Below are 72,089 nucleotides of genomic sequence, written 5' to 3' on the forward strand. Positions count from 1 at the left end.
TACCTAACGCAGCAGTCGACGCGCGATTGCCGGTTTGTTTCACTCAATTCATAAGGCACCCCACCTTTCAAGTTTCTTAATCTTCCCAATTTGCTTCAAGGGGATTAAAATAGTTTTGTCACTAACACCGAAGCCTGAAGCTAGCTCGGACGTGGTTTGCGATGGACCCGCTTCCAATTCTTCATTTTCAACTAGGGTCCCCGGCCGTCCACGGGGCTTGTTCTGCATATCGAAATTTTCCAAAACGAAAAAGTTGGAAACAAAAACGCACGCAATGTATTTTCTTTTGTGTCACGACCACCATACACGTCATAAATTTTTCGAGCCGTTTCCGCACCACTAGTGCCACGGTGGAACTCGTTCTCAACAAAGGCGATATTTCAAGTTTTCCATTTTTTAAACTGACTGCCGCAAACAGAAAAATCAGAAGAAAAAAAACAAATGAATGGCGGTTAACGAAACACAAGTAAATAGCTATATAAATTTGAATTTGGAATTGCTAACCAAAGAGGAAAAATTTGTGATTTAAAGTGACCAGCACAACAAAACGCCAATTTCGTATGTAGGTAAGGACCTAATATTAACAGATCCCTGTCCGATGAATCACATATTATGAAAAAATAACTCTTGTAATATTTTATGAACAGGAACCGGTTAAAATTTCTTTTTTTCATGAAAAACTGATCATTTCATTCATCACTCAACAGCAGAGGAGCCACTAGATAGAAAAATAACCAAACTTACTAAATTAACCATCCAAAAATTATATCATATATTTTCCCCAAATTCCAGTTTCAGTCATGTTACTGAGGTAAAAGTGTTTTGCCAGCTAATACACATTACATGCGTTAAAACTATTGTTATTTTCGCTAGAACATTCTGCTTATAAACCCATGAGTATATCATAACTAAAGTAAAATATACTCAGTCTCATGCTAGTCGAGTTAAGAAGAAAGAACATAGTATGGGAATGGTGTTTTCACAATTTCAGTGGTATTATGTGATACGTAGGTGGACATGTGGTCTCAGCACAATTAATTTGAATAGGAAAGCAAAACATGTTTTCAATTAGGTATTCGCTTCTAGATCTACATACATGAATTACTTTATTTCTCGCTCAGAAAGAATTGGCTCCTGTTTCAAAAAGTCATAATTTGTGAGTTTCGTCGACTATACCAAAGTCTGTGTCAACTAAGTTACATCCAAATTCGTTCAGTTCAACATTCCGTTACCAGCAACTAGACAATGTCAAAAGAAAAATATTCACACATATTTTCATAGAACAACAAAAAATAATCCGCAGAAGGTTTAAATCGAGCTATTATAATGGCTAAATTTCTCCTTCATACAACGAAAGCATGGTTGAAAATACTTTCGCATATATAATATTTGTATGAATTGTGATGAATGGTTTGGTTTAATCTACCTTGCCGGACAGAACAAAGAAAATGACATCAAATCACCGTTATATTATTTTTATCTTAACTTTCAGTATAGTTTGAACTCCAAGCAGATAAAGTTCGTTTTACTTAGAACAACCTAATTATCTACTTTGATTACACTAATCACGAGACTCAGATACGCAATCCCGATGTTTATAAAAATATTTGTTATCTCCTGTTAGGTTAACTATAGATTGTTTACTATATGAAAGTTCACATAGTAACAATTATATCTTCGCCTATTGGTGACTCTTGACATTATTTTTTTTTCTTTTGTTGTATAATTAAACTAATTGCCTCTACCTCATCACAGCCAAGAATACCACATTCCACATTTAATTCGCGAAGATTGCGCTCAAACCTCAGTTAGTTGTTATTGGAAAAAGACTTAATAGATCTGTCTATTTTGTTAGACTTAAAGGCGTGATATTAGTCTTTGTGTGCCAATGGATAAATTTGACTTCTGCATAGATACTATTTAGTCGCAAAATAGGCATAAGATACAAATCAAAGAGCTCCAAAAGCTTAGTGACAGACTAGGAGCTGATCGTTAAACTTTAACTATTTTATTGACAGCATATTACTTAGATACAATACCAATGCTTTGGTTTAATTACTTTTAAATGTACATTTGTATAACATAAGTCTTTTCAAATATTTATCTGTACAAATATATGCTTGTGTACATAAACTAAAATTTAACCAAAAGCTTGTGTACAAAAATAAATAATGATATAACGACTTTCCTTACATACATACATTTAATCACGTCTTATATCCTATATGGGATAGACAGAGCCAACTGTAATTTTAAACTTTAACTTTAAATCAAATAGACGTTGAACGCTCGCCGTATCGATTTTTCATCTAAAACTGATGATCATATATCTTCGTGGAATAACATTCTAAAAATAAGAGTGTAATATCGATGTATTGAAGAGTGAGTGCCACGTTTTTATAGTTGCCTCATAAATACCGTTATATCTTTATGCACGAACCATTTGATTACCGACATTTTCATGTCTTTAAATAAAATTTGATGTTTTAAGATGAAGGCGATGCTCGTCATCTTCACAAAAATCATACATATCTTATTTCGGAGCTAGATATAGTATCTATATCGTAAAGGTACCCAAATCTAGTTTCGAAATAAGATACCTTAACCCTAGATACTTATATTAAAAATGCGAAAGTTTGTGAGGATGAATGTATGCATGTCTTTACACTTTCACGGAAAATCTTCGGACTAATTTTGTTAGAAATAACTGGAATAACACATAGGGTACTTTTACTCCGATATTTTCACGGGATCAAAAGCCCGGGGGCAGCTATTAGGCCCTGAATTATACGTCTAACAGAACAGAGAACTGCTAACACTGGTTTCCTGTCAGAAAGTCCTTAGGTACGCCGACCACTGGATGAGATATAAGTATGTAAGCCTTCAACATAGAAGAAGACATACATAGAACATAGAACGAAGAAGAAGTACAGCATTCCCAATTTCCCAGCTTTTACATTATTTTATTTTCTTCCTGTTCAAATTCCAAAGTGCTTCATTAATATATATGCTTCGCGGAAAACAACTACTTATTTAGAGGATATTTCAGGGACATGACTACGTTTCATTATGCTTCAGCCGACGTGACTAAATAAATGAGAAGACAACTAAATGTTTCGGAAACATTTCATTATGTCCGTTTCAGTAGAAGCAGAATGCAATTTACTTCAAAAATAAATTTGTTCATTGTGTGCTGGAAACACTTCATTTGGAATATTAAAAATTTCTTAATTGGAAATTATATGTAAGAATGGACACATTGTTCTGTATGGATAGTAGACTTTTACGTTTTACTAACAGGCTACTAGGGGAATTAGCATTTTTAAGTAAGTACTATTGCAAGAAATGCAATTGCATTTATTAGGACGCTTAACGTCGGGCAGAGCTCGTGAACCGCAACGACCGAGGGCGCAACAAGACGAGAAAGATGAACTTATTTAATAAAAAAATTATATACCATCTATTCATTTAATAAAAAGAAGATAAATCTTAAATCAAGTGTTTATTGATGTGGCCCACTAAAAGAGAAGAGCGCTCATTACGTCTTATTCAACACGCAAGAGTTCTCAAAAGCGTGTTATTGCCATCATTGAGTCATAAGCGTCGGGGCGGCAGAGCGCGTGCGCAGGGCGGGCGGCGGCGTGACGTGCCGCTCAGCTGAGCCGCCCGCGAATCGACGCGTCGATTCGATATCCCGCGCCACACCGCCGCGGCCGACTCCGCAGAGAAACGTGTTTATTCCGCAGATAAACGGTTTCGTCATCCACGACATGATGGTGCGACGCAGCGGACGGTACACCGTCAACTGGAGGGGCTTCCGAGAGTTTGCCTTCGGAAATAAACCGCCTGATGATGGTGAGTTTTATAAATACTTACTCGCTGACATAACCTCTACGCTACTATGAAAACTGGAACGGAAGATGTTTCCGCGTATCTAAGAACTCGACGATATTCAGTGATTGATCAAATATGACTGTTTCGTGCTTAGAATTATGACTGATTCCACATTTATTGTAATGATTGGTAAGTGTTATCTTATTTTGTAATTAACAATGTTAGAAAATTAAGTACATATCGCAAAAAAACTTAGAATTGAAATATCGCTAATAAGAAATAATGCTATAAATCAGGTAGAAAGTACGTACTTTAAATGTTACTACTGTATTTGTCCGCGCAGTTAAGTATCTAGGTATACTAACTAGGTACTAATTTAGTTTTGAGTTAACTTGATAGTATCAACGTTAAGATAATCTAATTGTAAAAATGCCACTTAATATCTACGAAACATGTAAAATTATTGCAACAAAATGATAAAAACCATATTATTCTTCTCGTTAAAGTAACAAGGTACAATAACCGTAAACCGAAAATTAATTGATATTCATGACACGCAAACGCGAATATTCTTTCATGTAATTGGGAAATTAAACCTTTGCACGAATAAGTATATCATAAACTCATGTTCAACTTGAATTAGGAATAATAAGGTACATTCTAGAAAGGATTTTCTCAATTAAAACATAATTATCAGCCGACGCCAATGCTACGAAAATATATGTATCTATTTATTGTTTTATGACAACTTTTCTTTCCACATTACCACGTTTACTCTACGTGGTCACATTTTCATTGTTTTGTCCTCTTGTAGGAGAAACTAACCCATGTTGAATTATGGTAACTACACATGAAATAGTCTTAATGTGCAGGTTTCCTCACGATGCTTTCTTACCTACCGTAAAACATCGACTAACAATCAAACTACTAATAGGTATTTCTAATCAAACAAACTCCAAAAAGAGTCATCGGTACATGGCTACCCTAAAAGATAAGATACCGTCTGCGGTAAAATAACTGAGCGTCGGTGGTCGAATCGGTAAGGTGCCCGGTTAAAATTCGTAATGCGCAGAAATGCACAGGTTCAAATCCCTGATCGATCATTAAAAATGAAATTTTCAAAGTTATTAACATTAGTTTAAATTCTAATTGATGCTCTTACGGTGTTGATTCAGGCAACTGGATGAGTAACCAAGTACCTAACCATGAATCTAAAACGGATTACGTTTTCCTGCAAAGGTTGCGGAGGTCAGACGGGAGTCGCTTCGTGTAAAAACCTGAGTTACCCAATCCGGGATCCATAGTCACAGGCATACCCCGGGCTCCTCTCCAGAGAAGTGAGGGTGCCACCGGGACTCAAAACTCAAAATTCAAAATTTTTATTCATTATTATAGGATACTATTATATCGCTTAATAATTGTCAAAACGTATGGTTTAACAACATTGGTTGACGTCTAATAAATTACTTAAAAACTTAGTTTACTGCCGCTTCCAAGGCGTCAGTGCAGAAGAAGCGGTAACAAACTGCACTGCAGCATTTTCTTCAACATAAATCATCCACTAAAGCCGGGAAGACTGCCTGCGGTCAAATACATACGTCACGCTAAAGTCACGATATTTAGTATAAGTACTTAAATGTCCATCGTTCGTTGACGGCACTAATGATATTTGGAATACAAGGGGTTGCCCTTTTTGTGATCGGGGGATATAGGTCGACGTGATATCATGTTTGCACGAACGGTGCGTCACGACATAGCAAACAATTCACAGGATATCGGTTACATTTTCATTAAGTCTATCTAGTATAATATTATAATATATGTATATAATTTGAGACTGACCTGGTCTTGGATGTAAATGTTTAATTTATAGGTACTAGCTTTCGCCCGTAGCTCCGCCCGTATTAATTTTAAAATCCGGGGTTTTCCGTTCCCTTAGACTTTTCCAAGGTCTAAAATATTTTTTTTTATTTTTTACAAAATTATCTCTGTTTAATTATTTCAGTAACTTTAATAAAAAGTTACTTTGCATTTACAATATTTGTTGAGTAATAGAGAATTTATTGGGATTCAAATCTTTTTGACAAAAGTATAGGTACTTTTTCTATGTTAAACCTGCTAACATAATTACATGTCTTACCATTCACAATCGAAAAGTAGTTATAACACATCTTTGTTTGTTAATGGCAAAGAATGCACTAATTATCTATACCTACTTATAATAAATCTGTAGAGAGGTCAATTCTGTACATGGAATATATTTTCAAAATAACTATCAGGGGGTGATTAGTGATCGATACTGATGCCAAAAATGCAATCAGTAAAATTTTTGTCTGTCTGTCTGTCTGTCTGTATGTTCTTTATAGAAACAAAAACTACTTAACGGATTTTAACGAAACTTGGTACAGTTATTCTTCATACTCCTGAGCAGGTTATAGTATACTTTTCATTACGCTACAATAACTAAGAAGAGCAGTGAAAGGAAATGTTGGGAAAACGGGAGAAGTTACTTGATTTTTTAAGCTTCCGTCGCGTGTGCAGCCTTAATGGTTAAAGATACAGCAAAACCATGTATAACGGAAATATTCTACATAAAATTATTAATAAAATATCCCAAGACAAGATTTATGGTTGACTCACAATAACACGTGTAATTCCTAATAGCTTAGCAGTTCGGAGATTTCTGATTATATTTCTTTACTCTGATGTTTATAATACCAATAACACTCACACTCATTCATAATTCTTAAAAATTAATATAAGTACCTATTCAATAAAAAAAGAATCATCGAAATCGGTATAGAAACACCAAACTTATACATGAAATAAAATACCCTAACAAGCCATCGCGCGTAAATACTGAATCATGCTATAAGGATTATTTTTGCGTAACGGTTGCCGCGCTCGACGCGGCTAGCGGAGGCAGGGTATAAAAGGGGCAGGAGGCGAGCGCAAGCTTCATGACCAAGGCAGCCAGGGGGAGACTTCACGCAGTTCTCTCTTCCAGCCTCCCCCTGAGGACGAAGCTCGGGATCTAGCAAACGTACGTCAGATCCCGCCTCACGTTCGCGGCCCCGGCGTGGTACGCATTTTGCTCTGAGACCAACAGGAGAAGACTCAGAGCCCAAGAGAACCAAAGTCTCAGAGCAGTCGTCGGAGCCCCGCGCTACGTGAGGAACTCGACGATGCTCAGGGACTTGAAGTGGGAGAACCTAGATATTCGAGAGGGCGGACGCGTCATCACACAGCCACCTGCGCGGCATCGCGCCGCTCCACTCCGCTCCCTCCGGGCCGTCGGGTGAAACCCTCCCCTCGCTGCCTTGCGGCTGACGTCGTCAACCAGTGACGACGCCGCCGCTGATGGGAACTCCCAGTGTATGAAGACGTGAAGACCCAGGCCGTCACGGCCGCCCCATCGACCTGCCTACAGTCGTAGGCAGCGATGATGCCATTGAAGAGGGCCAAAAGCCCTGACCAATCTACTCCGACTCCACTAAGGGAGTATGGGAAGACCCGACGACGGCAAGACAGTATTGCACAGGCGTTTCAACTTTATTTTCTTTTCTTTTTCTTTTGTAAGTTGTAGGTACATATTTCTGGTTATAATTCTATTAGAATATTTTTTTTAGTTTAAATAAGCACTTAGATTTATCTATACTAATATTATAAAACTGAAGAGTTTGTTTGTTTTTTTTAATGTGCTAATCTCAAGAACTACTGGTTTGATTTGAAAGATTATTTTTGTATTGAATAGACCATTTATCGAGGAAGGCTTTAGGCTATATAACGTCTAGATGCAACTATTAAACTATTAGGAGCGAAGAAATAATGGAAAATGTGAAAAAAATCGTGGAAGGAGCATCCTTGAGGGCTTCAATGATGCCCAAAATAACTATTCCACGCGGACGAAGTCGCAGGCACAGCTAGTATCTAAATAAAATTGAGTTTCATAAAGTTTTTCAAGCGTGTACTTTATAGATTGCGTAAAAATCTTACCCTTGTACGGAAATGTAAGTAAATTAAACAAAGTAAACGAAACACTCACTTAACCGGTTCTTATAAAAAAACCTGCATACGGCTTTTATTCGGTCGAAAGGAGGTGAACGGTTTCGATATTAACACAACATGAATGAAGAATAAGGAAGATGCTAGTTTTGGATTCTCAACGCTAGGAAGAAGTAACTCTTTGGTAAGGTTAATAAAATTATTCTTTTGACAATTTTATTAACCTTACCTTTTGTAGTAAAATTATTTACTTTAATACCTAGATTAAATTAATATTTTTGTTACAGAAAAGGTAGAAAAGAAGCCTGAAGAAGATTTGTCGAATCATGATGTAATTTTTTTGAAAAGTATAGTAGAAAGTCCAGATTTCGGAAGAAAGTACGAGGTAAGTGATCGAAGGTGTAAATACTAACTCTAGTTAAAGCTACAAGTTAGAATAGAAAATCAGGTCTTATGCTTAATTTTATAAAGTTATAAAATTTATATGGCGTCATCAGCGGAGGAGTTACAGGAGATGGTAAACTGTATGCATGAAGCTTTAAAAGAGAAAGGAATGAAAGTGAACGTAAGTAAAACTAAAACACTGGTTTTTGAAATGGAGAAAGAAATGACAGCATGAAATATTTTGATTGGATGAGAAAAAGTTGAGCAAGTGAAAGAGTTTGTATATCTAGGATCAAAGTTTACATCAGATGGCAAGTGTGATAGTGATATTGAAAGGAGAATGAACACGGGGAACATGGTGAATGGAGCTTTGCATGCCTTTATGAGCAGTCAGAAACTATCCAAAAAGGCTCGACTGGCTGTGCATAGGGGCGTGTTGGTCCCGACATTAATGTATGGGAGTGAAAGTTGGGTATGGCAAAAGAAGCACGAAAGCAGAATAAATGCAGTAGAAATGAGAGCGTTAAGGAGTATGTTGGGTGTGAAATTGAGTGACCGGATAAGGAACAGCGTGATAAGGGAATGTTGTGATGTGAAAGAAGATGTAGTTACAGGAATAGAAAAGGATATGTTGAGATGGTTCGGTCATGTGGAGAGGATGAATGAAAACAGGTTGACTAAGCAGATATACATGGAGGGTGTGGAGGGATAGGTCGGAGTGGGAAGACCTAGACGAACGTATCTTGATCAAATTAAGGACGTCCTGGTAAAGGGTCAGGTCAAAAGTACCCGAAACCGCCGCACTTGCATGAAGAGAGTTATGAATGTGGATGAAGCGAAGGAAATATGCAGAGATCGTGGCAAGTGGAAAGAGGTAGTCTCTGCCTACCCCTCCGGGAAAGAGGCGTGATTTTATGTATGTATGTATGTATAAAATTTATGATAGATGCAAGCTTTCGTGATGATTAGCGAAGAAAATAAGGGTACCTTTAGTGATTAGTTGGTGCCGTGCAGATTGTAATAGTCATTGAAAGGAAATATTTATAAACTTGGGCTTCACCCAAACATTAAGCCATCCAGCTAAAAGTAACCTTTGTTTCTTTTTAAGACTCTGTCTACGCCGTTATTATTTGGCATATGATTTTAAACCCCTGTCTTACAAATAACGCAATCAGTTTTGTTAAATTAAGACCCTGTTTAGTCCAAATATCTGAGGTGAGGAAACGACAATACACAGACCCTCAACCCAACCAAACAAAGGCTTGGGGATTGGCAGTTTGCATCTTGCACTGGCTTGCTTCACACACACCTTCACACACACTTGGCAGCGCAGGCATTACAGTGTCGCCAACTTAGCGCTTTCTGTGCTAAATCTAGTACTTTTTATACCAATCGTTCACGGCGAACATAAACCTCAGGAACACTTTTAATTTTTATAAAATTGTGAATACTCAAAAACTACTTAACCAAAGTTGATACCCTACGAACTTAAAAAATCTATTGACAGATCGAACACAAATTTTTAATTTTATCAAAATCAGACCATCGGTATTTTCGCCAAAATTGTAGATAATGTTCTGATATTAAAAATACCGCTTTATTTGGGTCGAATTTTGCGTGTTTTTATTGGCGACAGTTGGCAACACTTTGCCAATAATGTCAATGTCTATATTAAAGTACAACAGAACAGACAACAACGAACGAATGTGAAATCGAGCTTGGGTGTGTACTTTTTTATAAATTTCAAACGAATCAAATAAAATTATTCTTACTTTTGATATTCTTTGTAAACAATAATCTGATATTTTCAAAAATTATTAGTTAATTGTCGCGAAGACTATGATTTTCATTCAAGAAATCTAACTGACTAGTGCCACGCCTATTGAAACACGTATTATTTCGGAGTGTCGATCGTTGTATAGTGATCGTATAATATCTACGTGTTTTGTTCCAGTCCACGGACTGCGAGGAAGATTTAATCGTAAAACCTGTGTCCCTGGGCAACGTCAACATAGTTAAATCCTTGAGCGAGTATCGAGGTAACAACATAAGGACTATCGAGCAAGCAGAACTCGCTATATTATTGTCTAGAGTACATTTCAGGGTAAGCTTACTATGAAACATATTTCCACTCCAATTATATTGTTCGTAGGCGTAAGATAATATACGTAAGCTTATGTTGATTAATATATTTTCAAGAGATTTGGAATAAATTCTTATTAGATTCTTATTATTTATGTCAACCACTGATTCTTATAACATTATATGTGCTTCTGTAAGTAGGTACATTTGTATTCACAAAAGTTTATTAAGTAGTATTATTGTTTTTAGGCACTTATAGATGCTCATGACCAAATAGGTGCTATTTGGCTGGAGCGAGGGTCTGGTATTGATGAGAAGACAGTAAACAAAGATATTAGTAAAGACAGTGCCGAAGGTGGTGATAAGACGCCTGAAGAGAACGGAGATATGCCTGTGGAGACTGTAAAAGTTGTGGGCCTGAGAAAAGTACCTGGACAGCCTTTGGGGTTGACAGTAAGTAAAGTTCTATCAATTTAATATAGAGTAACTTTATCAAATGCAGATCCAAACAGAGTTGCATACCATCAACACATTAACAGCTGACATGTTACAAATCATATGATCAATTTAATTTCTGGAATAAAAGTTAAGTCTTGATAAAAATAAAAACAAGTTTGATTTTCAATAAATACAACTTTTTGTATGTAATTGACTAACAGCAACATTGACTTTAAATCATTAAAACAATATCATTTACTAATCCAATTGTTACTGTTCTAGGTAACAACAGATGAACATGGTCAGCTGATAGTGGCTAGAATATTAGCAGGTAGTGCCGCTGCCAAACAAGCATTATTGTCCGTCGGAGATGTTTTATTGGAAGTGGATGGAGTCCAGATTGATACTGAGGAGCAGCTCAAGGAAGCAGTGGCTAAGCCTAACGACAGGCTAACGCTCAAAGTCGGGCCAAACCTTAAGGAGAAGAACTCTCAACTCACTAACAAACTAAGTGTAAGTATTTTGAGTAATATTATTAAAAAGGCCATTAGTTGTTGTAACTACAACCATACAACAATGAGAAAATATATTATTATGGCTTTTGGCTTATTCTTCACTCCATTTGTTCTTATTATGTGTGGCAATGACAGCTTAAGCCAAGTTTTTTAAACCACGTTATTCAAAAGAGAAAGATATTTCAATTTTACTGAATGATTGATATTGTTTCCAGTGTTACATGAGGACACTTTTTGACTACGACCCCAAGGAGGACACATTGCTGCCCTGCAAAGAAATTGGCTTAGAATTCAAGAGAGGAGATATTTTACAGGTAAATTCAGGTTTATATATTTTGTTTTTTTTATTTTCATATTATCCAGTTAAATCTCTGATTCAGACACAAGATAATTTAATTCTTAAGTTAATTATATTTTGTCCTTAAAAATGGAATTTTCTGATAATATGTTGTCAACTATTTCCGATGCTCGCCATCGTGTCGCAGTAGTATGGGGCTGCATTGTCTGTCAGTCACTATGTATTGCAAGAGTGTTCTAAATATTATTTCTTTTTGTTATTTGCACTTTAAAGGTGTCAGACCGCAAAGATCCTAACTGGTGGCAAGCAAGTCATGTAGAGAATCCAGACGTAGTCGGCCTGATACCCTCGCCCGAGCTGGAGGAGAGACGCAAGGCATATGTACCACCTGAAGCGGACTTCGTGCACAAAATTAGTATATGCGGTGCAAGGGTAAGTGTGTAATTTCAGGCATTCGTCATTTCCAATGTTACTTTTTAATCTAATAGAGTTTGCTAATAGTCTCGTGGAAATAAAAGTAGCAAATGTTACTCCAAGGCCTCACATCTGGAAAAAAACGTATGCAAGTATACCAGTAGATATTAATTAAACTATGGAACCACTATTTGTTCATTAATTTTTAACTTCTTGACGCCTCAGCTAAAAGTTATTGATGTGCGAAATTTCATAAAATAAAATATTCATGCTAAGAATTCACACGATTATCAAATTCCGATCATTATTATTCCATTAAACCTTTTGGCAATGTCCAATGGGAATTATTTTCAGCGTTATTATAATACAAAAGCCATGAGTCACATGATGTTCTAATTAATAACAAAACAATTATGTAGTGTGTCCACCAGTGACTCATACTATCAGTTAGGATAATTGTTCGAGCCAAATAACGACACGGCCCTTGTTCAACCAATTTATGCAATTATAAATCATCCGTATTTTTCTCACTTAAGATTTTTTGGGCCACACATTTGTATTCTCAGAAATAAGGTACCATATGCTTGTGCTAACAATGACCATATGCTTCGATTAAGTTTATAGTTGTTTATTACTTTATCGAAGACCTTATGCAACTTTGCGCGTTGCTTATGAATATATATATTATATATATATAATATATACATTAGTATTCATTGAAATCTATGGACCAATTTGGATCATTTCCTTATATTAGAAGTTCCCATGTAGTTTCTTCGACTTAAACAACAGGTAACACTTGTTGATGAAGCAAAAAATATCCAAAAAAAAAACAATTTCCCACAGATATCGAAAAAGAAAAAGAAATTCGTATACGAGTCTCGCTCAAGCGTCCAACTAGAGGGCGCCGAATTAGCATTGTACGAAGAAGTGGCGCGCACGCCGCCCTTCCTGCGGCGGACGCTGGCCATGGTGGGCACGCGCGGCGTGGGCCGGCGCACGCTGAAGAGCCGCATGATTCAGGAGCACCCCGACAGATTCGGCGCTGTTATACCACGTGAGATACATACATATTGTCACGTTTATATCCCTTGCGGGGTAGACAGAGTCAACAGTCTCGAATAGACTGAAAGGCACATAGATAAGGACGTAGTCGCCTTTTACGACATCCATTTTAGCAGCACGTACGCATTTCATTGACAATATTCAGTTCTAAAAGCAGCTCGTAAATATTCGTTCTTATAGAAACAAAATAAGCTATGGTAGGCACTTGTGGGGTGGGCTAGCTAACGTTGAAATGTCATGGCTTAGGAGCAACCGAACGCAAGTACTCTCTTGCATGACAATACTGGGTAATCTTGCATACAATAGTATTTTTATTTTTCTGTATTTTAGTATGCTATAAAAATATATTCACACTTTTCAGATACATCACGCCCGCCGCGGCCTATGGAAGAAAACGGGCAGTCGTATTGGTTCGTTTCACGGGAGGAAATGGAGCGGGACGCGCATGCCGGGCGATTCCTGGAGTACGGGGAACACAATGGACATCTGTACGGGACACATCTGGACTCTATTAGAGCTATCATCAAGGAAGGTACGTATTATGGGGTCAAATGGGAAATGTTGCAGGTCCAAGAAAATTCAACTGGTATCATTCCTACACCTATGGTGCTTTTACGATCGAGGCGTAGGTTTTTAAATTTATATCCTACTCGTATAGTAAATTCTTGTGTCACAATGTTCGTTCCCGTACTCCTCCGAAACGGCATGAAATTTTGTGAGCATATTGAGTAGGTCTGAGAATCGGCCAACATTTATTTTTCATACCCACAAATTGCAAAACAACGTTTGCCGGGACAGCTAGTAGGATATAAAATTTTAAATTCATCGACAGAGAAGGGGACTATTCTGTCACATTGTTTTAACTTAAATTAAAAACTTGATCTCATCCAGGCAAGATGTGCATCCTGGACTGCGCCCCTCAGTCATTGAAGCTGCTGCACACCAGCAGCGAGTTCCTGCCGTACGTGGTGATGCTGGCGGCGCCCGGCATCGAGCAGCTCAGGAACCTCACGCACGCCTCCAACAGGAACCTCTCGGTGAGTGACGCGACATCTGTTAACTAGATACGGAATCCCCACTATCGCGATCTAAGTGACGTGTTTGCATTGTGTGGGCGTCACGTGACATCATTGAAGATGTAAACTGATACACCTGAATTTTACAGAAAATATATATTTGTTGATTATTTTCTTAGTATAACGTATAGCTGAGCATTTCGATTAGTGTTGTTTATGTTATCTTTTTAGATGCATGGTACTCCATGACATACCAACAACAGTATTAGAAATCTGCACAAATTAATCGCAAATTATATTAAACTTATACAGAGCTAAGCTGTTGTTTGTACTTACGCATTCTTAGTTTTGTGATTTCAAATAGAAATTTGAATTGTTGATGACGAATTAGTGAACAGGTTTGTATAATATGTACATTATTCTTCTTGCAATTTTTATTCAAACAGTGCAAGTTTCATGTTATCATATTTGCCATACTTACTAGTGAATTTATGCTCCATTTTAAAGTTTACAAATTAGCGTCTACTCGTGTTGTTGTACGCATGTAACCGAGGTGAACAAACTCAAATCTTAACGACTTGGCCACTGGATTACCGTTATCACATAGAATCGCAGCCATTGACCCTATTTTTAGGGTTTAACGATAACTTGCGTAACTAAACTTTGAATTTTAAACAAAACATCGATATTATGAATAAACTACCAACAGTTGAGCGCGTAGTAGCGCTAGAGTTTTAACCACATTCAAACCTCGGATCTTTTTAAAGGAAAATAAGATTTTTATTTAAAATTGCTAGAGCATTTATTCACTCCCCGAAAGATCCGAAGTTAAAACCCTGCGCGCTAAACTATTTACTGTGAAATGATTTTGCTAAGTTTCTCGTGGGCCGATTCCCCGATACAAAGCCGCCCATACAAAGCCGTATGGAATAATTGATGTATTAGTTAGTGCTTTCTTTTTTAGTTGAGGGTAGTTGTAGTAGACTTAAAACTGAGGGCCCCGAAGGGCGGACAAAGTGGTAAGAGAGCTGTGGGAGGGCGGACCCCGGGCACCGAACCATCGCGGCGGAGGGTGCGACCGGGAAAACGGAAAGATGAGAGAGATATTAGTGCTTACATCCCTTAGTCTCCGCCTCTTAACTTCTACGCGAAGAGATGTCGAATCCTATTCTACTCAGATGAAAACGTCTCTCTGAAAAAAAAAAAGTCTGATCGAGATTTTATGTATCTCGATCAGATCGTTTTCATTTACATTAATAATTTATAAAGGCATGATTTCAGACTATAAAATCATGATAAAGAATGAATTTATGTTTGGTATTGATAATTGAAGTACATAGTTTATTTTGTAATTTCTTTTGTTTATATTAGCATGTTTGATATTGTATTGATTGTGGCATGTTAGTTCGACCGGCAGAGCTCTATCCGCTACAGTTCCCGGCGCGCGCGCACGCTGGAGTCACTCGCGTCTTTGTACGAGGTAAGTTTTATGCAGCATGTTTAGTTTACTTTAGCATGTACTGAAATATGACGATCCCATTTTGTAAAGCATGAGTGACTTGGAGAGTCGTTATATACTAACAAAACACACATAACATTTCCAATAAGTTTTGCAATATTTTTATGATATAACACTAACTAATTTGTTGTGCACTTGAATCTAATAACATTTTTACAGCACCTTCTAAAAGTTTTAAAGGATTTTTCTAATCAGATTGTGTCGGGCACTAAAAAAAAGCATGATGAGCACATTCACAAATTCGACTATTCATTTAGTACTCATAACCAGTCAAATAACCATAAAAAGTTGTCGATTTCTGAACGATAGGAAATGCTTTTACAAATTTGATTGGTCTATTAGGAGTTGCTCCTTTTTAATACGTTTTCGCTTTTACATAACTAATATGCTGTAAAAATCGTTAAAAGCACTTATTTTCATTAATACCATTGGTTTCAACCACCATTTAGGAAGAAGACATGAAACAAACTCTGGAGGACAGCGCCCGCATACAACGCCAATACGAGAAGTACATAGACTTGGTCATCACAAACAACAATATGGATACGACTTATTCCAAAATCATGGACGCTCTACACTCGCTCTCTACTGACCACCAGTGGGTGCCGGTTAGCTGGATTTACTAGCAGTAGGAATATTATGATTAGGCTTAAAGTGTAGATAGGGCTGTCACTCGAATTGTCTATGGTTTGAAGAAAAGAACAGTAAATGCGTACATATTAATGCCCATGAAACTCGTTATGAATAATTATTTCATAAATAACAAGTACCTACATACATAAGGGCACCTATTTTTCTCTCTTTACCGCTATTATTAATTCTTTAAATTGTATGGCCTATGTGTGCTGTTTTCATTATATCTATATTTAATGAACTACTTAATTTTTGGCATAATATTTAACTCAAAGACTACATACTACATATTTGTTAGTTTAGTTTAAAGTGACAGCCCTGATAAGTGAGAGATAAGTTGCAACGCAATTGGTTAGCTCAAATACTATGAATTCAATTTTTTACAAGATAAACGGTGATTTCATCACAAATAAGTATTAAATATATCGAGTGCCTAAATTACGAGTATATAGTTTGTACATCACAAAGCCTAATAAAACCCCAATTGCTTCAAGATAAAGTAGTTTGTATCACCACATGCGTTTGATAGAAATTAAATAATATCAGAGTAATATTAATTTTTATTCTAAACAAATAGCATAAGATAAGTCAGTCTTCCCGCACTTTACCATCATTTTAGCCGGAATAAATTGCTCCAATTTGCTACTCTGACATAACGCATTTAATATAAGCTTTTAAATGTAGACAAAATCTTTCAAACTTCACCTTTTATATAACTAATAAATAATTAAAATATTCTACTAGCTCATTATTTATATCTGCTATTGATAGCAGAATTTTTCTTCCAGTATGAACGCGAAGAGTGCGGGTTAATGTTGATTAACCGAACATTGTGCCACCTTGTTCCAATAGTTGTAAAGATTTTAGTAAACCTACTTGGCGCCCTTAAATTTGAACAAGAGATACTGTTAAGTATAACATAAAAAAAGATCGCTTTTTTATAGAAAGTGCTTTATTCCGTAAATATCAAATCACAATACTATATAAATCTCTAAATTTTGTATTCAATAAGCCAATGATGTTTTATATTAAGATAGTTGTAGTTACCTATATCACTGTATCTGTCTATCGTGTATAAGTTTTGCTTTTATTTTTATATTAATCAAATTTTAAAGTTGATATAAAAACATCACAAAATCTATCATCACATAATAATTATACATGAGAGATTTATATGCAAATCTTGCTAGTAGGTACATAGTTGTATTATTTTGTGCAGTATGTTCAAGGATTCTTGCTTGTATTAAGTGACAATGATTGTAAACTTAGCTTACTTTAAGAATCTCACATTCCGTCCATTTTATTTTGTTATTTAGCTGTAAATTTTATTGTCATGAATTTATTCAATATACAAGATGTAACATCGATTCCTTATTTTATTTTTGCTATCGCTGTTTGTATTTTTTATGTTGACCATAAACCAATATAATAAAAATATTTAATTCTTCCAATACATATAGTTTCTACTAATAATGTTAGCCAGCTGATAACATGTCATTAAACTTTCACTGGTTTCACTTTCCTGGTGATCTCAGGAGATGCAGTCACGTCCCTTATCAAGTATGATAATGTTCATCTACACGTAACGATAGATAATCAATGATGTTGTTACTAATTTTGTCACTAGCTTTATATCATTTTACGGCTTACGCTGATCAGTCTGTAATAGCTAGCAGGTGAATTCAGAAGACATTAAAAATCTTTGGAAATTAAAATTAAATTGATTTCATACAATATTATAACAACATACAAGGTATTTTTTAGAACATTGATTTCTTCAACCTTTTTTGTTACTAGGCACAAGTTGATCTATTGATTTGTTTGTCGGCTGCTCTTATGATGGCGCGTTGATGTTTTGAATATGTTGGGGTCGATATGATTCAAACCAGGCTCGTTGGAGACCACCACATTGTTAGTTCCAGTATCCACTTTCTCCAGCAGGTGCGGCGCTAGTAAGAGGAACAGTTGCTGAAAATAGTAATGAGTATCAGAGTAAAATGTTCACGTGATAAGTATTTGAGAACTTATAAGTAAACATCATGTAAAGCAAAGTAAGGAGGGGTATATGCCTTGACTTCATCGAGCAGCTAAATAAATATTGGCGAGATTGCTCTACTAAGCACTTTATATTAATTATCACTTTCAATTTCACATTATACGTAATAATAATTCAAGATGAGCGCGGAAAAGCATAAGAAAGATATTTTATATTTATAAGACCTACTGGATATAATAAACGGACGGATCCTAGGGGTGATTCAAACAGGACAAACCCGGAGGATGATGGAATTACATTTATGGCCAACCAACCTCAGCCCAGGGTATAAGTGGCAGGTTAGCGAACGCCGCTTGCCAGCCTGGCAGTCCCAGGTGTACCAGCGCCATCCTGAAGTACATGGTGAAGGAGTCCGCGAGCCATCCCCACGTACCCTCGCGCGTCACCAGCCACACAGACCACGAGCCGCCAGTGTAGATCAAGCAAACCTTTAGAAGGATAAGTAAGCGATTCAGACCGACCGGCCTCGCCCGAATGTTATTTCAAAATGCGGTAAATAAAACTGAAACTTATGACCAGAAATTAAAGTTCATCAATCACCTGAAATGTAAGTGCACCTTACACACGTAAATGTCTCGGGGTCAAGCCGATTCGAGTCGATCGGACTGAAATCTGAATCGTATCTAAGAATATGTAAGATTGCCTAAATTATAATATGGTGCGATAAATTTTCCTTTCCCATCATTTTTGTAGCTTTTGCCCACGAGGATGTCAGATAAATTTCTCACTTTGCGTTTTCTCAAATGCATTTGGCGATTGTGCTTTGTAGTAAGAGGTCCATTTTAAGGTCTAGATTTTCTACAGTATTGTATAGGTATTATTATAATGTGCTTACTTTCCATTTAGATATAGCACTTACTAGACAGGCCAAAATGAAACCTATTCACTTTCCTTCTTCCTTATCTAAAGCTTACCTTTCCAATTGTTCTACAACTATCCAATTCGAAAACTTTACTCTTAGTGTTCAACACTGGACGGGGCCCACTGCCTTGTCTAGTGACAGAAAAATCCAAAAGATCCTTCAAAGCTGGTGATAAATATAATTCATTCAATGGATTTACATGAATTGATCCCACGGGCAAGATTTCATCAGCTATAGAAATAAAATAAAACATGTTGTGACTTATGATTTCTTAGGTAGGTACCTACCTAATTTGAAAGTTGACATTAAGTATCCATTAGGAATTATTGAGAACTAGCTTTGCCCGCGACTACGTACGCGCGTTTTTTCGCACTTCCCCAGGGTTAATTCTTTCTCTGTAAAAGTCGGTTAAGTGGTTTAGGCGTAACAGACAGACAAGAGTTATTTACGCATTTATTAACTAGCTTCTACCCGAAATTTCATCCACGTGATGTAGCGCCATCTATAAAGAGCGACGAATTTAGCACCACGAATGCAGCGGTACCGCAAAACCAACGGGAACTAGTTTTTACCGCGATGAAAGTTACTCTATGTCCTTCTCCAGATTCTTAATTTTATATAGGTACGTAATGTTTCAAGAATATTAATTCAGTACGTGCATAACCCTTAAATAGGTACACTGTCAGCGTCCATGGAAAACAATGTCGTTCAACTTTCGCGCCGGTCACTATAAAGTTTAGCAGAAATTCCCAATTTCCCTCTCATAGAGTGAAGTGGACATCCTAGACTCTCCTCCCTGGATGACCATAAGGACTAATGCCCGGCAGATGATAATAACTAATAAGAATCTTCTTCCATTTGGCGTTAGTCCCTAACATCCACACCACTCTGGTAAGGAGCCCGGAGTGTGGAGAAAGTGCCATTGACCATGAATCCTGGATTGGGTAAGTCAGATTGTTACACCAAGCGACACCCATGTGACTTTTGCAACCTTTCCAGGGGAACCTAACCCGTATCACATGTCTAGTTTCGTGAATGTAAGGTTTATTCAATGTTTTCCCTCATCGTAAGAGTATCAGTTAGTAGGTATTCAAACTAATGGAGTTACATAACTTCGAATAGTAATTGATGTGGTTCCCTGCACCAATAAAAAAAAAGAATAGGACCACTCCATCTCTTTTTCATGGATGTCGTAAAAGGTGACTAAGGGATAGGCTTATAAACTTTGAATTATTCTTTTAGGCCACGGGCTAGCAACCTCTTACTATGTGAATCTCGATTCTATCATTAAGCCTACGAGCTGAACGTGGCCTCTCAGTCTTTTCAAGACGGCTCTGTCTACCCCACAAGGGATATAAACGTTATTATATGTACGTATGTTTGTTTGATATATGGTCGAGGTGGGATTTGAACCTGTGCCTAATCTGTAATACATAAAGCATTTTAACCGGGCACATTACCGATTCAACCACCGATAGTCAATAATGAATGAATGAATATTCAATTTCTACCTACGTACTGTTACTTATGTAGGTACTTAGATTATATAGACTTAGAAGAAAAGGCGGACGGAGTGTGGTTAAAGCTATGATTACGATTAGGTGGCGTTGTTTGTACGCATATGTGTGAGTTAAAGAAAACTTGCAATTTCGTGAGATTTCAGATTTCAGATTTATTTATTGCAAGTCACAAGTTATAAGTTGTTAAATAAATAGTAGGTACAAGTGACGCCCTGCAAGGGCACTGCAAACATGAGGGCAACTAGTTGCCACATTACTTACAAATTAAATTTGATTTACAGATTTTCGCTTTATTTGTAATAAAGAAATCAAAGTGAATTGGTAGGGAATTTATCGTCGAAAAATTCAGAAATATCATAATAACATTTACCTACGAGTAGATTTTTAAGATCTTTCGCAAATATAGGGATTTTTTTAATATTTTTTATATAATTCGGGATATGGTTATATATTTTTATAGCCATATGATGAGGGCTGGAAGAAACAAGTTTCATTTTAGTGATTGGTCTTTCTAGTATGTTGAGGTCTCTATTATTTCTTTTGTTTCTATTTATCCTTCGTATATACAGAGCCTCATGCTTCCTCACAAATTTGCATGCTTCTAGAATATATATAGATGTTAAGGTAAGAATTTTATGTTTTATGAAATATGTTCTGCAGGATGTCATCTGGTCAATATTTACGAGTATTCTAACGATTTTCTTTTGTAGCGTAAATATATCATTAATTGTACAAGAGTTTCCCCATATAACTATGCCATATGACAGTCTGGAGTGGGCATATGCATAATAAGCGGCAAGGCAGGTTTTTAGGTCAGTTACCCGTTTAAGTTGGTGTAATGCATAAGTAAAAGATGAAATCTTATTTTTTAGTTTCTGAATATGTGGTTTCCAAGTCATGTTGGTATCTAATTCGATCCCCAATAAGGTCGCCGTGTCGACTGTTTTTAAATTAGTATTCTTATAATTAAAATCCAACTGCAATGGTCTTTTTTGTGATGGTTTAAATTGTAGTAATTTAGTTTTATTTAAATTAAGTTCTAAGTTATGTGTAGGGTAAAACCAGGAGAGATGGACCAGCGGGTGAGACGGACCATCGTAATTTCTACTAAACTATAAGATTTATTTAAGCTAGCAAAACTAAAGCGTACTTGTCAACCTATTTGCTCCATGTTGAAAGTGAGACTGTTACATTTTTATTGGAAAAAATAATAAAATACGGTTTAGAAGATTTCGGAAGCGTAATATTTTTATTGCATGTGTTTTGAAAACTAAGGTACGTAAGAGATAATGTATTTTTTCAATAGCAATTGATGGTTTTGGGTTAGTGTGGTCTTGAAATAATAAACTAACCTCAAAATAATTTGTTTGTTTATTACGTTAGTAGGTTAAAATAGTGGTAAATCTGTCCTTACGATTTAGGAGAGATGGACCATGGTAAGTAGGGGTAAGATGGACCAATAGTGAATAATATTATTTGCTTATTTTAATTGATATAAAAGTTATGTTTATACAAATTTATAAATTTTAATGAAATATTTTTTTTATAGGTAGGCCATGCCTCTAATATACAAAAGAAAAAGTGGAGTATGTCGAGGGAAACTATAAAGATACTCTGAGTAAAGACGAATGGCTGCAGTGTACTATGTGTGAACGCTGGTCCCATGAAAGCTGCACCTCATATGCTAATATGTGCGAGCGATGCGGTGATACGGTGACAAATTGAAGATTTTTTGTTTATTTAATCGTTTCTCTAAATCGTTAATTTGATTTTGAATTTTTATTAATTGTTTAAGAAGTTTAAAATGATTATTTTTTGTTAAGTCCATCTCTCCTTACTTACTGGTCCAACTCACCCGCAGAGTATGGGAGAGACGGACCGAGGGTACATTTTTTATATTTGTTGATTATTTTTAAAAAGAAGCTACAATTGTGCCATAACGCAGTAAAATAGGTTGACTATTAATAGTAAGATACTATAACACCAAAATGTATGTTAGTTCTTAAGAAATAAAAAAAATATTGATGACAGAAAAAATGTGGTCCATCTCTCCTGACTTTACCCTATCCAACCAATTTATTATACTATCCATAGTAATATTTAATTTATTTTCTAGTTCAACTTCATCAGAACAGGATAGTAAAACCGATACATCGTCCGCAAAGAGTATGCACTCTTCTTTGATTTCGTCTGGGAGGTCATTGATGTATATGAGAAACAGAATACACCCTAAGACACTACCCTGCGGAATAGAGCCGGTGGAAACTGCTCTATTTGACCTTATAATTTCTATTTTACCCGATTCAAAGTTTGTATACCTAAGTTCGACGTGTTGTACACGTTTTTCGAGATATGATTTGAACCAGTTAAGTGCCGTGCCTCTAATTCCTGAATCAAATAATTTGTTAAGCAGAATATCGTGATTTACTCTATCGTAAGCCTTACTCATGTCTAGGAGGAGTCCTAATGAGATTATCTACATATGACGTAATGGCGGCCGGCTGTCACACTATTGGTGAGTGTGGCGTGTATTTAAGCATACAATACTACAGTATATAATTTTAGCGCTTCGTTTTGCCATGTAGTAAAACTTCGTCTGCCTTTGTTTTCTATGTCTATGCTTGGGATACCTAGGTAGAAGTTAAAATATACTAGATATTAAATTGACAATGGACTCGTCGAGTTATTTATACAACCAAAACCAAACTGATACTTTCCTGAATATTTATAATGCCAAGTCAACTGAAAGCCGTCACTTGAAGCATAAAAATTTCGTAAATCATCAGGTAAAACTGCAGAATGTCTCTGTTCCCATGTAGATATAGCCACGCGATCACATGGTGATCTGCGTTCTACATTGACGTTACATATACGAGGATCAGCTTCTAAAATAAATGAATGTTAAGTAAGTAGTGGTTGTTACCATGTAATAAATATATTTATTCTAAGTAAAGACATAATTATGTACAATGTGTTTTTTTTTTTAAGTATCTCGGGTAAGTATGCTTCTCTCCTTCTTTGTCTTCGAACGCATCCAATTTTGACAATTATTGTCAGAACTTTGACATTGACAGTAAACTCGTGGTTCAGGAATTACATTCTTAAACATAACCTCAATTCAATTACTTTGCTGAAGTGAAAAGTTAGTGAAAAGCGAAGTTATTATTATTTTTATTAAAATCATGACAAATTTAAATGCTGGAGTTTGTGCTATAAAAAAAGAATTTGTCATAGAAAGAGAAGACAAAATCGGCAAAGCAGAAGCCGCTTCTTCTAATCATTTAGAAAAACGTAAACTAGATTATATCGATCAAGAAGATAATGAAAGTAAGAAAGCGAGAACAGGAAACATAGAGGTAAGGATAGACAAAAATAAAAAGAGAGGACAAAACAAAGCACGACCCAAAACCTTTAATGAGAGTCAAGAAAACAAACCCTGCCCTAGTATTATTGACGTAAAGTCGAGTGAAGAAACCAAACCTTGCCAATATAGTAATTGTAAGTTCATACACAACTCGCTTGATTATTTAAAGAATAAACCTAAAGACATTGGAGAACAGTGCCATGTTTTTAATAAAAGAGGAAGATGTCCCAGAGGTATAGCTTGTCGATTTGGATCAAATCATATTACAGCTGAGGGATTTAATTTAGTTAATGAAAACAAATTCAAATTATGGAAAGATGATGTCCGAAATACTCTGCAGTCTTCACTTCAACTTCCATTACAAAAGAAGAAATATGATCTCAGTTTTGCCGAAAAACTGGTTAAACTTATGGATACAAGAAATAAAACTCCTACAGAATCAGAGGAGTTATTACAACCTGCCGGAAATTCGGGTGCAATCACAGATGAAGATATAATTAAACTACTCCCAAAAGAGAAAAAAGCAATTGATTGGAAAGACAAGTTATATCTGAGTCCACTTACCACTGTAGGGAATCTTCCATTCAGAAGAATATGTAAAGAGTTTGGCGTTGATATCACTTGTGGGGAAATGGCATTATGTGAGTCCCTGCTCAAAGGAACAACACAAGAATGGGCTTTAGTTAAAAGGCATGAGTCAGAAGATTTGTTTGGTGTTCAAATATGTGGCAATAATGCTTACATAATCACAAAGGTGGCACAACTGCTTCAAGAAAACACAGAGCTTGATTTCATTGATTTAAATCTTGGTTGCCCCATCGACTTAATATACAAGAAAGGTGGTGGCAGTGGCATGATGCACAGACTAGCCTCATTGCAAGCTTCTGTAACGTGTGCTTCTAAACTCCTTAGTATACCGTTTACTATAAAAATGAGAACAGGAGTATACCAAGATAAAAAAATTGCTCACACTCTTATACCAAAGGTAGTTGAAGCTGGAGCATCATTGATTACCCTGCATGGAAGATCCAGAGAAGCTAGGTACACTAGGTCAGCAGACTGGGAGTATATTGAAACTTGTGCTAAAGCAGCCACACCTTGTCCAGTCTTTGGCAATGGTGACATTTTATGTTATGATGATTATGTGCAGCGGAGAGAAATGGCACCAACTGTCCAGGGAGTGATGATTGGTCGTGGAGCTCTTATCAAACCTTGGATATTTACAGAAATAAAAGAACAGAAGCTGTGGGATATAAGCAGTGCTGAGAGATTTGATATTCTTAGGAAGTACACTAACTATGGATTGGAGCACTGGGGTTCTGACATGAGAGGAGTGGAGAATACCCGCCGGTTCCTATTGGAGTGGTTGTCATTTTTATACCGCTATGTGCCTGTAGGACTGTTAGAAAGACCCCCACAGAAAATAAATGAGAGACCACCAAGTTACTTTGGTAGAGATGACATGGAAACATTAATGGCTTCAAATAACTGTGCAGACTGGATCAAAATTAGTGAGATGTTGTTGGGCCCTGTACCTGAAGGATTTGTGTTTTTACCAAAGCATAAAGCTAATTCTTATTAAAGATTTTGTTTTTATTAATTTGTAGTTTTTTATAATTATTCCCAATTGCTTTATGTTCCTAGGTACTCACTATAACAAAACTTACCCAATATTTTTGTGACTCCCAGAGTTATATTCTCATAAAAAGAATCTTCAGACACTAAATCAACACAAAAACTCATTTTCGCTTAAAGGAAAATTGTAGATTTTGAAATATTTTTTAATAAATTTTAAAACAATAGCGCACAAATAAAAAACGTCATAGCAACCCATAAATATTAGCTAGCATAGGATTAGCAACTCAATGAGACATTGTTGTCATGGCACTAGATAAATATTGTAGTAAAATCCAAAAACAGGATTCCTATTTTTTACTACGCTTTTATTATTGTGGTTAATAAGAGTATTACAGTTAACTGCCAATTAACGAAAACCCCATAGAATATCGCGCCCTACCCATAAAAACCCTAATCTCATATTCAGAAATCAGTGCCCCAATTTAACTACATACATATACGAGTCTAGAGTTATAGACAACGTTATCAGTATGTAAAGGTCGTTCATGGTTTTCTTCGTCTGTTCCTCGATGTCTGTTTGGGAGTGACATGATACCTCTTTCGCAACATTCAACGTCTCATAATTGTTATGAGACGTTTTTGCGGTTGCAGTCCCATAATAATAATTGTGTGGACTAGATACCCATTTGAAGTGTTAAATATTAACCGTGATTAGAGAATGCTGTATACCTATTCCATTCAAATTAAAATTTTCATTAATTAGTATGGGATATTGCAAACAACTTATTGTCATATCTTCTGGTTTCACAACATTAGTTGACGTCAAATAAATTACTTAAAAAAAGTTCACTGCCGCTTCTGAAGCGTGTGTGCAGTGCAGAAGATGCAGTAACAAACTGCACTGCAGCATAAAGTCAAATGTAGGCAATAAAGCATATTAAAAAAAAAAGGTTTGATTAATACAAAACTTTATTCTTTCTCATAAACAATAATGAATGTTTATGGCTAGTAAGATTCTTAACATCTAAGATCTTGAAGATATAAATGAATATTGAATTTAATCCAAACTTCGTGTAGTTATTTATTAGCTCTAAAGAGAATTTACAATTAGGTCGTTGTTTACCTAAACATTTTCTCTCAAAAATATAGCTGGATATTCAAATAGTGTTGAAATAGACCATACTGACGAAAAAGTTGCAAAAAATGCTTTCGATATTCAATTAAGTTACAAAAATTATCAGTGACAAAACACCACAATAGAATTAAATTTTTAGAAATGAAGCTTTTCCATCATATTCATACTTAGTCCTATAGTTAATGTTATATACAATGCACGTACTAAATGAAATATCCATATAAAGAATAAGTTATGTACTATTTTAGGCGTACTGAAAAATGAAAATTATGTTATCAAGTGACTTACAAAAAAATATGGAGAAATAAATTGATATCTTATGGATAACTTTGGAGATGTTTAACAAATTGTAAAAAATATAATGCAGGTAAATTTAAAATTGTTGTTGGAAATGCATTTCAAATATAATTATGAGTCGAAACTAGTAAATACACATTATTTGGAATGAAGTTTTTTTTTTTTAACCAATTACCATTAAAATTCTAAATTATTGTTCTTAATTTAACCTCATATTTCATCGATGTTTAACGCCTTCGTCGACGGCGAGAATCTCCATTGTGTCCATTTTCTGTAATAAAAAAGAATATATAACGGTAAGAACGAAAATCTTAAAATTTTATTTATTAACCTAAACATATATATTTCCCTAATTTTCCCGTGGGTTAATAGCGCCTCGCACTTCAAGAGGAAAATAATTGCAATATAGTGATAGGCACAAGCCCATCTCCTATAATATCTAATGTGAGAGAATGTTATGGGATATGCCAAACATGTTTGATACGACAATCGTTTTAGGATCAGTGAAGTTATTGATGCAAAATTAAAATAAAATTAAGAATGTGTGGCACATCTCATTAAATAAGGCAAGATGAGCAATTGTTAAAGAGGTGAGGTTAGCATTGGTTTAACGTAACAAACCTCGTAGGCCATTCACCGCTGGCGATTCCTCTGGCGGTCATTATTGTACCCCACGGAGCCCCCAGCCTGCGCACCGTTCATGCCGCCCATGTCTCCGTACGGTCGGCCGGGCCCCATGCTCTGTTGGCCGTAGCAGTTCATCGCATTTCCGAATCCACTGTCGTCATAGTTTCCATTGATCAAGGGGCCGCGATCATTTCTTTGATTCGTTCTGGGACCGTAGGAGCCGAAAGCCGTGAAGTTGGCGCCTTGCGGGCCGATCGAGTCGGCGGAGGGCGGCAGCATGCGCGGCGCGGGGCTCCCGTGGGGCGCGCCGGGACCGCCAGGACCGCCAGGCGCGGCGCCGTCACCGAGCCCGCGCGCTCGCGGGCGGCGCGCGCGGCCGCCGTCTGCGCCCGAGCCCAGCCCGCCGCCGGCCGCCGCCGCGCTGCCGAGCCCTCCGGCGCGAGGACCGCGTCTCCTGGAATCTGACTCGAGGCCGTCCCCGCTCGAGCCGTGGTGCCCTTGAGTCGCGCTGCCCTCCGAAGGGGGCGGGGGCGGGGGAGGAGGAGGAGGCGCCGACCAGCCGCCCGCCGACATCATCGGTCCGGGAGGGAAGGGCATCATCATGCCGAACTGTTCGGCGCCAGAATAATATTGAGGCATGACGAACCCGCCCTGTCCGTTCATAGGTGGCGGTACACACATATTCATTTGAGGGTTGATAGCCATCAGAGGAGGAATTTGATTGGGTGGAGCGACTTGCTGCTGCATAAATTGCATGTGATTATTATCATTAGTGTCGGGTACTGATTTATTAGGTATATCATTCGAAGGCGGCGTGGTCGGGCCTCTACCGTTCGTTTTGTCGACCGGGGGGAGTTGAGGGCCGACGGGAGTAGGTAGCAGCGGCTTCGGTGTGGGCAGTAAGGCTTGATTTGCGGATGTGGTATCCTTAGCTTCCTTCTTAGGGCTGCACTTGCCTGAACGAGAACGGCTACGGGAGCGGGATCTGGATCGCGAATGGCTTCTAGAAGATCTCGAGGACTTGCTGCGAGACGAGCGAGAGGAGCTGTGTCTGCGGCGACGGCGGTCTCGCGAACGGGAGCGGGAGCGGCGGCGGCGGTCGCGGTCGCGGTCACGGTCGCGGTCGCGGTCGCGGGAGCGGGATCGGGAGCGCGAGCGACCGCGCCCGCCGCGACGGTATCGACCGCCTCGCCCACGGTGACCTGCAAACAATATATTCTGATTTTATCTTCCAAAAGCTGAGCCCAAACTGCTGCGTCCAGAAATTTGAAATGATAGGTTATTTATGTGGCGGAATCCCCACAGAAAGAGGAATAAACAGGGATGTTTCGCTTATTTATTTAGGTATTTTAAGTTATTTGTTGAATAAAAACTTACGTCGGCCACCGCCCCCGCCGCGTTCTGCTAACTCTTGCAATTTAGGGTTGACCACTTGTTTCGCTTCTTTCAATACAGAAACAAGATCGGCTGCTTTAGCCGCATTCGATGGCGTAAAGAATGTATAAGCTGTTCCAGTTTTATTCGTACGTCCTGTTCTTCCAATACGATGGACATAATCTTCTGAATTGCTTGGGTAGTCAAAGTTAATGACGAACTTCACATCATCGACATCTGAAATAAATAAACGAAATTATATTAATCAAAAAATTACATTTATTAGTTCATTACTTATGCCCATATTGATTGGATGGTTACATACCTAAGCCTCTGGCAGCGACATCCGTAGCTACTAGAATTGGCGCCTTGCCACTCCGGAAATCTGAAAGAAATTAAAAAGTTAGTATTGTATTTATGACACTAGTAAGGGCAGGCAAGATACAAAAGAAGTTTTCTTCAGCAAACAATAAGACTTGTCTCCACATATCAGGAATTTGTGACCAAAGTAAAATGATTGAAAGTAGCTAATATAATGTTCTAACAGTACAATTCTGACCGAAAAAATGGGCATCTTCCATCTATCTAGCCTGCGCCTCCTTAAATTACCCCAATAGAAATGCAGAAAAAGTATTTTTTCTTTTACAAACATACTAACAAAATTAATCTTTCCCTGCTATATATTTATTTAAAAAAACCTCCAAATTTCTCACAGCTAAGTTTTTAAGATACAGCTATTTCAGGAATACTTACACTTACAGTCTTTACCTATGATATATAATCTTTTTTGTAACTGTGTCTAGAGGGAAATAGTTCTATCAGAACATTTAGTACTAAATAGTACACCTATGACAAAATCATTTGTAAACACTCCATAAAAAATACTGATATTTCGACAACGTGCATCTAAGTCTGGTATGAATAGATGTCTCATGTTTCTATTGTAGCCTGGTTTATTTCGATAACACAGCACATAGTAAAAAAACAATGCATATGCATAGATTGATATATGCACTTTCGCCATTGCTTGTTATAAAGGTATTGAAATTACTGTACTTGCATGGCGCGTAGTAAGAAAAAATTTTACAATTGCTGTGATTATCCTTTCTTCCTCGATCAATCACACCTCTCTGGAGGTGAGCCCAGTGTGCGCCTTTTAACCATGATTCTGGATAAGTCAAGTCAAGTTTTTATACGAAGCGACTCTGACATCATAACCTTCACAAAGAAACTATATTGGACCATGGTAAAAACCTGTACTAGACAAATTCTTTTAGTCGCCTTTAAGAACATCCATGCTTGTATCTTATAAACTAAGCTGATATTAAGTAAACCTGACTAGAAACAAAAACTGTGTGCCATTAAAACTCATGTTCCCTTGTGTCATCATGGTTAGTATATACACACAAAATCCATGAAGAAATCCTCACTTTACTTTTTAAAATTGCTACACATAATTATCGATACATATTTTTATTTACCTGTTTCAAATTATTAATTACCGTTGGCTCTTTTCAAATTATACGGGAAGGTAGTAGAGAAAGTTGAATGTACTATTTAGTGAAAATTAAGATACCTGGTTTGATTTTTAAATCATCGCCGATATAATATTTATAGGAAAGATTTATAAATATATACAATACAATGGTTAGTATGTTAAGTAGCTATAAACATTGAATGTCAAGAGCAGCCAACCCAAATGCAATAGGATATGGCTATGAAGAGAGAAGACTATGCGTGTGGTTACCGTTATCACAAAAATTATTAAACATTTTATACGAAAAATACTTTTCATCTGGTTTTGTTTTGTATTTATGAACAGTAGACAAGAATCATTAATTTTCTTTTCTTACGGTACCTATTATAATTTTGTATTTTTCATTACCCAATATTTCATTCCACCTCACATAGACTACAAGAATGTGTGATAGCTTTAATTTACATAAACTATTTGAATATTAATGTGCACAAATAGAATTGTATAATAAGGGATAGAGTAGCTATGAGAGGGGAACAATACAGTCATACCTATGCTAAATTATTTTCGAACACAACTTACTAAAACGATTCCGTCGTGAGGATCGTGTAGATAAGGCACATAAAACAATAATTTCGAGAGCAAGGAGGCCGCTCGTCAGCGCGAGAGGCACAAGAGCCTGGGCGGCGCTGCGGCGGGCGAGCGTGAGAAGCGGCTCAGACTGCGGGCGGCGGCGGCCAGTCAGCGGCACCTCGCGCCGCTCCGGGGCCTGCACATGCAGACACCAACTCATTACCGCGGTACGCTACTGACTGTCGCCACACCCGCCTGCTTCTCAGTCCGAGACCGCTTCTCGTCAAAAGCTCGACTTGATCCCCCGAAGCTCACACAAGTCATGTAAAATTTTAAACAATAACATGTGGTAAGTTATCGTACATAAATATGTAGGTATGTATACATATAGAAATATAACTAATAAATCTCAAATTTTAAATAGAAACACTTGCAAGGAAAATTGCACTCACCTTGCAATACCCAGTCACGTTCATTTTGTGATTTATCACCATGAATACAAACAGCTGGCCACCTGAACAAATATAATAGTACTGTAAAACCTCAACAACAGTTTTGTGATTCATCAAAAGCTTTTAGGCAGGATGCAGTGAAGGGTGCAGATAATTACATCTTAGACATGAAATGTAGTAAGTAATAATAACATAGGTTTGGTAAAAATATTAAGAAGACCATTGGAGCAATGGTAAGTATACAAATGGCATAAGGTTAACTAATCCTACTAATATTATAAATGCGAAAGTTTGTGAGTATGTCGGTATGGATGTTTGTTACTCTTTCACGCAAAAAGTAATGAACTGATTACAATGAAAGTTGGTTTGGCTGAAGACTGACCCAGAATAACATATAGGCTTCTTTTTATCCCAGAGTTTCGGGGGTTTGATAGGGTTTCCATGCAGATGAAGTTGCGAGTGGCCTCTATTAGGCAATACTTCTTAATCATGAAAACCACTCCGAAACCCATTTCACCACACTGATGTTTTGATCAAAGGCTCTAACTTACCCGTCACGTTTCATTTTTCTTGTGATGTCATCAACACGCTTCTTTGTTTCTATAAATATTATTGTTTTATTTTCTTTCTCTGCCATAATTTCTTTTAATAATGTGCTTAACTTAGTCTCTTTTTCATACTCCATGCAAACATCAATAATTTGCAAAATATTGTGATTGGCAGCCAATGATAAAGATCCAACATTTATCTGTAGATAATCTTTCAAAAACTCTGATGCAAGACTTTGGACCTCTCTAGGCCATGTCGCGGACCACATGAGGGTCTGCCGATCTGGTCTGATTTGTTCAATAATTTTTCTAATTTGAGGTTCAAAACCCATGTCCAACATTCTGTCTGCCTCATCAAGTACAAGATATGTGGTCCTCTTAAGATTAGTTCTCTCACTTTCCAGAAAATCTAACAGCCGTCCTGGGGTAGCAATCACAATCTCAACTCCAGCATCCAAATCTCTTGCTTGAGGACCCTTTGGAGCTCCACCAAAAAGACATGTGTTGTGTATTTTTGAAGTATTGGCAAACTTATCACAAACTTCCTGAATTTGTTGAGCCAACTCTCTAGTTGGTGCTAACACTAAGGCTATAGGTCCATCACCTCTACTGGATTTAGGTTGATTATTGATGTGCACTATTGCAGGTAAAATATATGATAAAGTTTTGCCAGATCCAGTGGAAGCTATTCCTACCATGTCATGTCCACTTAAAGCTATTGGCCAACCTTGAGCTTGTATAGGCGTAGGTTTAGAAAATCCCATTTTATCAATTTCATCCATGACATAATCTGGAAAACCAGCTTCATCAAATGTTAACGTAGGTTTGGGGATACCACGTCCTTTTAGAGTTATTTCATTTTCGCTTCTCCATGCTTCAACTTCAGAATCAGGTCTGTTCTCAACATCAGTATGTGGTACATAAAAATCTTTCTTGAAAGGTTTCAATCTGCTCATATCCCACTTTGGTTTACGTAAACTAGCTCCGGGATTGCTTCGTCTACCGCCGCCACCATAGCCTCCGCCTCCACTTCCCAAACCATAGCGTGGGCTACGGCTGCGACTTCTGCTTCTACTCCGACTGCGTCGACGATCGCGATCGCGACTACGATCCCTATAAAACATTCAAATAATAAAAATTTTAATACTTAGAAAATTGCAAAACAAATACCTAGCTATATATTTATGTATAAAGGCTACCTGCCGACATATTGCCATGTATTGATTTTCAATTACAGACTACTGGGAGTGATACAAGATAAAGTTGAAGAAGTATTTTTACAGGTAGTCTTTAAAGGTATAGCTTTGCTAAAAGTCCTTCCAAGATTCGGTTCAAACCATTTAAATTTTTGTGCATACGATTTCAACCTTTTCAGGGTTACTTTCACATGGAATATGGAAACAGCCTTACCTTCCACGACCCATAGTGTGTAATAAAATTCACTAAACTGCAATAAATCACTAAGAAATTATCACGTTTCAACAGTTTTGCATCCACGCCAAAGAACAGCCAAAAAAGAATCAAAATCAAAATGGCGTTTTCAAGAACGCGTTGTGGCTGTGTTGCCGTCTTCAAAATAATTTAAGGGCTCTGCTCAATATAATTTTGTTTTGTACTGTGTGTTATAAACGCGTGACAATATTTAAAATAGAATATTAAACTTATCTACAGGTTTATTTTTTAATAATAATAAATTTGAGTGCATTTGACCTAAATCTGCCTTTTGGTAATCAAAATGAGGCAAATTGAGGTTAGGAAAGGTCTTACATTTCTATTAGATTCTGCTTTGGTTCTTCGCATTAAAGCTCGTTTTTCAGTTCAACAATCGCACTACCACAAACGTCAAAAATTACAAGGGAACAAGCTATAAGAGCGCCATCGATGCGATCATCTTTAACCGGCCGGCCCCAAATACAAGATACGAAGATGTTGCAAATCACAATTAAAAACGGTATTCATAAAAAAGGTTAAAAAAAGATTTAGCTGGGTCCCATCAAAAATAATTTTCACCAAAAATTCAATATGAGATTGCTAGGCTAATAATTTAGCGCCGCTCTAATGTTACTGGTAGCGCAAAAGTAAGAGCCATCGGTTTTCATGTCGGAGAATCTGAGTTTGATTCCTAGCAATAAATAATATTATATTTTTACTATTTTCACGGTGTTTGATGTTTATTTACTATTTTACATGGAGTTTCTGCCCCTGTAACATGGAACACACGAAGACGTTTTTATCGCGCGAAAAAAAACTATCGCTGTCCCATTTACATCATTATAAAAAGCGAAACAGCGATAGTTTATTTATCGCGCGATGCACACACATCTGAGCCTTTTGTCTTGCCTATGCCACAACGTCCATGGTGCCTGCCTGCTGATTAATTTTTTAAGGCGACAACACTAGGCGGAATCCATTTTCTTCGTTGTTGTGACATTTTTGTATCGCTGTTCTAAAAAGATTTTTGTGAATAATTAAGATTCAGCCTTGAAATTCGAGAATTTAGTGATGACTGACTTTATAAACATTTACTGTTGAAGACATATTTCGTATGCGAACCGGAAAGAAATCAACAATGGGTTGAATAAGTGATTGCTATCGGCATACATTCATTATCAATTTTGGTTTCATGGTTTTTTGTTTTCATATTACATATAACGATGGAACTGGATGTATCGCCAGCTGCAGACATGGAAAACAACATTGATTATTCAGACAATTCATCGGATAGTAAATACGTACCTTGTAACAATAATGAACAATCGTACTCTGTCATTCGAATTCCAGAAGATGAAGGAAAATCAAGTAAACACTCTAGGAAACAATCGAAAAGACGAAAAAAGAGTTCGAACCACACTAGACCTCTTCCGAGGATAATTGTGAAGCCGCTACCTCCGCCACCACCCCCAGAAACTCGGGAGTGGACAGCAGCGACATCATGCTCGGAGACAACTTCTATACCGTCTACCATGCGGGAGGTGTTAGCCAGTATTCCAGGATTTTGTCTGAAACCTAGAAAAAGAAGTGGAAAGAAGCTATCTACTGCAGCTCAACTTCAACAAACTAGAGAAGGGTGTATTGATTTAGAAACACCTGATTCAATTTTAGTTAATACAAATATTAGAGCTTTATTAAATAAACACACCTTTTCACTTCTTCCACCTTTGTATCAGTACAAACTTGGACAGTTATTGCCAAATGTGGATAGATTGAGTCCATCCGGACGATTAAACTCATCTAGTCTTAACAATGAATTCTTTGCTAGAGCTTGTTTGGAGTGGCAGGACTGCCTCTCGGGCGGAGAATTCACTCCTGAAAATCAACAAAAAATGAAGACTGAAGCTGAAAAAGAGAAAAGTAAAATTGACCCATGGAAATTAAAACACTTTGAACCAATTTGGGGAGAGAAGTCACGAAGAGATAAATCCTCAATAAATCTTAACTCTGAAAGGCCATCTTTGAAAACAACTATAAAGTTAAGACCTACAGCATCTATTACAAGTAGCAGTACAGTACCAAAAATTAAGAAAAGCAAATCATCCAGCAATAGCAAAAGAATGCGGTCTGTTGGTGCTGTCACAAGATCTTCTTCCAAAGCTGATGAGGTGCCAGATGAGGCAATGGCTAATAAGTCATCAGCTCCATTGCCAGACTTGCTGCCTATCAAACATGTCAAAAGTCAAGGGTATGTAGATTGCCAGGTGGACTTTAGTTTTTCAGACTCATCATCAACTCAGAGAATGGATGATTCAGTTTCATCAACACCAGTTGATCCTCTCTTGTTGCCTGATGGAGAATCAGACAGGAATGATGTGAAACAAGAGCTCGATTTAAGTGTGGTAACCATTGAGGAATCTAGTATTTCAAAAGACTGTGAAGAGGACAAAGCAACAGATTCTGATAGCAATTTCCCTGAAAGTTCCAAAAGAATGAGTGATGACAATGATGATTATGTTGCTTGTGCTAAGAGAATAAGGTATGAAGATGAATATGAGTTAGACAATGCAAGATTTGTACCGCACAATGTTGTTGTTGAAACAGGTGGTCCTGAAAGTAATTGCTCAGATGTTGAAGTTAATTATGCAAATGGACATCTCCAGTCCAATGATGAACTGCACTTATATCCTGGCCAAGATTCTGGGGATACAAACAGTGAAGACAGTAAAGCCTATGATTATGATGAACAGAGTGTTTCTTCTATGTCTAGTTTAAAGATTGAGGCCAATGTGAATATAGCGACAACTTCAGAAACACAAGGTCATGAAAAATTAGAGAACATGGATATTGCCAAAGATGAAATTAAAAGTTCTCCTGTCAATGTACATCAGGAAGAGTTTACAGAGTCTAAGGAAATTGTAGAAACAAAATCAACAACAAAAGATTCTAATGTTTTAGAACAGTTCAAAAAGCCACTTGATGATAATGTGACCTGTGAGATAATTGAAATAGTTCCAGAAAGTCCTCAAGTTTCACAAACTGCAAGCCATGCAGAAGACAAAAATGAAGGTGTGATTTCTGAGAAACCTGATGAGATTAACAGGCCATGTGAAAATATTGAAAATTATTATGATGAGCATTTTAAAGATGCTGAATCTTTTATTTTAGAAACAGGTGGCCTGTCTATTCTACCTACACGTAAGTATTGGTTCACAAAGTTTAATGTTCTAAGGTTGGATTGGTCATAAAATAATAAATAACTATATAATTAAATAATAATTATTAAATTATTATTACAGAAGGAGAAGATATTAAGTATACACCACATCCAAATTTGATGGAACTATCATCATATATGAGTGAAACTAGTGAGTATGCATGTATGGTCTTATTTAAATTATCCCTAATAAATTTTTATTAAGCCAACAGAGGGTAGGTGAAAAGTATTTGTAAATTTTGTAGGAAATGTTACTAGTGAGATAATTGCAATAGTTTTAAAAGTCTAGTATAACCCACATTATTCGTTTTTTTTTTTTATAGTAATTGGCTATTGTGAGATATTTTAATATGATTATTTGTAATTGCAGATGTAACTGCAGTAGTAACAATGCCAATGACGCAAAACTCCTCAATCCCTATGATGGAGGTTACTAACACATCAGTGAGTACTCATTTACAGTTTCGTTAATGAAAGGCTAAATAATTATTAAGTATGATATATTCTACCTAATGTATATCTTCACCTGTAAGATAAAAATTTCAAAATTAATAGAGGTTTAATATTAATATTTAAATTATAAAACTGGTTTTCTTTCTTTTACAATTGATTGTGAATTCTTGAGAAAAGAAGTCTAGATTTGTATCATTAATCAAGTGTAAATATTAGCATTAATATAAGTAGTAAAGTAAGAATAAAAAGAATTTGTGTAATAACATAACTTTTTGTATATTACAGATAGTCTCTTATCCTGACGACCAGATGCAGGACCCAGCAAAACCTAAGAACTCATCAGTGCCATGGAAAAATGAAAATGATTGGTCCAACAATGAAAATATAATGTCCTTACATACATTTTCAAATGCTAATTCGGACAGCACTAAGTATGTGAGTGAAGACTCGAAAACTAGTATGGACGATGTAAATATGAATGACGAAAATTGTATGTACAAGGAAGACAGGGATGCTAATTTCAACATGGAATCATCAAACTCGTCTGAAAGTTGCCAGTCCATGAAAGATGCTTCAATAAAATTAGAAATTGATACACCTACAAGTTTGGTATCAACTTCTAGTGTAAGCAACCCTCCCGTAAACTCTACTACTATGGCATTAAGTGCAAGGCAGACAGGGAAGAAATCTAAGTCTGGAAAAGAATCTTCTAGGTAAGCCTTTGTTATATTATGCTGAGCACTATCTTTATTTTGCTTCAATATGAAATTATCCAATTCACATACTCTGTATTCAGTTACTTTGCTAATACTGCTACTTCTGGGGATTCAAGATTGGGTTTTTGTATACATTTTTTGATATATTGAGTTCTCTAATGACTGGGAAGCCAAATTAAGATTACTGCTTTTAGTATTTAGTGAATCAATACGACTTTCAGGAGCCGAAGCTCAAACAAGGTTCCCCCCGGCGCGGTGAACCTCGAGCGCAGCTATCAGATCTGCCAGGCGGTGATCCAGAACAGCCCGAACCGGGACGCGCTGCGCGGGCAGCTGCGGCCGCCGCCCGCGCTGCTGACGCGGCCGCGGGGCAGCCGCGCGCCCGCGCCCGCGCCGCCCGTGCTGCTGCGGCAGCTGCCAGTGTCGGTCGTGCCTCACAACGAGGTTTGCTACTGGTTAATTCATGATAAGCATCGCTTGACGTACCCTAGGCTTGGTTCTGGTCTAGCTTATAGGTTGTAGATTTTGGGAGACAATATTTTTAAGGATTATCACTTCGAACTAGTGTCCGACCGAAGCTTCGGCTTCGGCTTCGGCTTCGGCCACCTTCGGCCAAAAAATCCACCTTCGGCGAAACATTCGGCTTCGGCCCAAAATCCGGCCGAAGCCGAAGGTTTCGCCGAAGGTCCGAGCGACCGTCGAGATTGAACGAACTGTTACGAAAGACATGAGGCGGCGGGGAGTCACTGTCAAAATATCACATTGCTGATTGCATGCATCAAAACAAGTCCGTACGTGTATTTAAACGAGTGTTTTTGTAAGAAATCAAATCATTATTTTTACCAGTAGGTAAATCACAAACTTTTATCTATACATATAATAAAACAGTAAAAATATTTTGTCTGTACATTTAGTATTTTCGACTGAAATGGATAGAGGGACACTTAGAATGAATAATAGAAAGCAAAAATATTTTTTTTTAATTTCTTGTCTGTCTGTCTGTATGTATGATCACGATTATCTCCGAAAGTACTAAACCGATTTACTTCAAACTTTCACCAATTGCTTTGTTTTAACTCAGAATAACATTTAAAGTTAGTTTCATCAAAATCGGTTCACAAAAAAAAAAGTTATCGACATTTGAATGAACTCAAGGCATCAGTATGCCGGCAAATAAGTTACGAAATTAAAAATTCAAAGTCATTTATCATTATACGACGGCATTATACCTATAATATTCAAGTCTGTTGGCTCTGTCTACCCCGCAAGGGATAAAGACGTGACCATATGTATGTAGTCTACTTTAATTTCGACACCAACGCAACGGCCAACGGCTTCGATGGTCCAGTGGTTAGCCCGTGAGACTGTGAAGTTGGCGGTCCAAGTTCGAATCCCAACAATTACAAGATATTTTTTATTATTAAAAATATATTTTTTTTGTATTGTTTGAGTATTTTATGTAAAAAAACTGAAAATCAAAATACTACATATAATAAAACGGTAAAAATATTTTTTCTGTACATTTAATATTTTGACTGAAACGGATAGAGAATTTTTTTTTTACTTTTTTTGTCTGTCAGTATCTGACTGTATGATTAAAATTCAACTCGAAATTTACGCGGACGAAGTCGCGGGCAACAGCTAGTTTATCTCTTAACCAACCACCTCTATGATATATCATCAACTTCTATATGAGACAGTCAATATATAAACCTTCAATATTGAGGTTTTGAAATGATTTTAATATTAATTGTAGCTTGTAGACAATATTGAACAAAATTAATTACTGAGTGCTGAGAGAATATAAACCTTCGGCTTCGGCTTCGGCTTCGGCCGAAGGTTGTGGCGATAGCCGATTAATCGGCTTCGGCTTCGGCTTCGGCCAAAAATAGACCTTCGGTCGGACACTACTTCGAACACTATCAAAACGTTTGGCAATAGCAGATGGTATAATTGTTATTTTTTTGGTCAAATTAGACAACATGGTTCGTCACCAATTGCGTTTGGCAATAGCCATTTAACTTTATTTTTATTACTACTGGACCTCATTCTAATCTTAAAAGATGTTGTAGATTATTTTTTGTTCGTTTCTTTTCAGATTAATGAAAATAGATCAAACAACGTTGGTCAGTATATACTAGTGCAAAGAACGCCGAATGTAGCGCCACGGGCATCAAGTGCGCCTCCTTCAAACCAAAATTCTAATGTAGTAAGTGTGCTTTTGAAAAAGTATACTATGAAATACAATCTGCATGCCTTTTGTGTGAATTTGAACAAATGGAGCATGGTCTGAAAAGTGATGCTTCCACCGCTCGAATCAGCCTCAATAATTTTTAAAGGCTGCAAAGAACCAGGCCCAATATTAATATTTGTCTATATACTATCTTCCATACTTATATTATAAATGTGTGTTTGTTTGTAAGGCTTCCACGTCAAAACTGAAATTTCCTTACATATAATATGGACAAAGGACACACACATATATTGTAATAAATACACAGACTTTAACAAACAACCGTCATATATCAATACGTCGTCATACAACTTCATACTTCACATGGCGGCCCTGCCAGGATTAGGGACACGAAAAAAGTATCGATACTTTGTGGTATCGAGTATCTTACCTTTCGATACAGATACTTTTGTACTCGATACTTTGCATTCGATACTTTTACTCAATGAGTACTTTTCAACAAGTATCGTATCGAATAAATATCAGAAATTACCCACTTAAAACTTGCGACTTTACGGTTACGGCCATGCATGTTTATGGCAACGCCATCTAGTCCATTCGTTCTGAACCATCTAACCTAAAACATTAAAATTCGTTCCTTCCGTGAGTGACCGCTCACCTTCGATTTTTTGCCGAAACGATTTTCACAGAGCAAACATGAAACTTATACTTTTTCTACTATTCACCCCAGAAAAGAAGACAAAAGGGACTAAATCCATACAGCCATGTGTGTCGTGTTTATAAAATAAATCAATGACGCAAAACGAAGTTTGCGCGGGGAGCTAGTTATTGCAAATAAAATAGTGTGCCAAAACCTTTTATTTTTATTTACTGGCTGATATTGATGTTCTGACGCGTTTCTGGTCATTTTCATAAGGCTCCAAGAAAAGTACTCGATACTTTGAAGTATCGATACTTTTGTTTCGATACATTTATGAGTACGATACTTTACATTCGATATTACTCATGAGTACAGTATCGATACTTTCTATTCGATACCGTGTCCCTAGCCAGGATACATCTTTATTTAAAAGAGAGCAGAGTGTTAAACAAATTAGCCAGATCCATACTTCACATTTATTCATTGTTCTTGAAGCATATCGTTTTGGTTGGAGTTGACGATGTATCTTATCGGATTTATGTTATTTTCAGAGTGTAGCCAGATGTCGCAGCGTGGGCGCCGACGACGCCTGCGTGTGCAACCTGCGCGCCATGATCCTGTGCAAGAAGTGCGGCGCCTTCTGCCACGACGACTGCATCGGCTCGGCCGAGCTGTGTCTCACGTGCCTCATACGCTGACACCTCGCCGGTCTCCGCGAGCGACGCCTCACTCTGTGGGTATACGTAGTAACGTAGTAGTGTACTCAATACACAAGTAATGAGCTCAAAATGTACGCGATATCCAAAATTGTTGATACTGCTTGCTAATACATAATCTGACATCTTGCCTGTCACCGCGAACAACGCCTCACTTTGTGGGTATCAAATTTGGTACTGCTTTCTTGTACGAGGTTAATTTTTAATAAGTATATTCAGGATGGGTTCAGTCAGTAAAGAGAATCCGATAAAAGCATTCTTCGCAATAAGGTGTCAAAAGTTTTTCCCCTTATTTTATCATGATTTCGACCTTGGTTTCTATCGAAATTAGAGTCACAAATTAGATCATAGAGGTTATAGCTTGTCTGTTCATGGAAATCCGTGGTCAAAATGTGACTACCCTTGAGCCTATATGTTAGGTTTAACGAATATACATACGCGGCAATTTTGTATTCATAGAAGCGAGTGTATGGGTAACGTATTCTCGTCAGTTTTCACAGTGGCAATATCAGTGTTTTTGTGGATTGATTCTGGACTGTTCGGACAATGGGTTGATAGAAATGGTGGTGCTATCTGTATGAATAACTCGGGAAAAGAACGCGTGTATATCTTATCATATGTCTGTAGAAGGCTTTAGAACATAAAGCGATATTAAAGGGGTATTTATAAGATAATATTTAAGTATAGTATTGTAAATATAAGTTATGAGACGTGATGCGACTTAATTTAGCGTTTGTGTTGAAACTATTTGATTTAGTTGCTTGAACAACAGGGGAAGTATTCAAACGAGATTGAATAAACATATTTATTGCTCTGGGCAGATTTTTTTTCACTGTCATTTTTCTATAAAAATGTCTCTAATCAGCTATTTCGACAGTATGTACTTTAAATTTCATGTATTAATGCTATCTAGTCTGGAAATAATTCTGGCAATACTTAATATTCCATAGTTAAATATTACGAACCAGTTTCTCAATTATATTTTACTTTAAAATATGTGTTTTACACTGTGTTCATTGGTTTAGATAAACAGAAATTTAAAAGACTTCTATTCTAATTGTATTCACAACGTCAAGCTCATTTTTTCTGCTTAGCTGACAGTTAATTTGCAGATTAGCGGTTATACGAAATTTAAATTGCATTTTAAAATGGGTTGTAGTCAAAGTTCTTTTTTCTTATATTGAAATGCCTACCTAAAATTTGTTTACTCTGATTATATACAAATTAAACATGAAAATTACGACGATGTGAAGATTATTATCATAATTTGTTATGGGAATCTAGGCTGATTTCTTGAGCTTTGACTACAATATAATTTAAGATAACTGTGATTATTTATTGTTCCACTATTTCACGTAAATTGAAACAATTCATATCTTACCTAATTTTAGTACTTCTATATTATGGCAAATAATTTTTATGTTTTGTTACTATTAAGAGTAAGTACATGCAAGTAAGTTTAAGTATTTTGAATAAATCGAATTGCCATCATATTTTCATCACATTAAAATTAATTCTAATGTTATATTTTTTTATAATTTTGTAAGTATTTTTATGCACTTAAGAGTCTAGGTGATATATCCTAGTTTGTTAACAATTTAAATGATAATGCGCTAACTTTGCTAGATTTTAGCATCCATCATCTCATGTTTAATTACGATTGTTCTAACTATTTAATATTTGTTTACACAGTGAAAGTTCGCACTGCACCCTTCTAACAATGTTTGAAAGACCGCTTGCCCATGCTGTCAACAGATTATAGTTAATAATAATTTTACATAAAACAATATTAATTTCATAATGTTGACTCATATATTATTCACTTATTTTGGAGTGCTTGTCACTACATTTTCCCATCTATTTATATTTAAGAATTAGCATATGTATGTACAGATATTTATTTATACGAGAAGGCTGAAGGATGAAACATCTGGTGGGAAGTAATTTATTAGTAATTCAAGACACTTGATAGATCGTAGTATAGATAAACACTTGTTATAACTAAGTTTTCATTATGGCGTGTACACTAATACGACACTAAGTTATGCAATATACATATTTATAGTTGTCTATAATATTTTTGTAAGAACCTTTTACAAAATGAGAAAAAGCTTTTGCTAATTATAAGTCACCATTGTAATATTGGAATTCCAAACGATATAATCTCTTCTGATCTCTCATTTTACGTAAATCTGTATCGCATAAGGTCCTCCTAGCTCATATTGTAAGTAGTTTATTATGTTACAATAAATTATAACGAAGATAACTGATTATCAAAAAATAACCTACATATATACAGGGCGTTACTGTTGAAATTACAAGTTAGAAATCGTGTGGCCGTTGTCTGATTATTGTCTAGACTTAGTATAATAATTTTCTAGATGACTGATGTTTACTTGGACAGTGACGGCACGATATCTTTTAAATATTTTGCCAATAGAGATTAGCCCCACCTCCATATGTCTACTACGCCCATCGCCTAGTTTACATAGTATTGCCTTACACGATTGTTTACAGAAACTGTAATTATAATTACACATAGAATAGGGTTTTAAAGTTAATAACACAAGTTGCTCACTCTATTTGAATGACAAATATACATCTATAGATATATGTAAGTATAATATCACAATTATAAATACTTGTTATAGAGTATTGTAGATACTCGTGGCTGAATAAAAATATTAGATTATTTACATTATTTCAAGATAAGACCTGGTGTAATTTACAAATCCGGGTTTATTTTACTATATATCCATTGCCTTTCAATATGTTTTAAATTCATTATAATTACCTGTATTAAAATAAATATGTATAAATGGATATATGAAAAACCTCATGACAGCAATGTGTTGAATAGATAAAGGTATGTTTGAAGGGCTAGTAGGATGCTTAAAAATATATATTTTATTAATGATAATAACTAAGATTCAGTCCCTTGATTAAACAAAACAAATCCATTGGCCATTGAAGCACACCTTCGTTTCATTACAGTGGGGCTATTCACGAAGTTCGATAAGGCTTTGAGGCAAAGTCTCATCAAGACTCCGTTAGAACTCTGAGAGAGATAAAATTCCATTAACAAAATTTGTGAATGGCCAACAGGTCTTATTTTAAATATAAACTGTAAAGTAGCTATTCAGAGTGCAGAGTAAGATTTCTATTGACTATAGAAATCTACCTAGTATAAGATTTTCTTGCTCTTCAGAGCCCCTTCACATTGGAGTTCTTTCAACATAAGCGGATGAATTTGTAGCGCAAACGACGCGGCAACACAATGCACGTGTAAAGTCAACCGCACATAAAGTTACCATGCGTGAAACTCTATGACGCGTTAATAGAGACGAACTTGCAGTAGATGTGAGTAGGTTGATGTAGATACCTTTGACTGTACCAGCCATTGATCAATCAAAGTTTTTAATTCTATTTAATATGACCTGTGTAAATACAATGATCCATCACAATGTTCCATCTCTTTTCAAATCTGAGGTAAACCAAGAAGTTAGAGAGAGAGGGGGAAGATGATGAGATGAGAAGATGCCTTGTTCTTTAATTATGTTAAAGTTTGTGAATAAGCCTCCTGCAAATTGTAGAGTAAATAAACGGTTTCGTGACGTCTTTACTGAAAAAAACAAGTGTGAAGGGAACTGTATACCTACGTACGTACCAATATGCAATAATGAAAAAAAAAATAGTGAATTTCAATTCCAAATTTATTTGTTATATTATATATGTATTTACCAACGATTTCATAGACTGCTCTTTTTATTTAAAATTTATAAAACAACGTTTTTGCGAAATATTATGTCCAAACAGATTATTCGCTAATTGTTATTTATTGGTAATTAGTTATTTTAGGCACGTGAACATTTTTCTCTAATAAAATTATGTTCTTCTTATTTTGTATTTTATTTATAGGATAAATAACTATATCCCCAGAGATTCAACGTTTTTATCGTTTATTAAAAATTTTATCGTTAGGTTTACTTCCTCCTGGCTTTAAGCCCCGGTTGCATCCTCACCCCTTTGGAGAGAAGCCTAGGTAAACCTAACCCGTATTGGGTCGATCATGCTTGTACACATCCAGTTGCCTGAGTGTGCAGGTCCGTACGATGTTTTACTTCACCGTAAGAGCATCAGTTAGTATTCAAACTAATGTACATAACTTTTGAAAATAGTCATTGTTAAATGGACAAGATGGGATTCGAACCTGTGCCTTTCTGCGCAGCGGGCACCTTACCGATTCGAGCACCGACGCTATATCTTAGCTACCTATGTATGTCTATAGCTTTTATCGTTAGGTTTACGTTTATTTATTTAAACTTCATTGCACAAAATATAAATGTATAGCAGAATTGGCGGACTTAATATTAAAAGCATTATCTACCAGTCAACCATTGGGCTTTGACCACATAAAACTATTCGTTCACCGCGAACGTAGACCTCACCATTATTCTAGCACCACCTAAGTAATAAGAAACTACTGTGTTACAATCATGTATTTTAACATCATCATTAACTACTTGCAAACCTCAATACCTTATTGAACAGATAATTATGTCTAAAAAACTTAAACTTCTCCCCACACTCTTAGAGTACCTATCCTATGTATGTACCTAGTTAATGCCCCGCACGGAACCCGCAGCCTATTTTATATAGAAATTTGTTCTCGCATTGATTCAATGGTTTGAACGAACCCTAAGATCACAAACATATAAATATAGACGATACATATTTTTTGTGTGTTGATCTCGTGTTAAGTTTTTAAATCTGGTCTCATTTTGTCCCATGCCCCATAGATAAATGTTCTAGAAATTAGTAGTGAGAATCGAAAACTGTCAACGTCAATGTCACAATTCAATTCCACTACAATTCTTCAATCAGCCAGTTTCTCTTGTGTCGTGTGAGAGGTGGTTGTTTTTTTCTCTAATTAATATTACTTCCTCTAAATTTCAGGGAGTGATATATCGTGGCGATTATGTAGATATTTATTCTCATGCTTAAAAGTATCTCCTAATATCTGAGTGCTTAACAATGTCAACCGTTCTTTTAGCTGTTGTCGCAGTTATACTGTGTATACTTTTCCGAATATTAAATGTTAACAGCCAGGCCCAAAAACCAGTGATTTATGGAAAGGATAGAAATTTTATTGAGAACATATTATTTATTTCACCGTTTCTCAATGAACAGTAAGTACTATTGAATTAACTTTTATATTGTGACCCTTAATAATCAACTTGTTTGATGATGTCATGCAATGCTACAATTTAATTCATTAACATCTTAAAAAAATCTTATGAGAATAATAAAAAGATAAAAGTAAAGTTATTAAGTTCTTAAAACTCTGAATATGTTAGTAGGAGGTCGCTGGGAGAACATAGCTTCACGATTTTCATATCAAACAATTGCTACATTGTTTCAAAAACCTAATTTATCAAATAACTCCTTTTTCATGTATATTTTGCATGAATCAGCATGCTTAGAGATCACTTAAACTGCTTGAATGGTTATAATATTATTTAATATATTTAAAATGTCAATATTTTGAGAAATTTGGTTACTACCTAACTACAATATCCGGCTTTGCACAAGTAGCATTTATTGATTCCTTCCTCAGGAAACTCTCTTGTCAACATTTCAAACAAACAAAACCCTTAACTTTCCAATTTAAGCATATATACAGAGAAAATACTTTTTAATCCTACTACTATTATAAAGGCGAAAGTTTGTATGGATGTTTGTTACTCTTTCTCGCAAAAACTACTGAACCGATTACCATGAAATTTGGTATATAGGTAGCTGAAGACCCAGAATAACACATAGGCTACTTTTTATCCCAGAGTTCCCGCGGGATTGATAGGGTTTCCATGCGGACGAAGTCGCGGGCGGCCTCTAGTAACTTAATAAAATAATATGTACATAGTGAGTACGAAGAGATGGTTAATTGATAAAAAAAATTCAGTGTAGGCTACCTGAGCCTGAGATTTTATACTTGGCTGTCTGTTAACAACCAATATGTAGGGATTTTTTTAAAGCACTTGTGTAAAAGTTTTTATTAGTCATCTTTTTTATTAGTCAGTCATTAGGTATATACAGAATACTAAGGAAGAAATTCAGTAGGGGAATTCTAGGCTATAATTTACAGGGCAAAATATACATGCCTTCAGAAACATTGGTAATACTTTTGGGTTTATTTATAGCCTCATGAATAATATGTTAACTAGTCAATTAAGCCCCAAATCAGCCAAGTGACCTGCTATTGAGTCATTCATGCTAATTCAGCCTTGAAGCAGGCAGTCACATAAAACTTAGTCAATCTTGAATTATTTTATGATGAAGTATTTATACTTTAATGAGTTTAGTACTGTACATTTTTGTTTTAATATAAGAGGTTCTATGACTTATTTAATAAAGTATTGTAACTAGCCATTTTTTATTGTTAAGTATATTTTCTTTTACTTTAAATTATGCTAGATACACTATTTTCATGTGTATGATGAGTCCAATTTCATAACTCAGGTTCCTCAAGTTACAATAGACATCACACCTAACATCTTATAATATCTAAACATTATTTTAACAAAATTAGTTAGGTACCGACAACCCTCAATCTAATTATGTTTCTTTATTAATTAATTCACATGACCAACACTTAAAAATATTAAGTGAAAATCTCTAACATGTGTTGTATTTTTATAGATATATACCAACTCGACTGTGGGGCTTTAGCGGTCATGTTCAGACCATTCTTCACAGCCTGATCGGCCGCGTGCGATGCCCGTGGCCCATTGGCGGTCGAATCTCATTGGTCCTGCCTGATAGGTCTACACTTACCTACGATCTGTATGAACCAGTTGGATCTGAACATGAAGGTATGATACCTACCTAACTAGATTACCTCCCGTGTAAATTTTAGGAGATGCTTTTTTATGTGCACAGCCTGATTGCCGCGTGTGATGCCTGTATTGGCCCATTGGCGGTCGCATCTCATTGCTCCTGTCTGATAGATCGAGCTGAGGGACCTTCGGTCCTTCGTTGGTCAGACCTAGTTCGGACGAAGTCACGCTACACGGGCCCATATTCCGGTCTGACCTTTCAAACGGATCCACACTTCATTATTATTAATACTTTTGTCCCATTTGATCCACTCTGAAATATTTCCTACTGAATGGCGGATTAAAACGGAACAGAAAATTATTAAAATATAAATAAAAGAGATCAACTAGGGTATCAGATTTTGGGAATCCGGAACCGAATAACTCGTGTAAATTATATCAGATGCGTTTTTCTGATGTTTAAAATTTTTTAAATCTTTTATATTTTCGTAATAAACATGCGCAATTTTATCCATGCAAGTCGTGTGAGTTCGTATATGATCTAAGCAAGTAAATTTTCATTTGGATGCATTCTTGCAATCGGAAATACCTTGAGATAATTTATGAAAGAAGAAATCCTTTTCCTAATACATGGTGGTACTCAGTCCCTATCTTTAATACAAAATTTGTTTAAACCTTCACAAGGCTATGCACTTCACTCAGAATGATGTGAAAGTAGGTAGGTACTCATTGAACGAAGATAATATCAAGTGAAGCCTACGCTAAATTGTATGCCACTATTCCCATAGTATAGCCGAGAGGCATGTCTCTCACACATTTACGGCTATGATTACAGAGAACATTCGCGGGCCAGCAACCTGATTTTAGATGTTTACTTTACAAACAGGCCGTGTGTAATGCAAATATATACAATCAGGTTATCTGCCGCGTCTACAGCACAAAGCCAGTCCTTTAGTTTCATTATAATTTGTAGCTTGTTCCTCCTATCGGTAGTTCTGTTCACATCCTCACTTCTTTGCAAGCAGCCCGAGGTGCGCCTTTTGACCTGGATTGGGTGTTTTTACACGAAGCGACTTGGGAGTCGCGACTTGCGAGTCGCTTCGTACTTTTGTAGGGGAACCTAAATCATATTCGATAGGATCTTTAAAAATCTGAAGTTATAAGATTGGTAACTACATAAACAAAAAAATAATAATCTTGACCTTAAATCTTTAAGTTGATTTGTTGTAGTTGTGTCTATCTAATTATAATGTCAATAAAAGACAACTAAATATTTAAAAAATCTATTCTACAAAACATTATCATGAAAATAGTTGTTTTATAAATGTTATTGTTTTGTAAGAAACTTCTTTGTTTCTTGAGCATTGTCTTAGTTAACTTTGTTTCATTTGCCTAATTAAGAATTCTAAAAATATAGTAGGTATTGTTGTTTCTAAAGTGATGTACACATTACAATACTGCTTTGTATTTTTTTGATGATGTAATTCGGATTCATTTCGTCGTTATGAAATGAACTACTACCTATACCTTCCAATGCAGGACGTGTTTGTTCATTCTCCTCTTTATTCATTAACTAATTATTGATAGTTTTGTGTAATAAAATGTATTAGGTATGTACTCACTTTAATTTCAAGTAAAATATAAGTAAAAATTGTTCTGAGACAAAATAAATTACAAATATTAATTTAAATAGCTATGTTTGCTATCGATGAACTACTGAATCGAATTTTATATAATTTCACGTGTCTAGTATTTGGTATGTGAATTTAAAAGATAGAAAATTCTTAGTCTGCCGTTTACATTAAAACAAGAAAATCTCAATTATTAGTTCTACTTCGGCCAGTACTTTGGGCTAGTACTTCAAAAAGCTACTACTTTAAAAAGCTTTCAGACATTCATTTATCTCAATGTAAAGTGAAATAAATATAAAAAATATATTAGAAAGAAAGTAATTCAATCATAATTACAATATGTAATAAGTACATAAATATTTAAACTGAATGCGTGTGTTTACAAAGGTGTATTATTATGATGTCATATAATAAAAACGATCTAGAACTTTATGTAGCATTTATATGTAAGATGCGAATTTTCTAATCGTCTGGAATCCAGACATGTTATCAATACAAGATAGTGAACAAGGTCAAGCTCACCACGCGTCGCCAGTCGCTCGAACTGTGTGACTGTTACAAAACTTACTCTTGTGAAAATCTACTCTGTAATAACTGGTTTTGTTTACATTCCAATACTTTAGCAATATGAAGTTTGTTGTGTAAAGTATTGGCCGCACGCATGGACGAATATTTATTCTCAGATCAATAAAATAAAAGACTCACTTTTGTAGTCGTTTTGAGTAATTCTTTAAATTATTTATTTGTTTACATTCTACGTGATTTTTACGATTAAAAATATTATATATTATTACAGTACATACGTAATAACATAGTAGCAGTTAATTTTAATACCTTGTCATCATAAATTTGCACGTACATTATGTAGGTAGGTAGTTGTGTAAATAAACAATTTACTTCAACTTAAACAATTTCGCTTTTAATTTTAATTTAAGTAGGTATATCAGCTGTCTCAAATATTAATATATCAATTTGTGTGCAAAAGCAAAATGTTTACTTATTTCTTGCTACCTTGATTAGGAAATGTTGTTTTTAATTCATAAGATTGCCTAAGATTGGCATGGATAGTAAAGAAGATTATTAACCTAAATATTTGGACCACACAGTAAAACGTGTTCCGCTACTGTTAAATTTAAATATGTATGTGATTAAATATTGGCTTAATTTTAATGCAGATGACGTGACTGTCGCGATCTGTCCCGGCATCGGCAACACGTCGGAGAGCGTGTACATCCGCACATACGTCCACTACTCGCAATGCCACGGCTACAGGTGCGCGGTGCTCAACCACATCGGCGCTCTCAACAGCGTGCCGGTCACCGGACACAGGATTTTCTCGTACGGTGAGTGTGACGCTGGTTTTACATCAACCCTTCGGGGAGCGTGTACTTCTGCACATACGTCCACTACTCGCAATGCCATGGCTACAGGTGCGCGGTGCTCAACCACATCGGCGCTCTCAACAGCGTGCCGGTCACCGGACACAGGATTTTCTCGTACGGTGAGTGTGACGCTGGTTTTACATCAACCCTTCGGGGAGCGTGTACATCCGCACATACGTCCACTACTCGCAATGCCATGGCTACAGGTGCGCGGTGCTCAACCACATCGGCGCTCTCAACAGCGTGCCGGTCACCGGACACAGGATTTTCTCGTACGGTGAGTGTGACGCTGGTTTTACATCAACCCTTCGGGGAGCGTGTACATCCGCACATACGTCCACTACTCGCAATGCCATGGCTACAGGTGCGCGGTGCTCAACCACATCGGCGCTCTCAACAGCGTGCCGGTCACCGGACACAGGATTTTCTCGTACGGTGAGTGTGACGCTGGTTTTACATCAACCCTTCGGGGAGCGTGTACATCCGCACATACGTCCACTACTCGCAATGCCATGGCTACAGGTGCGCGGTGCTCAACCACATCGGCGCTCTCAACAGCGTGCCGGTCACCGGACACAGGATATTTTAGTACGGTGAGTAAGGGTCTTATAGATTCAATTAAAAGCTAGTAGTGTAGTATTGAAGTAAACTTAAGCCAGTATTATATTACTATGAATACTAATAGCCTTCAACCAGCAATCGTCGTATCAATATGTCGTGCCTGTCGTTTCTTTAAGGAAGAGCTAATTTCTTTAACGCTTAAACTAATCTATCATCTAAATCTAAACTTCTAATCATTTATTCTTCATGAGGCGCAGGTACATAAGAAAAATTAGTGCAAAGTTGTGAAGATGGCACCAGATTATTTGCTTCTAGAATATTTTCTTAAAAACTAATCCAAGTTTTGGCAGTTTGCGAACTATTGCCCCTTCTCATCGTCCTAGCTATGTGGTACTTCGAAAAAAAGGAGTCCAAAAAGTCTTCTTATAGTTTAGACTTGGAAATTGAACTTATCCTAGAATTTATAAATAACTACATTACCTACCTATACAGAAATAACGGCTATTAAGGGTTTAATTATTGTCTCAAGTCTTATGTATTTTGATCATATTACATAATCACCAGCTGCCTACTCTGCGGCGCCTAGAAAATTCGTTTTAATCCGTTGGCAATAGAATTATACTTTCCTCTATATTTGTGTATTACCGCATTTACAACGCGCCGTGCGTGAGTCATTGCGATATTCACACTGATATGCAAAATTATGACTAACTATTTGAGGTGTTCATTCTCATGATTTGCTTTTAACGTAATAATTATTTAATCAACTTTAAAGAAGCAAAATTTTGTAGTTTTGATTATTATTTTAAGCTTATCTTCTACAAATTAATTTTTTTAAACCTTACTAATAATTTAAGCTATGACATAAGGTTTCATTGCTTTTACAATTCTCAGTCCAACTCTTCCAGCGACAGCTTTAGAAAATAGCAAGGTAGAAATCGGATGTCTCATGTGCAAAATAAAAGCAAACAATTTACAAAATTTGCTTGTGGATTCGTTCTCCAAATAATTATTAATTTCTAATTAACTTAGAGATATTAGAAAAAACTATTTTACCTACATCACATATTTCCGTCGCTTTTCTAATTAAAAGATTTTACATTGTTGATAATGTTGATGCCGCTCCGTAGCATATTGTCTTAGGTCTTATGAGATCAAGGCATATGTCGATTTGTCCTTCTATTCATCGACTAAGCAATTGTAAACAATCGATATTTCGCCATACCATCACACGGCTGCAGCTTAGCTGCAAGAATTTTATTGGTTGCTTATGGAATGAGAATACAGGAATAAGTACACGTTCCAATGTAGTTAGCACAGTTATTTTTTTGTGGTTTCAAGTCTCACATGACCATCCGGATTATATTGACTTAGCGGGAAAACTCCACGAGTAAAAAAAAGTAAATCTAGTATATTTCACCATTCAATCACATGCAACGAAACTGTTTGTTGCTCATGCTTAATGCAATTGTTCATGTAACCCACCGAACTAAACACGAAATGCTATTCTATATTTCAGTGATGGTCAAGCGGAAAATATAATCGGTACTACGTAATACCTAATCAGGTTTTGCACGCAACTTCACTTCACACGCGTGAAATCCCGCTGTTCCATCTTCCAGTTTTCGTAGGATGTAAGGGTAATCCGTTATTACGAAGCAAATGGGCAGAGAACTAATGCCAAAATTCAGCTTTTACGACTTTCGGTTGTTGGATCAGTTATAGGTCAACTTCTTCTTTGAAGTCTAGCTCAAGTAAACCATATGACCTTGAATTCAGTCAATCTCACAAAATCAGTCAAAAGATTTTGCACGTTACTAATTAGCAATTCTTATTCTTTTTTATTTTAATACAAATAAGATTTTGCTAGATATCATTGAAATATATTCATGAGTGCTTATTTTTATTTATACTGTAGTTTCTATTATACTGACTACAGTACTACTGCACAAGTACTAACTTGTGCATAATAATGTATGTCCTCAAAATTTTGGATACTTTATTTCCTTTTGTCACCTTCATCCAGAAGCTCATAATGATTATCTAGTTAGCGATATTATCAACAGTTAGAAATACTCAAAGATGGTATAATACATTAGGGTGTTTGATGCTATTAACCTAGTTACATATAACAAAGTTGATAAGTCGTTAAAGTTAATTTGGTAAATGAAAAATGTGACTTGATATATTTCTATATTTATCGCAGTAGGTAGTAAGATTATAGATCAATAAAAAAATACTTATACTAACATTTATATTATTAAAACCACTTTCACGATTAGGTCGGCTGCTCACGGTCTCTTCATTCGATAACTGTACATTCTTCTTGGTAATTTCCAGTGAACGTAATATTTTATTACATCTAGTTCATAATATTTGTTATCTATAAAGACTTTTAAGAATATTTTTGCTGTGAAAGCTTACGTAACAAACAAATATATAGGTAGATTCACTTCCGCACCTCGGCAGAGGCAACAGTAAAGTACTATTATGGATAGGTTGGTGAAAGTGTCCACACCACAATGATATGCGAGTATCACATCGCATCACATGACATAACTTGTTTAGGTATTTGTGTAATGTTGAGATCTGTATACACATGCTAGACTATTATAATTGAAAAGAAGGATACGCAATTTGGATACTAAAGTTTTTCGGTTTGTTCTGAATGACAATTCTGTACATTAAAAGATATTTAGCTTTAGGTGCACTCTGTATGGCTTTCAATACCCCGTTGCTTTTCCTCCATACTTTTTGCTGTGTACCTACCTGTGTGTTCCTACGTTAGCAAATCAATTAATTTATAAAATGTAAGCTTACGTAAAGAATGAATTTGAATATGGCTAATTGAAACGGATTCCGATACAATCTTCATTTCAGGTAATTGGTGACTAAGTGTTTTGATGATGTAACTATCCGTAAAGGAAGAATTTTAGGAAGGTTTAATAATGCCCTGGAGCAAAAGCCAGTCTGATAACATTTTTTTTTTCATTTCAGGCCACACAGATGACTACAACTACATGATAGAGAATCTTCTAGAACGATATCCTAACACTAAGATAATTCTAGTCGGATTCAGTCTTGGTGGCAATCTTGTTACCAAATATTTAGGCGAGGATCGGAAGAGGCCCTCTAACATTATCGGGGGAATTTCCATCTGTCAGGGATACAACGCGATTGAGTAAGTTCCATAATTAATTACCGTTCTCTGCTTTTTTAATTAGAGACGCAATTTTTGCAATGTTTTGTGAATTCAGGGTTGTCACTAAGGTAAAGCTTATTTTATGACTAATTCTTCTATAAATAATTATTTTGAACGCTGTGAGTTTAAAGAATTGTGCGGTCTCCGGTGTTGTTAAATTAATGAGTAATTAAGCGATATCCACTGATTATCGATATGAAATTTAAACACCCAAGACTACTTCGTTTACGCCTTATAATGATATCACACAGTATTATTTGTTTTTTTTTTCACTTTTTCACATTTTTCACAATGTGAATGTTATTTCTTCTCAAGGACTGAACAATTTTCGCTATTGTCGCATTAACGATGTACTGAATGAGTAATGATATGATATAATTTTCCGCACATCGGCCACGAGAACATTGAATTATGACGCAGCTCTGTTATCGATTTTATGGTCGTACTTTATACTCGAGGATTTTATTCTCGAATGTTTTAGTCGCTTGAAATATCTTTTAAAAATATTGAAATAAATGGTTCATCAAATCTCTTGGTTATCATATCTTTTCCAGGATACATAGGTACTTAGCTTCAAAGCTCGGGTTCCGCTAAAAACAAAGTTAATGAAACGATTGTCTTGAAACGAATTCGCTTGTTAATTTAAAAAGTTTCGTGGATTTTTAGATTATTTACGATATTTTTATACTTCTTGTGTTTGTACCGGTTGGTCTGGCTGGGAAGAACCCCGAAGTTAAGTTCAAATGAGTGTAGGTACTAAGTACTTATAGTACCTACTTTTTACTGACGGCACCACCATGGTACTATGACAACCAATATTTACCGGTAGTGTGACCACGATCCCTTCGTGTGTAATTCAATTAAATAAATGTTTATAATTCAAACATTTTATTTCAGCAACATGGTATATTTGCTCCAATGGCAAAACTTCCGTCGCGTGTACCTGTACATAATGACAGACAACTATCGCAACATCATAACTCGACACAAGAGGATGCTTCTCAGTCCGGATACGAAGAGCCGGTACAACCTGGACGAGAAGGCGATCGTCTCGGCCGGAACCCTGCCTGATCTCGATGAGGCCTATTCCAGGTTTGTATGATTTCCCACATTACTTGTACATAATAACAGCAAATGAAACATCATAACGCGACACAGGAGGATGCTGCTTAGTCAAAAGACAAAGAGCCGATGCCTACAACCTAGTCTCGGCCGGAACCCTGCCTGATCACGCTGAGGCCTATTCCAGGTTTGTATGATTACCCACATTACTTGTACATAATAACAGCAAACAAAACGTCATAACGCGAAACAGGAGGATGCTGCTTAGCCAAGAGACAAACAGCCGGTACAATCTGGACGAGAAGGCGATCGTGTCGGCCGGAACCCTGCCTGATCTCGATGAGGCCTATTCCAGGTTTGTAAGATTTCCCACATAATTTGTACATAATAACAGCCAACAAAACGTCATAACGCGACACAGGAGGGTGCTGCTTAGCCAAGAGACAAACAGTCGGTACAATTTGGACGAGAAGGCGATCGCGTCTGTTTACATAACGATATTATTTTATTTCCAGGGGCATCCCCCGCTACGATAACTTGGTTAAAGGTCAAAAACCGGTATTTTCCCTTAATTATTCTTGTGCGCTTATAATATGACCATTTCGACTTGCTACTTGTTTGTCTTTATAGCACTGTCGAATAAACATTTTATCTATCTATCTAATATGGTTTAGAGCACATCATTATTAATATAAATTAACTGCCGAAATATATCATACATACATAAAATCACTCCTTTTTCCCGGAGGGTACATCTGTCCACTTGTCACGATCTCTGCATACTTCCTTCGCTTCATCCACATTCATAACTCTCTTCATCAAGTATAAGGAGAATATATATAATTTACGGTTATAGGATTCCGGTTACCTACTTGTTTTGTTGAATCATCCCTTTTTATGTTTTCTTTTGGCGCGACAAAAACAACTTTGTCAGTTTTATCAGAGTTTGCCTGTTAAATGATAGCCGTTCTTATCTTACCAGTAACTCTTGACAGACGAAACCATTGATGTGTGATAAATACTTGAATAAGATATTATGTGAAGCGACCGTGACGATTACTATTGACGGTTATCAATCCCATTAGGCCATGATTCTCCGAAGCCGAAGCTGCGTTAATTGCATGCTCTATTAACTTCAAAGGGAAGAGTCGTTGACATTGTTATGTAATTACAAACAACTATCCCTACATGATGTAAACCATAACAAAATACTTCAACTGACTAGAGAGATGAGAGAATACAAATATATACACATTAAAAAAGAATAAATAGGTAGAATATAATATAGAATTATGCTACAATCTGTCTTATTTACGAAATATAGGTAAAAATTATTGATTATAATAAAAAGAAAACATATTAAAAATATTTACCCCTGAATCAAATAGAAATTGGAGAAACAACGAGCATTTGTATGGTACATAACAAATTTGATAACTGTCTACCCTTGAGGTATACTCCGTAAGGGATAAAGACATCTAGGTATGTAATTTTGTAACAACATTTATTTAAGCGACGCTACGGGATGTATGTAGTTAGTTTCTATTTACATAGCGATTTTATTTTAATTCCAGGGGCTTCCCCCGCTACGATAACTTGGTTAAAGGTCGAAAACCGGTATTTTCCCTTATTTATTCTAGTAAGCATTTATATTTTGGAACTTTGCAAGAGATACCCGGTTTAATATTAAACATTTGTTTGTTTTTTCAGGAGAGTGCACGGATTTGAATCGGTGGGCGATCTTTACAAGTGGAGTTCGTCGTACTTTTACTTGGAGAATATAAAGACACCGATGATATTCGTAAATGCGCGGGACGACCCAATAGTTCCTGAACCGCTATTGCCAACTATCAGGGAGTTTGTCAGTAAGTACATACATCTTCACTTTTAAAGACCTTTGGGTTTTTTTAATGGAGCCAATGCAATCCCGGATCATGGTAAAAAAAGATTACCCCGGGCTCTTCTCCATGGAAGTTTAGGTAAAACTAGGATTACATTATGTCTATGGCCGTAGGTATTATGTATATTCATCGTTAGCTCATAATGAGGCTATAAGATATTTTTTTATGGTTTAGTATGGTTTTGTGCTTCTCTTCCCACCCCTCATAGTGTTTTCTTTTTGGCTAAATAATATTGCCTGATCAGCGGGCTACTGGTTTACCTATCAGCTGGCGCCCTTGTCTACTACCACTCATTACTGCTTAATCTCCTGTTCTAGCCGAATATGAAAACGAAATAATTCAAAATATATTTTACTTAACGCCATATGGATATTATTATCTACAGTGATGTAATTAAAAACCTCCACAGTAACATGACAATCAAATGTTATCTTAGTGCCGCCTTTTATTTGTCAGTAGTTTCCGCTGGATTATACAAATATATACGATTACGTATCACGCCAGGTGTCGATAACTTTAGTGTGCTGTCTTATGTTTATCATAAAATTAGTCATTGTTTTCAGTAAATAACAACACGTCATATAAAAGGCTACCGAGAATAATTAGGTACTTAAATTGATTTCTTAGTTAATGGCCATGAGGTCTATATTTCTTGGTCTACTAATGATAGCTATAAAACCTGAGACTAACTGCTAAAGAGCGTCAACTTGTTAAACATATACGCATACAAATAAAAGATTCATTGAAAAATATGAAGAAAGTGAAAATTATCAATGAAATTCTTATTTTCTTTTAAATGGCGTCGTTAAATGTAGGAACTTCAATAACAGATTTGCCATCTCCGTATCTTCCTGCCAGCAAGATAATGAACAAAGTTTACATGGTTTGTCTATTACTCACCAGGTTCACACGACAAAGCCATGTACCTCGAACTAGCCCACGGCGGCCACCTCGGTTTCTACGAGGGGGGGCTGGTGTACGCCAATCCCGTGACGTGGCTCGACCGCGCCTTGGTGGGCCTCGCGGGGGGGCTCCTCATGGCCCACAACAAGTGCCCCCAAACCGCCCACAGCGACAGCGAAGCGAGCGTCTTCCACGACGAACCTGACCTTATCAAATCGTCGACCATCGTTTATAGAGACCCCTTAGAAAAAGTAAAGCTCACTAATGTATAATAGGCCTATTTTATAATAATTATAAGATTCTGCGCGTAATATAATATATGCGGAAGGAGAATTGTTTTGAAAAACATAATTTTAGTTAATAATGCTGAAAAAGAACATTGAAAAGAGATGAAGCACTTTCAGAAGAACTATGAAAAACATTACCAGTGTGAGGAAAATGAAACGACGGTTCTCTAACCATACATATTACTTACGCAAATTGAGCGACTCTGTGAGCAACTGATGAAAGTGTCTGTACAAAATAAACGGTATTTACCAAAGCCTAACCGTTCGAATTTTATATGTACTTTTATTGTTTAGGTACCCATATGTAGTGTCTGAAAATTGTACAGGTACAATTTTTAGATAACTACATGTTTGTTGAGCGAAATGGCCTCGTTTAGTTATTTCGTTGTATTTTGGTCAGTGTGAATAAATGAGGTAGATTTCTGTGATTAAAATTTCTTTATGAAACCCAAGTGTTACAAGTGTTATTAAATTTCAATATAGATAGGTACATTTATCCACGCTGATCAAACGGAGATTATAAAATGTGATATTTATTGCAATTATGTTATGTACTTATCATAGAATTCTTATTTATTTAATTATCTTCGAATTCTTTTATTCGTGGGTGCATAAAAAATACAAAACAAAAAAAGGAAATTAAAAATGTTAAATTTAGGACATTTGTAGAATTTTTATATATTGCAATATAAGATCGGAGAAAAGGTTCTTTTAACAAGTTAAAATAAAAAATATATATATTCATATTTTTTATTGGTCTATAAAATTATTTTGTTATTTCAGTCTTGTCAACGAATTATAATTTTTCAGATATCGACAAGAAAATTTTCTCCGACCTTATATAAAAAAGTTTTGATATTTGCTGCAGGCATAAATAGTACATTTAATTACATGTTGATAATATAGCATTCCATGTAGACGAATGTTTGAAGTTTCAAGCTCATTGTCTTGATTGTGATGAGATGAGATTTCTAATTGGCTCTGATGACAAAGCAAGCGACCAACTAATTTAATTTGAAATGTTCAATTTCTGCCCAATCTATTGGAATATAGGAGAAACAGATTCGGTCGTATCGTTATTTCAAATAAAGATAAATTAAATCCCAATCATATAAATCCCAATAATATATGAAAAATTAAATGTTTTGCCAGGAGCAGTTTGTTTCGAATGAGAAAACATTTGACGGCACCAACTGCAGAAAAAGATCGTCAATAATTTTGCATAGTGTAAAATTTGAAAAAATGTTGCTATGGCCTTAAAAAAGATATATTTTTGCAGTTACTGTTTCTTAGAAGATTGCCAGTGGGTGTTTAATGTACCTACTTAGTGTATATATATATGCGAAAATTCCAGTGCATTTCTTCATGTGCATTTTGTTCTTTCAAAGAAAGTTGTAGAACGTGTTTATGTATGTATATTGTATAGATATTTAACTAATAAATATTGTTATCCAAATAATGTGATGTTGTTAAGACTGGCGTTTGATAAGATGTGCTATGGTATGCGACGACTTAAAGAAAAGTACGCCAATTAGGTAGTTACATATTATTGGCATTGAATTGTCGATGGAATAATCCAGTTGATATTTTTTCTAACACTTTCTTAACATAAAGGATGCCTTCTTGCTAGGACTAGGTGAACGGATGGAACGGAACTTTTATACAATGTGTAAATAAAGAATTTTAACAGTGAGGCTTTATAAATGTCAGACCTCACGTCCTAGCAGGCGTCACAATGTGTTCGTAGAGCGTAGCTCTACGAGCGTAGCACTGGGATAATAATATGCACGACTGATATTTTGTTCACATGGAGAGTTGAGCCAGTACTGAGATGGACACGCCGTATTTGTGAACATCACTCGTATGAATGTTGAATAGGAAATTGTTTTATTTCTGCACAAATTTTAATTTATTAATGTTGTATTAAATGTTAAAAATTTCAATGCCTCCAATAAGTGGCATAAAAGCAATGCTTCGCTGTCTGATTAAAATTACACGAATGTTATGTTAAACGAGCTTTGTAGATGTGTAATCTCGAACTATATTGGATTAATATTATAAACAACGATATACTATGACCATATTTGATACAAGGTATATTTTTGTACGAAATGAGGCTAGTCTATTCAAAATGCCTAATTGAAAATTATATTCTAGTGTTCGCTCTGCTGTTGTACGAGTTAATAATCAAAACTTTGTTCAACGAATTTATGCCTTGGTTCAGTTGAACTGAACTCATGAAGATGTATTCAAATTACAGTTGCCTTTCTTTGTCGAAACAGGTATTTTTAATTTACCGTCTTTAAAAAAGAAGGATGTTTTAAATTAGATACTATTTTTTACAAACTCTGTATTGCTCGCATATCCGAACTCTTAATCCATTTTTTTTTGTTTCAAAATTTGGGAAAGTGACATTTACCACAACTCAATTTCTGTTGAATCTTATCCATATTTATTTTTTAGATTGTATTGTTTTATTTTATTCTAAAATTATGACAGATTTCTTTTCGTTGTTAACATGAAACACAAATTTTGTATAAAAAAATCGTTAGCAGTAAAACACAGTAATGGTCAATTGATTAATTTCATTAAAAATCAATGACATCCTGTAGTTTCAATTTTAAATTGCGTGATAAATGTTGCACTGATTTAATGACAATATGTATAAGAATGAAAGAAATACAATTTTTATAACAATGCATACATGTTAGTATCTGATTGTTCTGTTATAAAGTAGGTAGATACGTTTTCCCGTGAAATTCCAACCCGGGCCGGAGCCTTTACAGATTTATTTAAACATATTGTCTTAGATAAAACAAAAAGTGTACTGCTTATGACATGTATCGGCAAATTTAAATGTACAAAGTTCAAAATGGACGCACAAAAGGATACTTAGGTGTTTATTTCTGCATTTTCTTAAAAGACTCAATGGAAATTTGTTTGTGTTATGTCCTGCCATTTTGAGAAGTTAAATAGCTTGTGATGATTTAAGAAGGTATTCACTTAAATGTAATAAATACTAATGTGAAAATGAAACACAATTTTTTTTTTCAATTATCCCATTCATGTTGAAATTATTCATTACAAAAAGATCGATAAATAAGTATAATCTAAGTCAATAATATAAAATTTTAAGAGACGGGTGAATTTACGCTGCTTATTATCTAACAAGTTACATCTAAAGCTACCTTAAAATATTTTGTAAATGGAATATTAAAATTATTAAAGTGAATTTCCTAAAAATAACCAAATGAGCAAATCCTGAGAACAAAATATTTGTTTTTTTTTATTTTATGAGAAATACATTTTAAATCAAAGTAATTGAGCAATCATAGACACGAGATCACGAGCATTAAAGAAACACTTGACATAAACATGTGAATCAATTATAAATTAAGTGCGATTTAGTGAATTTCAGATCATTACAAATACATAAATTCAAAAACAATTATTTAGTACTGACAGAGATCGAATACATATTTAAAGGTATAAATAATTATTATCAATATTCCAAATACAAATATTATCACATTTCCTTACTTATAGTGTCCGACCGAAGCTTCGGCTTCGGCTTCGGCTTCGGCCACCTTCGGCCAAAAAATCCACCTTCGGCGAAACATTCGGCTTCGGCCCAAAATCCGGCCGAAGCCGAAGGTTTCGCCGAAGGTCCGAGCGACCGTCGAGATTGAACGAACTGTTACGAAAGTCATGAGGCGGCGGGGAGTCACTGTCAAAATATCACATTGCTGATTGCATGCATCAAAACAAGTCCGTACGTGTATTTAAACGAGTGTTTTTGTAAGAAATCAAATCATTATTTTTACCAGTAGGTAAATCACAAACTTTTATCTATACATATAATAAAACAGTAAAAATATTTTGTCTGTACATTTAGTATTTTCGACTGAAATGGATAGAGGGACACTTAGAATGAATAATAGAAAGCAAAAATATTTTTTTTTAATTTCTTGTCTGTCTGTCTGTATGTATGATCACGATTATCTCCGAAAGTACTAAACCGATTTACTTCAAACTTTCACCAATTGCTTTGTTTTAACTCAGAATAACATTAAAAGTTTGTTTCATCAAAATCGGTTCACAAAAAAAAAAGTTATAGACATTTGAATGAACTCAAGGCATCAGTATGCCGGCAAATAAGTTACGAAATTAAAAATTCAAAGTCATTTATCATTATACGAAGACATTATACCTATAACATATAAATATAAGTGAAAGGCGACTAAGGGATGGGCTTACAAACTTGGGATTCTTTTTTAGGCGATGGGCGAGCAACCTATCACTTTTTGAATCTCAATTCTATCATTAAGTCAAATAGCTGAACGTGGCCATTCAGTCTTTTATGTAGTCTACTTTAATTTCGACACCAACGCAACGGCTTCGATGGTCCAGTGGTTAGCCCGTGAGACTGTGAAGTTGGCGGTCCAAGTTCGAATCCCAACAATTACAAGATATTTTTTATTATTAATAAAAATAGGTAAAAAAACTTTTTAAGTTAAACGGTTTTATGTTAAACATACATTGCAATGTTTAATATAAATGTACTAAAAACCAAAAAATAATAAAATAGATACAGTCGTGGGAATTATAAACATATGCATAGACTAGACTAAAATAAAACCGTGGGGCACGTCAATTGTCTACAATCGTTGATTAAAATGTTTGTTTTGTAATGTTACACTATAATTAGGCAGTTGTTCAACCGACAACGATGGACGTGTGATAAGTAGGGCTAGAATGTGGAAACAAGTTAGCAAGCTCGATTAAGCGAGTTTTAGGGTTTCATAATGTTGAGCGAGTAGTACTTTTATCATAAGTTTTGTCGATTAAAGACAAACTACGAGCAGTGAAACGATTCCTCGCTAGCCAGCAAAATAGTAAGTAATTTGCGCACCGTCTGCGGGCCAACTGCCTAACGACGAATTAAACGATTCTTCTATCGCACATTAAGTCTATAATTTGTAGACAATTGACGTGCCCCACGGTTTTATTTTAGTCTAGTCTATGCATATGTTTATAATTCCCACGACTGTATCTATTTTATTATTTTTTGGTTTTTAGTACATTTATATTAAACATTGCAATGTATGTTTAACATAAAACCGTTTAACTTAAAAAGTTTTTTTACCTATTTTTATTTTCTAGTTTTTAGTTTTTATTTCGCATTCTGTTTAATTCATTTAGTGTTTCATTATTGCAAGGTTTCTTGCCCGTTAGTTTATTGCAGTCCAACTCCTCTATACGTAGTCCCTGCAAAGATCTTACTCTACTAAGAGCCACGTAGGCTTGACCTTATTGAATGCGACAACTTAATAATATATTAAAAGATACCTTAACAGTCATTTAGTTATGTATATATATTAATAAGGGCGTATTAATATTTATTTTCAATTGTTTAATACTCAGGTACTAATTTTGAATAGTAAATTGTATTCTACTTGTTGAGACCTTTCATTTGATACCCATGTTGATGGGATTGATAAAACCTAAGTTATCCGCCATTTTGTAGAGGCCGCCATCTTGGATTTCAATTTTTTATAGTATATTGTATTCTGCTTGTTGAGCCCTTTCATTTGATACCCATATTGATGGGATTAATGAAACCGAAATTATCCGCCATTTTGTAACGGCGGCCATCTTGAATTTATAATGATAATGAATAAACATAATTATATTGTCACCAAAATCCAAAGTGTATACAAAATTTCAGATTAATCGGTTGACAGGAAGAGGGTGAAATTTGAATTACTAAATTTGACCCAAGAATAAATAAAACAAACGGGGTGAGCTAAATAAAACCGTTTAAAAATATATTTTTTTTGTATTGTTTTAGTATTTTATGTAAAAAAACTGAAAATCAAAATACTACATATAATAAAACGGTAAAAATATTTTTTCTGTACATTTAATATTTTGACTGAAACGGATAGAGAATTTTTTTTTTACATTTTTTGTCTGTCTGTATCTGACTGTATTATTAAAATTCAACTCGAAATTTACGCGGACGAAGTCGCGGGCAACAGCTAGTTTATCTCTAAACCAACCACCTCTTTGATATCATCAACTTCTATATGAAACAGTCAATATATAAACCTTCAATATTGAGGTTTTGAAATGATTTTAATATTAATTGTAGCTTGTAGACAATATTGAACAAAATTAATTACTGAGTGCTGAGAGAATATAAACCTTCGGCTTCGGCTTCGGCTTCGGCCGAAGGTTGTGGCGATAGCCGATTAATCGGCTTCGGCTTCGGCTTCGGCCAAAAATAGACCTTCGGTCGGACACTACTTACTTATGACTTACAATCTTTACACATACAAAAAAAGCTTCTTGTCACCAGCATTTCAGTACTTCAGACTATCGTCGAAAGTTTGCACAGTACGTATGTACGTACGTAGACGTGCATTGCACAAATGCTACCAACAAAGAGCTCTTAGCTTAACCACATCAATTGTTATACAAAGTATTTTAGATATACAATAAAAATTTACAAATAGGTACTGCAATAAATAGTCAGATCTATAATTTTCACAAATAAAAAGAGAGCCACAGCTAAACAAATCATATTAAGTATTAATTTTATAATTTTTATGGACACAAAAATATGGCCACTGGGAGAGTAAATGCTTACAAAAACTGGTAGTATGTCAGTATTTCATCAATCCGGGATGAAAAGTGACAAAAATATTGAGTATTTTCAAAATGCAGTAGGCGTTTATCTTAACATCATTAAGTTTCCATATTTATTCAAAATAACACTTTTTAACATCCTAACTATATTTATGGAAATGATATCTTACAGTCTTTATAATATACATCGGTTTAAAATCTGAGTATTTCAGAATAAATTAAAGCTTTTTTTTTACAAAATAGATATCATATAAATAAATTATGTAAATGCAATTAAATCGTAGCTTGTAGTATCATATAGTCAGCATATAGATGTTGGGTCGCCTTCCATTGTGCACGCTATATTATCTAATTTATGAGCTAAGTGCATTTTGTTCTCTAGTCCTAATATAATTTGTTCTCTATATTTACTGACATAGATGTACAGCTCTTTTAAGGCAGATAAAGTATCAAACTCATTTAATTGTTCTACCGAGAGTTGCTGCATAGAAGTACTTAGCTCTTGGTCTGTAACTTGAGGCAACTGAGAAACTGACTGATAAAACTGTATCACCATATCTCTATATGTAGGAAGATCTTTAGCAAAAAGTAATTTGTTGGATGGAGAGTCTTTACATAACCGATGTTCTGTTAGTGAACACGCATCCATGAATGTTTGGGCAATGACTGACAATGACGAATCTACTGTAGCAGTTTTGTTAATATCAAATATATAATCTGGATTCTTTATGAGATTTACCCAAAATCTCATCGGCAGGCTATTAGATTTCCACGCATGTACAACTTCTGGATTCATAATGCCATGGGCTCTTGCCGCGTCATCAAATAGATCAAATAACCATTTGACGGCCGGCGGCAATACCTCATTAACGGTGAGGATCGTACCGAAAAAGTCGTCGACAAATTTGTGTACCGTTCCTTTTGTCGACAATAATCTTGTGAGGAATATTTCTGGAATAGCTTTGTGGCTATGTTCTGATGTTTTATTAACAATATGCTGATACTCGATAGGCTTCACCAAATGATAATAATGAACATTTTGGTCAGATATATCATTATTATATACTTTTATGTGAGAGTTCGTACAATATATTCCGGTGCAATTTTTACAGGGTATTTTATAAGGAGTGTTAAAACTATCATTTTGGCGAGATATAAGAGACATCACCGCAGATTCTTTAACACCATAATGTGCCAGTGTGTTTAATTTACGCCAACCATTAACAGTTTTTGTTGTAAGATCCTCATCTTGCAGAGTTACGTGGCCGCCTCTGCCATGTCGCCATTCTAAATCGACTTCATGGACGGAAGGTCTTAAAGAAAATGGGGTATTTTTAAACAAGGCATCAAGTATTTTGGACTTTACTTGTGATATACTATCGCAATCTAAAACTTTACATTGAACTTTATCATCAAAATCATCTTGTATAATATGGAGAGTTATAGTTTGATAATCGATTTGTTCTTTTAATAGTTTTTCTTCCGATAAAGAATAACGCGCTTCATGTGTTATAGCGTCAACCACACCTTTCTCTATTTGATGCTTGATCGCTTTGAACAGTAGGAATAATGAAGAACCTGCATAATCTTTCAAATAGTAGTACATACACAAAGCCATCCAATTGGTCAACATTTTTTCAACTACACTCTCAGTTCTCCTCAGCATCAGCTGAGGATGTTTGTTGCAAACAGATTTGTCTATCAAGCGCAAAAGCAAAGACTTTAAAATATCTGTAGCATATTCCATTTTGCCCATAAGAATAACCATTAAAAGTGAAGCAACATTTACTTTATCTCGTATATTGAATGATTTTTGAGACTCCAATGTGTCTATAAATGACAGAAGGAAACATTTGTTATTAAGAAGTTGTTCAAATTGGATCATAGCGGCATCATAATTGGTTCGCGGAGCATTAATAAATTGTCGCTGAACATTCAATATTGGGTGATCCGAGACACCTGGAAAAAATACTTTCATAACGTAGTTTACGTGGTCTAATGTGGGAATGCCAGAATGTTCCAAATCTGCTGCCAAATCAGACATATCAGTTTGAAGTTCGGCAAAAGCGAGCTTACATTCAAGTCGTACATTACTTTCCAAAGTGTCCATTTGTATTTGAATCCTTTTATATTCTCTCTCAGCCTTTGTACTTCTACGTCTGTACATGACTAAAACTATCATAAATATGAGAACCAAAAAGAAAGTGCCGGCAGCGATTCCAGCTATAGCTTCTGGGGGAAAATTGTAATTTCTCAACAATTCGTAATGCAGGTATCCAATCGGGAATCGTAAGTTTTTTCCAATTTTTACCACAACCAGAGGTAGATTTATATCTGATATTTGCACACCATTTTCATCCGTGTTAGCAGGCTGAATTTCTGGTGGTGTACAAAGCAACTGCTGCATGGTGAGACTAGTGACATTACATGGTTGAGTGCCAATAGTTACAATAACATCAGTTTCATCACTGGCTCTTATTAAGTTTTCACCTTCTATTACTAATGGATCGCCTTTATACAATTTGATTCTATTTGGGAACTGATAGACATGAGGATCTTCAACAAACACCATATGAGTTCTAGGTGGGTTAAAATATTTTTCCAAATCATGCATGGTTTCAACATTATCCATTACAAAACCAACTTTCATAGCTATTTGTGGAGTACTGGTTTGTGATTTCGTTGCTTGAATGATCTCATTGTATTTTTCATTTATAGCTGGACTTGGACATTCCATCTGATTTAAGTTCAGCACTGTACAAGCTGTAGAATTAACAGGTAACAATTCATTATTGTAATATAATTTCATTAATGGTTTTTGTATTGTATGTAGATTAGTACCATGAACTGTTATCATTCTTCCACCAGATACAAAACTTTTGAGTGGTTTTATTTCCATAATAGTTGGATCTGCTGTATAGTTAAATAAATCACCAGACAAAGTGCGATTTGCATTATCAATAGCTACTGTCAGTGTGTGAATCACTCTAGGATAATTAGCCTTGGGAGTGATACAAATCAGTCTATTATTAGAAGTTTGTGTTTTATTAACAGCACAAGGCAGTTCATCTAAATAAGCTGATACAGTGGAACCAATGTTTAAATGTTGTCCACCAATGGCTAATTGAGTTCCACCTGACATTGGTCCCAGGGCAGGATAAATACCCTGTAACTTAATATCTTTGTAGCTAAATAACACAGATGATTCTGTATACCCTGCATCATTTTCTACAATGACTGGAGCAACAGTTGAAACATTTGAAGGTCCTGTCCGACATGTTATACTAACAGATACTTCAAAATCCACAATTTTACAGAGCACATCACCAATACGAACTTTGCCAGTGACTTCCTCCACATGAAGACCAAGATTACTGCCCTCAATAGTCACTATCGTCCCACCTTCTATAGGGCCACTTAAAGGTTTTATCATATCAATTCTGGGTTTTGGACATTCTGTTACTGGGTTCTCAAGACAAGACTCACTGTAGGAACAAGAGTTACCACACCATGTGCACTGGTAAATGGAATTACGGGTGATGCAAAGTGAACAGTCAGCATGTTCTCTATGAGATCCAAGAATTTCACATTTATATAGTGTTATTGTTATGGTGTCTATGTAGTGCTTATGATTCCAAACAACTTTAACACTGACATTATATTCTCCGACATCTTCTTCATAAGAATATGTAGTTTTATCACATACAATATAATGATTAGATTCAACTCTAGCAGGTAATATCATATTAGCAAGTTCAATACTCACAATACACTGAAATCCAGTGTGTCCAGGTTGCAAATGAGGCAAATTCTCAACCTCCAATTCCAATTCCTTAGGTACATTATTTGGCAGTAGGATGGGCTTCTTGTATTGCCTTATGCGAGGGCAATGACCAATTCCATGATTCAGTAGTTTGGTTGGATTGTTCTCTCCACTGATGATAGTTCTTTGACAAGTAGATGTTTCATGTGTACACTTATTATCATAAATACACCAATTACATGCCCATTCACTCATAATGCAAGAATGACATGTTGTGTGCTTGGAGCAATCATAAAAAGCAAAGTTCCTAGAAACAAAATCTTTATTGGTTTCAGATGAGTGTACTGAAAGGGGTACATAGACATGGTCCTGGTTTGTTGGAATTTTGGGCCTATGTTTAATATCAGGGGTGGGACAGGCTAGTCCATTAGAAGTAACTGCTGCATCAATTGGAGGAGTATTTCCAAAAACACATTTGTATTTTGCTCCAAATGGTAACTCTGGAAGTGTTCTTATAATAAGCTGAACTGTTGTGAATTCATTCATGGATATTCTATCTGGTAAGATTTGTTCAAAGTCAATGCATTGTTGACCAGTGTATTGGGAAAGCCACCTAGGAGCACTTTGTGTACCTTTTTGACACATACTCTGAACAGTGCAACGTTTCTCCAGAGAACACCAACCGCAATGAGGGTCATTAAACTCCAAGCAGGAGGAACAATTTCCATGTTCAGCACATCTTTCAGTAGGTATTTGGACAATGGAATTCCGAGCTAAGACATACAAGGTTTTACGATATGGTGATAATGTTGTATCAGGCAGTATCCTCTGGCCTGGCAATAATTCCTCACTTGAGTATTCTAATGCTTCTTCAGCATCAATTAACACTTTCTTTAAAATACCATCATTGGTGCCCAAGAAGGCAACGGTGTGCAATCCAGTCACAGACATGGTTACAGATGTTACATGTGTATCATTCCAATGAATAACAGACCTAGTTTTAATAGGATACAAACCACTTATTTTAAGACCTACCTCACAAAAGTTAAGTATATTGCCAGTAGAGCCCACACTGGGACATTTACCATCAGATATCATTCCAGATATGTAACCCATATTGCGGGCTTTGGTGCTACCATTAAAACACATATGGACATTTTCATTAAACTTAATTTCTATCTCCTGTAAAGAAAAAACACATATAGCTGATTTTGACATAGGCTCATTTGTGATACCTTTAGAAGGGCTGAAAGCTGCTACCAGTATAGAATCTCCAGTTTTTATGCCAAGCTGTGAAGCCAAACTTGCTCCAGCTTTGGCTATTTTTGCATCTTGAACAAGATTGTAATTGACAAGTTCACTTTTGCCATTAACTGTCTCTTCACGAACATGGCACTCAAGTGTTACTTCTGTATAGCTATTGTAGTTGTCATCATTCACACAGGTCCGAGCCAAACGTGACACATATCCAAGCTCTTCATTACCAGCCAAATGGGAATGTTTTTGAATTATCAAAAAATATGCATAATCGCTGGCATTGAATCCATAAACATATTGCACCAAAAAGTTATCTCTGTATTTAACATCTATTTGGATCAAACTTTGTTTTGAAAATGTAAACTGAGCTAATTCCAGCGTCATGAGATCCCGGCTAGAAATGGCAGGGACATCGTGCCTGTATTCTCCAATGTTTGTGAATGTTGTGCCAACATAAAGGACATTGGAGCGATCCCAAGAGTTATACCTCTCAGGGCCAATGAATGCATAAGTCGAAGCATCAGCATCGTTAGCCGCAACACTCACAGCGACGAACTCGGGCTCCGCAGAGAGGTCACCTAACTTGTATTTATAACAAGAGCCTTGGGCCACAGAACCACATGCTATCACTATCCTGGATTCTTGATCTATCACTAATATCTTATTGACGTTATCAATCGGTGTCCTTGTTATATCAGGAGAAGTACAGCCGCTAGCATGACACATAGGATTATCGAGCTTAGGCCCCGTACGTATAACATGAATGGGTTTCAAGTCGGGGCTCAATTGATGTAACCAATTCAGAGAACCAGCATAAACTTGTCCGCTGGCTCTGTCGACGGCCAGATGATAGAAATAGTATGACCCATTCTGTTGATTGCTAGGATATTGTGATATAAACTCGTATCCGTATACTATTGTACATCGAAGCCACAATGTTATGACTAATAGAGTCGTTAAACCAGCCATGATCACATCTTAAGCAGTCTGCAAATAAATATTTTCACTTTCTCACAACCACTGTAATGTTTTTAATTCAGTTTCAACCCATTTTTGGCTTACAAAAATAAATGTAATTTTGTAAAAGCATCCATCGATGCCGACGACAATATGACATACAAAGCATAGACAAAAATGTTGCCATGCTCCACTCTTCACACGAGACATCGCGAGAGGATTTTTCAAGATGAGAATGATGGCGAGCACATTTTGGGATCCAC

General features: G+C 35.9%; 7 protein-coding genes across 8 annotated transcripts; 4 read left to right on the plus strand and 3 right to left on the minus strand.

Annotated features, from left to right (window-relative positions):
• The first annotated feature begins 3,704 nt into the window (after nt 1-3,704).
• LOC106143140 (protein PALS2) lies at nt 3,705-17,640 on the plus strand. The gene is made up of 12 exons (XM_060954806.1): nt 3,705-3,855; nt 8,127-8,224; nt 10,178-10,327; nt 10,555-10,758; nt 11,026-11,256; nt 11,474-11,572; nt 11,830-11,988; nt 12,817-13,027; nt 13,397-13,567; nt 13,927-14,072; nt 15,457-15,531; nt 16,020-17,640. The coding sequence occupies exons 1-12, from the start codon at nt 3,771-3,773 to the stop codon at nt 16,194-16,196; spliced, it is 1,806 nt and encodes a 601-aa protein (XP_060810789.1). The 5' UTR covers nt 3,705-3,770; the 3' UTR covers nt 16,197-17,640.
• LOC106143141 (tubulin polyglutamylase complex subunit 2) lies at nt 17,538-25,821 on the minus strand. Its single transcript, XM_060954817.1, has 5 exons — nt 25,673-25,821; nt 23,359-23,526; nt 19,174-19,352; nt 18,514-18,687; nt 17,538-18,171 (listed from the first exon to the last, which is right to left on the minus strand). The coding sequence occupies exons 1-5, from the start codon at nt 25,746-25,748 to the stop codon at nt 18,013-18,015; spliced, it is 756 nt and encodes a 251-aa protein (XP_060810800.1). The 5' UTR covers nt 25,749-25,821; the 3' UTR covers nt 17,538-18,012.
• On the plus strand, nt 23,702-25,605 carry LOC106143139 (tRNA-dihydrouridine(47) synthase [NAD(P)(+)]-like). Its single transcript, XM_013345148.2, has one exon. It carries the CDS (start codon nt 23,824-23,826, stop codon nt 25,585-25,587), a length of 1,764 nt encoding a protein of 587 aa, XP_013200602.1. The 5' UTR covers nt 23,702-23,823; the 3' UTR covers nt 25,588-25,605.
• Nucleotides 25,822-26,534: 713 nt separating the features above from the next.
• On the minus strand, nt 26,535-33,709 carry LOC106143161 (uncharacterized). The gene is made up of 7 exons (XM_013345177.2): nt 33,477-33,709; nt 32,070-33,179; nt 31,519-31,580; nt 29,342-29,401; nt 29,020-29,253; nt 27,637-28,844; nt 26,535-27,286 (listed from the first exon to the last, which is right to left on the minus strand). Exons 1-6 carry the CDS (start codon nt 33,488-33,490, stop codon nt 27,649-27,651), a joined length of 2,676 nt encoding a protein of 891 aa, XP_013200631.1. The 5' UTR covers nt 33,491-33,709; the 3' UTR covers nt 26,535-27,286; nt 27,637-27,648.
• A 722-nt stretch (nt 33,710-34,431) lies between these two features.
• LOC106143171 (polycomb protein Asx) lies at nt 34,432-45,332 on the plus strand. Of its 2 annotated transcripts, XM_060954296.1 has the most exons (7): nt 34,433-36,695; nt 36,797-36,865; nt 37,085-37,158; nt 37,453-37,880; nt 38,105-38,327; nt 39,982-40,092; nt 41,269-45,332. In XM_060954296.1, the coding sequence occupies exons 1-7, from the start codon at nt 34,721-34,723 to the stop codon at nt 41,413-41,415; spliced, it is 3,027 nt and encodes a 1,008-aa protein (XP_060810279.1). In that variant the 5' UTR covers nt 34,433-34,720; the 3' UTR covers nt 41,416-45,332. The 2 variants fall into 2 exon arrangements, with proteins under 2 accessions (XP_060810285.1, XP_060810279.1); XM_060954302.1 differs by lacking the exon at nt 36,797-36,865 and having other exon boundaries at nt 34,432-36,695.
• A 971-nt stretch (nt 45,333-46,303) lies between these two features.
• On the plus strand, nt 46,304-62,239 carry LOC106143170 (abhydrolase domain-containing protein 2). Its single transcript, XM_013345187.2, has 7 exons — nt 46,304-46,622; nt 48,133-48,305; nt 51,076-51,243; nt 54,841-55,024; nt 55,943-56,137; nt 57,818-57,972; nt 58,912-62,239. Exons 1-7 carry the CDS (start codon nt 46,468-46,470, stop codon nt 59,181-59,183), a joined length of 1,302 nt encoding a protein of 433 aa, XP_013200641.1. The 5' UTR covers nt 46,304-46,467; the 3' UTR covers nt 59,184-62,239.
• LOC106143187 (plexin-B) lies at nt 62,236-71,978 on the minus strand. The gene has a single exon (XM_013345207.2). It carries the CDS (start codon nt 71,836-71,838, stop codon nt 66,151-66,153), a length of 5,688 nt encoding a protein of 1,895 aa, XP_013200661.1. The 5' UTR covers nt 71,839-71,978; the 3' UTR covers nt 62,236-66,150.
• Nucleotides 71,979-72,089: the final 111 nt, after the last annotated feature.

This window comes from Amyelois transitella, chromosome 2 (assembly GCF_032362555.1).
Source record: "Amyelois transitella isolate CPQ chromosome 2, ilAmyTran1.1, whole genome shotgun sequence".
Taxonomy (NCBI): Eukaryota; Metazoa; Arthropoda; class Insecta; order Lepidoptera; family Pyralidae; genus Amyelois; species Amyelois transitella.

Coding starts and splice junctions, on each gene's coding strand:
- LOC106143140 (XM_060954806.1), top strand. CDS start 3,771: ATGATGGTGCGACGCAGCGGACGGTACACCGTCAACTGGAGGGGCTTC. Junction 13,028..13,396: donor ATTCGGCGCTGTTATACCAC/GTGAGATACATA, acceptor CACACTTTTCAG/ATACATCACGCCCGCCGCGG. Junction 13,568..13,926: donor TAGAGCTATCATCAAGGAAG/GTACGTATTATG, acceptor GATCTCATCCAG/GCAAGATGTGCATCCTGGAC.
- LOC106143139 (XM_013345148.2), top strand. CDS start 23,824: ATGACAAATTTAAATGCTGGAGTTTGTGCTATAAAAAAAGAATTTGTC.
- LOC106143141 (XM_060954817.1), bottom strand. CDS start 25,748: ATGAGTTTTTGTGTTGATTTAGTGTCTGAAGATTCTTTTTATGAGAAT. Junction 23,527..25,672: donor GGGAGTCACAAAAATATTGG/GTAAGTTTTGTT, acceptor CATTTATTTTAG/AAGCTGATCCTCGTATATGT. Junction 18,688..19,173: donor GTTGTAGAACAATTGGAAAG/GTAAGCTTTAGA, acceptor ATCCTTCTAAAG/GTTTGCTTGATCTACACTGG.
- LOC106143161 (XM_013345177.2), bottom strand. Junction 29,402..31,518: donor ACGTGACTGGGTATTGCAAG/GTGAGTGCAATT, acceptor AATTTCTTTCAG/ATTTCCGGAGTGGCAAGGCG. Junction 28,845..29,019: donor CGGCGGGGGCGGTGGCCGAC/GTAAGTTTTTAT, acceptor TATTGTTTGCAG/GTCACCGTGGGCGAGGCGGT.
- LOC106143171 (XM_060954296.1), top strand. CDS start 34,721: ATGGAACTGGATGTATCGCCAGCTGCAGACATGGAAAACAACATTGAT. Junction 36,696..36,796: donor CCTGTCTATTCTACCTACAC/GTAAGTATTGGT, acceptor TTATTATTACAG/AAGGAGAAGATATTAAGTAT. Junction 36,866..37,084: donor ATCATATATGAGTGAAACTA/GTGAGTATGCAT, acceptor TTGTAATTGCAG/ATGTAACTGCAGTAGTAACA.
- LOC106143170 (XM_013345187.2), top strand. CDS start 46,468: ATGTCAACCGTTCTTTTAGCTGTTGTCGCAGTTATACTGTGTATACTT. Junction 46,623..48,132: donor TCACCGTTTCTCAATGAACA/GTAAGTACTATT, acceptor GTATTTTTATAG/ATATATACCAACTCGACTGT. Junction 57,973..58,911: donor AACTATCAGGGAGTTTGTCA/GTAAGTACATAC, acceptor ATTACTCACCAG/GTTCACACGACAAAGCCATG.
- LOC106143187 (XM_013345207.2), bottom strand. CDS start 71,838: ATGGCTGGTTTAACGACTCTATTAGTCATAACATTGTGGCTTCGATGT.